Source organism: Eucalyptus grandis, chromosome 9 (assembly GCF_016545825.1).
Source record: "Eucalyptus grandis isolate ANBG69807.140 chromosome 9, ASM1654582v1, whole genome shotgun sequence".
Lineage (NCBI taxonomy): Eukaryota > Viridiplantae > Streptophyta > Magnoliopsida > Myrtales > Myrtaceae > Eucalyptus > Eucalyptus grandis.
The window spans coordinates 15,259,998-15,332,086 of record NC_052620.1 but is presented as its reverse complement, the minus strand read 5'-3'; the positions used below and the strand labels follow the sequence as shown (position 1 = coordinate 15,332,086).

The 72,089-nt window shown below is 40.8% G+C and overlaps 2 protein-coding genes and 2 pseudogenes across 2 annotated transcripts; 3 read left to right on the top strand and 1 right to left on the bottom strand.

Annotated features, from left to right (window-relative positions):
- The first annotated feature begins 40,242 nt into the window (after positions 1-40,242).
- On the top strand, positions 40,243-41,693 carry LOC104428705. Its single transcript, XM_039302388.1, has 3 exons — positions 40,243-40,449; positions 40,555-40,828; positions 41,179-41,693. The coding sequence occupies exons 1-3, from the start codon at positions 40,243-40,245 to the stop codon at positions 41,691-41,693; spliced, it is 996 nt and encodes a 331-aa protein (XP_039158322.1).
- A 15,658-nt stretch (positions 41,694-57,351) lies between these two features.
- Positions 57,352-58,125, top strand: LOC120288415 (serine/threonine receptor-like kinase NFP). The gene has a single exon (XM_039302386.1). The coding sequence runs from the start codon at positions 57,352-57,354 to the stop codon at positions 58,123-58,125; it is 774 nt and encodes a 257-aa protein (XP_039158320.1).
- A 425-nt stretch (positions 58,126-58,550) lies between these two features.
- Positions 58,551-61,718, bottom strand: LOC104428707 (annotated as a pseudogene).
- Positions 61,719-63,006: 1,288 nt separating this feature from the next.
- On the top strand, positions 63,007-66,959 carry LOC104428716 (annotated as a pseudogene).
- Positions 66,960-72,089: the final 5,130 nt, after the last annotated feature.

The following is a 72,089-nucleotide window of genomic DNA, read 5'->3' as shown; positions in this document are numbered from 1 at the left end:
TAAGAAGATACCTATAGTTACTTACCGGAAATGAGTGAGATAGGGTGTGAACCCCAAGTTTGGCAAGTATCAAGGCGTCATCTTACTTGGTGATATGAGGAGGTTGCTTTTCCAGGGCTCGAACCATTCTTCGGTTGCCTGTTAAAACAATCAATAATTTGTCTAGGACCCGAACCTTTCTTGGTCGCCTTGACAGGAAATTGCTTTTCGGGACTCGAATCATTCTTTGGTCGCTGTTAGAGCAATAAGTGATTTGTCTTGGACCCGAACCTTTCTTCGATCGTCGTGACGGTAAAATGCTTTTCCAGGGCCCGAACCATTCTTCGGTTGCTTGTCAGAGCAGTAAGTGGTTTGTCTCGGACTCGAACCTTTCTTCGGTCGTCGTGACAAGAGATGCGCCGACCTTTCTCAGGGCATCTACTTGTGGGTGCCTGATCTGCATTGAGGACACCAGTTGGTACTCGACCTTTCTCGGGAGATGCGCCGACCTTTCTCAAGGCATCATATTTGTTGGGGTGTCTGATTTCTGTCAAAGACACTGGTAGGAACCCGACCTTTCTCGAGAGGATGCGCCGACCTTTCTCAGGGCATCGATTTGTGGGGTGTCTGACTTCTGTCGAAGACACCAGTTGGAACCCGACCTTTCTCGGGAGGATGCACCAACCTTTCTCAGGGCATCGATTTGTTGGGGGTGCTTGGACATTCACAAGCATTGAAAGAGTACATGGATATTCACAAGTACTAACCTGGAGGATATTTGGGCCTTTGCAGGCGTCGAAAGGGTACTTGGATGATCGTAAGTACAAATTCTTGGAGGGTGCCTGGATGTTCGCAGACGTTGAAGGAGTACCCGATTGCTTGCAGGTGTCGAAAGAGTACTTGGATAATTACAAGTACAAACTCTTGATGGATACCTGGCGTTCGTAGGTATTGAAGGAGTACTTGGGATATTCATGAAGGTCCCTCACCTTTTGATAATTGGGAATATCGAGGACGTACCTCGCATATTCATGAAGGTCTCCCACCTCCTGGCAATTGGAAAATATCGAGGACGTATCTCGTATATTTGTGAAGGTCTCCCACCTCCTGGTAATGGGAATATCGAGGACGTACTTGGGATATTCGTGAAGGTTTCTCTTCTCATGGTATGGGGAATATCGAGGACGTGCCCCGAATATTCATGAAGGTCTCTCACCTCCTGCTAATGGGAATATCGATGACGTACCTTGGATATTCATAAAGGTCTCTCACCTCCTGGTAATTGGGAATATCGATGGCGTACTGAGATATTTGTGAAGGTCTCTCACCTCCTGGTAATTAGGAATATTGATGGCGTACCTAAGATATTCGTGAAGGTCTCTAACCTCCTGGTAATTGGGAATATCGAGGACGTACCTGAGATATCCGTGAAGGTCTCTCACCTCCTGGTAATTGGGAATATCGAGGGCGTACCTGAGATATTTGTGAAGGTCTCTCACCTCCTGGTAATTGGGAATATCGAGGGCGTACCTGAGATATTCGTGGAGGTCTCTCACCTCCTGGTAATTGGGAATATCGAGGGCGTACCTAAGATATTCGTGGAGGTCTCTCACCTCCTAATAATTGGGGTATATCGAGGACGTACCTCGCATATTCGTGAAGGTCTCCCACCTCCTAGTAATGGGAATATCGAAGACGTACATGGGATATTCGTGAAGATTTCTCACCTCCTGGTATGGGGAATATCGAGGACGTGCCCCGAATATTCATGAAGGTCTCTCACCTTCTGGTAATTGGGAATATTGAGGATGTACCTGAGATATTCGTGAAGGTCTTTCACCTCCTGGTAATTGGGAATATCGAGGGCGTACCTGAGATATTCGTGGAGGTCTCTCACCTTTTGGTAATTGGGAATATCGAGGGCATACCTGAGATATTCGTGAAGGTCTCTCACCTCCTGGTAATTGGGAATATCGAGGACGTGCCTGAGATATTCGTGAAGGTCTCTCACCTCCTGGTATTATAAACTTGAATGTGGTATGAGGCTTACCTAGATTGCCACAAGCACTTAAAAGGGGTGGAACACCTGGGTAGCCATAGGTGTACAAGGTACTGGAATACTTGGGTGAACACAAGTATTTAATGATAAGATCTGGGACCACTCAGTTGGTCCAAGTGTAAGAAAGCATACCTAGATAGGCGCAGGCACACAAAGCAGTGGAATGCTTGAACAACTACTATTATTTGGGGACAACTCGGGTAAGTTGAGTGTCATGAAAAGGAAATACTTGGACAACGGTGGGTACTTGACGATATGTGGATACCTAGACAGCAGTAGATACTCCAAGAGATACTTGGTCAATTACAAGCATTAATACTCTAAGGACAACTCGAATAGGTCGAGTGTCAAGAAAAGGGAGTATCCGAACGGTGGCCGGTACTCAAAGACAATGGGATGCTAAGACAGTTGCAAGCATCCAAACTCAAGGGACGACTTGAATAGGTCGAGTGTCAACAGAGGGAGCACCCGACAAGTGGTGGGTACTAAAAAAACAAGGGGATAGAGATATGCTTACCTGGTAATATCTCTGATTTTTGAGAGTATGTCTGCTATTGGCACAATATGCACACATGATTGTATATATTGTAAATTCATAAATTCAAATGTGATTTATGCATGACAATCTTGTCAGTTTTGTATCATTCGAATTCCACTGGGGAAGACTTTGAAAGACAACATTTATTCGGAATATAGATGCTTTGAGCATGCCAGATGAGGGACTTTCAGTCTGAAAGGACTTTTCACTCGCTCTCATGGAAAAGGCTCTCGACCATTAATGCAGGATTTATAAGGACCACACTATCTCACTATCATCATGTCATTTGGGTCCGAGTATTCTCGCAAATGGTACGACTTTACCAATGTGAGAGGTCTTTGTTGAAACTATGATGAAGTCTTGGTCAATGGCTCATCAAAAGGGACCATCAAGGTCGAAGCCGATGGACAAAAATGCTGCATGATCATCTCCAGGTTTACGAGTCAAAAACCCTGTGAAAAGAGATAGAGTAATCTTGCTCGTACTTCTTCGAGCGATGCTTATAGACATGTGAAATACTATGTTAATTGAAGTGTCATAGTCTGAAGAGACTTTTACAATGGGATGTAACGTAGACTTGGTTCACATGTATGAGGGTGAGAGTTGGTGACTGTCTTGGCATTTGTCACTAGTCTTTCTTGTCAGATGGAGGTTATATGGACCACAACAACAACTTTTTCTTGGCTGCATTTTCGACTGGGGGGCATTGGCCTTGCTTTTACCAGGCACACTGCTTTTTCATGCCCCTATTTTTTTATTCTAGTTCTTCTTGTATGGGCATTGACCTTGCTTTTACCAGGTACACTGCTTTTTTATGCCCCTGTTTTTTTTTTTCATTTTTGTTGCTTGAGGAACTGATCTAGGCAAGTTCAATTGAAGCACCATTATTTAGACTCTTGAGTCTTCATCTTCAGCCAGCGCTCTAGGCTATGGCAATAACTTCTGCTTTGTCTCAATGTGAGGGTAAAATTACAAACTCACTTGGGTTGTACAATGGATACAAATGCGTAAAGAAAGAATTGCTCTTCATGACTCTAGGGCACTTAAATTAACGCGAGTGTTCATATGCAATAAAGACACTCGAAGATTGATGCAAGTGCAAGCAAGAAAATTTCTATCTCTCTTCTCACCTTGTGATGCTGCTTCGCTTCTAATCTGCCCCGGTGTAGGGGTTGTTCTTGATGGGGGTAGGACATAAATCTCACCAGTGTATGGGGCTCAATGGGGTGAGTGATGGAATGCCTCTCACTATTTTGGTTATCATACCATTCGCGAGAGAACTCTTTACCTTGCAGCCATGGAATCTTCTGTGCTCATCTTACGAGTGTATAGATAGGGGACTGTGTGTAGGGTATGGCTTGCCTTTCATCATTCTGACGCGCCTCATCCAACATGCTCGATTAATCTTGTATTCTTTATTTAGCTGTCTATTCTAATAATCCTTAATGGAATCAGTGATTTGGACAGACAAAATCATCATGCGAAATCCATTTGAAAAAGGCATGTAGCATTTTAAATGTGATGGAGTTTGTACTCTCAGAACAAATGAATGGTTTTGGCTCAGAAAGACCTTCTTAGTAGCTTTAAGGGTTAACATAATAGTATTGTTAAATTTTGAACATCAAAAGGGTTATTCACAAAGGGGTGTCGATGGTGTCCCTATTGATTAGGGATATGACACATGAATGATCAGCCAAGGATTGAGAATCTGATCGGGCATCTCGCTTTTGCCCCCTGTAGAAGAGAAGATGTACAAGTAGATCAATTAGTCGGCCAAAATCAAATGTGAGTTGAGGCCTGAAGATTTTCTGTCATTTGCTTTGGCGATTACTCAAGATGCCATTTCGTTTGGGAGAGTTTGTCATGCCTCTCATTGATTTGTTATCTTTGTTTTTACAGTCAGGTAATCCTGCAACAAACAAGAGGGAATGTGTTAGTCATGAACTCTTTCAAGAGTTGAATAACTGGAATCGATACAACTTTACCCTTCACTGGTTTGCAGATGATTGGGTGAACTTGAAGTGAGAGGGGGACACGAAGTCCTATGTCCTTTGCTTCGTTAGGTCAATCATTCTCTAAATCGGCTCCTGGATGACATGTCTTTTACACGAAGCCAGGTAAATTTGATGTGGGTCATTTCTGTACACTAGCTTGGCCAGTATTGATTTGTCAAATCTAACAATTGAGTTTGGTTCTTGAGTTGTGATGCTCTCTGTCAAATAGGGAAAATATATCAAAAGCGGGTTCAGATAGTGGGAGTATTAGAAACGATACCAAATTACCCTTCCCCAGAGTTTGTATGTGCTAGCTCCTAAAAATATTTGAATGTCAGTGATGGCCTTTTTATCTTGGCATAGTTCAATGTTTCCTTCAGTTGGCCTTCCTTATTTGTGACCATGTATGCATGATTACTGGTCATTGATTCATCTTCAACGCATTCCTTCTATGGAATTTCTCCTTCTGTCTTTAACTATAGCATCATTAGCAGCATTGAGCAAAGTCATGTACTTCAAGCTTCTATGGAATCTGAGATGGACAATCAAAACCTCCAATTCTTTGATGGAAATTACTTCTTGCGAGAGCATGCGTCTGAATAGGAAGTCAGGTTTCTAGGTCCTCATTTTGAATAAGGGCTAGAGACTGCTTCAACTGTCTGGATTTCTTCCCCGTTGACAGTAGCCAATTCAAGGAAAAAGAAAAGATCCCTTCCTTGTGCTTCTGGGCTTGTCGAAGGAGTTGGGCAAGAGTGAGGTGGAGTGCACAGAGCTCTTAGGGACGGTTTGATTTTCAATCGTATGCCTGTACCTATTACGTCTTATCTTTTGTTTCCTGTAAATAGAAGAGAGAGAACATCATTTCCAAATTATATTCAGAGAATAAGACTTACCCTTTTTTGGTGTAGGATGATTCTTTCTATTTGCCCATGTTTTCTTGGCAGGGTGTCTTTGAATTTGGCGAGTTCACCTGATGTGCTTGCTTCAAATGCCCCCTCTCATACTAAGTCAAAGGGGACGGGAATGATCTTTTGAGACATGAAGTGAGTGAGTCAGAAAGACAAACGTGCTTAAATTTATCATCTTGTTTTGACAAAAGCTTTTTGGGTGATGAAATATTCTTTATTTTCAAAATACGTCTTTCGGGGAGAAAAAGGCACGAGGAAGCCCAGCCCTCAGTATTCTCCTTGGATGATATTTTCTTTTCATGGTTGGATAACATCACCGGGCTAGTTTGGGGTACCGCCTCATGCTCTTAAAACAAAATATTAGAACTGTACAATAAAGTACTTGGAATGGAAAATACAACAGTAGCACACTAGACAAGATAAGAAACATGAAATTATAAAAACAAGTAAAACCCATGAAAACTCATGTGTAAGCGAGTGCTTTGATAGTGTTGGTTCTAAAATTAAGTGCCTTTGAGTTCCTCGTCTCTAGTAGACTCGAAGTATTCTCATGAGAGGATCACTTCATTGAAGCTATGGAAGTGCAACTCATGCAACCAACAATGATGCTTACGAGGTAAAGCCTCTATGAACAGCTTTATCATTTCTTCTTCGGCCAATTGAGGGTAAGTTTGCATCATAAAAGCCTCCCACCTCCTTGCATACGTTCGGAAATCCTCCATTGGTCTTCTTTTGAAGTGAACCAAGTTCGACAAGGCACTTCGGTCCCAATCTGGTTTTGATCTCGGACGGGAATGCGAAGACAGTTCATTCCAATCTCTCATGAGGTAAATATTTGTTGTGATGAACCATTGTAATGCAGACCCCGTAAGACTCTCTTGGAAGGTCTGAGTTGTTAATGACATCGGGCCATAATACCGACTTATTTCAGCATGGAGGTATTGTAAATGAGCCACGGGACAAGTTGTGCCATTATACTTACGGAGATTAGGTATCCACATCTTTCTAGGGGTCATGATCCTATGAGTGCAAGACGGGCTTGATGTATCTTGATTAGGCCACTAGTTTTCCCACTACATATTCGTTGTAGTGGTGAATTTTTCTGTTTCAGGAAAGTTGGATTCTACTGAGATTACCCCATTGCTTTCTTCTTGGTCAAAATTTCCGAATGAGGATGAAGTATTGAAACTATCCTCATGGTCAGAGGACGAGCTTAGTACTTCGTTAGGATCGTAGCGGATAAAGACATATGCTTCCTCTTCTAACGGACCTTCATCCCCAGATGAGAGTAAGAAACAGTTATACGATGAATCGTCAGTTTCATTGTTGAAATAACACTGGAAGTCCTTGGGATTGTATTCTAGGGCTGGGAAGTCTTCAGGGTTGTACTCTAGAGGATGGTGGCCTTGAAAGCTGTATTCTTGGGAATGCTTGAAGCTTTGGTGCGGTGGCTCGTCAGTAGATGTTGAATCGATCTGCCTAGGCTTTCTTTTCTTGGCTTCGGTCCGGACCTTTTGAGTAAGGCCCTTCGTTTTGCTAACTTGATTATGTCAAGGGAAGTGAGAGACATTAGAGTTTCACTGTCTGATTCACTTTCCAGGTTGATAGGGATTGGTATTCTTTGAACCCTAGCTCTTGGAGTAAGCTTGGAGAGTTGTCCAGTTGTGCCCCGCTCTTAAACAGGCTTTGAGTCTATGATCTCGTACAAAGGCTCTTTGCCTTTCCTAGTGGGAAATTTTCCAGTAACAGGATGTTGCTCAGCTGCCCATTTATTATGCAAGGCTTCATTGACACGTTTCTCTCCTATCTCAGCAACTAACGGCTCCTCGTGCTCCGCGATCATCGGCTCTTCATAGGGCAAGGTGATGTCAGGGGTGATGTCAATACTGTACTGTTGGTGAAAAACATGAATTAGTTCCCTCCAGGTTTTAAGGGGACTAATCTTCCTGACAATGTACCATTACAAGGCAGGGCCAGTCAAGTTTGATTGGTACGATTGAATCGTCCTTTGGACCAGGTAGGCCTACAAGTAGGTCTCTGGGCGGGAGGTATCGGCATACCTTTCACATTCAGGTGCTTTGAGCTCTTTAGGGATTTCAATGCCGGCATAATTGGAAAGGTCCATGGGATTTCGCCCCTGCAGCTGGTTTAACTTTTTCATGATCCTTTTAAACTGTCTATGGTACTAGCTATTTTCTGGCAAATTTGCGAGCATCATGACGGTGTTTGAGGCAACTATAGAGTTGGGCTCAGCTTGAGTGGATTTCATTTGTCTCAAGAGTTGTTGAAGGACAATAGACATTTGTCCTATGCCGTCTTCAATGTTAATGAGGCTATTTTGTACATCATTCTGATCGACCCCTATTGGATGAGGCCATTCACGGACGATTGGTGGCCGACGATTCATAATTACCTGTCGTTGCGAAAACAATGAATGAGCACGAAAGTAAACAAAAATTGACCTATGGCAATGGTCTAACTGCTTTTTTATTCATCAAAAGAGGATTTCATAGACTGCAGACTTCTGACATCTAGAACTTGAAATTGAAATGACAGAATAAAATACTAGATATTAAACAAAAGTTCCTAAACAATGGGACAAAACTTTCACACTATTAACACTAAAGGGCACATGATTGCCAATTTATATGCGACGGGGAGTCTTGCGCTTGCGCAGAGGCTTGCTTTCTTGGACCGGCTCTGAAGTATGCATCCAGTCCATTCCCAAATCCCTCTCCGTGAGCTCTGCTTGCTCATGCTGGCTGCTATTGCTGATCGAGTGAGGGACTGATGGCTTTCATTTTGTTGGGATACGATGGTTATGGATGTAGGACATGGAGGCGTGGTGGGCTTTTTCTTCTCTCTCAAGCCCTTCAGGTACCACGATCCTTTTGCAATGGCACTTGTTCCATACTTCCTCAATAATGTCAATCATGTATTCAAAATTTTGATGAGTGAAGAAAAGTGGAGGGACCCTCTTCTTGGAAGATGGCGGGATCTCTTGAAGGGCTCCATACTGTCGTGCCACCCTTTATGGGAAATAGGAAAAGGCACTGGTGAGGCCGAGTAACGGAATTGGATAGCGGCGCTTGAAAGCAAAGCAAGCTCTCTTTTCATAGAACCAACCAGCACACCATTGGAATGCCTCAGGAGCTGAGTCTCTTAGGAAATTTATCCAATTTAAACAGTTTTGATTGGGAATGTATGGTTCTAAAACCATAAATTTTTGTAATGGATTTTCGAAATAATTCATTCTAGATGATCGCATGAAGTCTCGGAATTCACTTAGGTGAGAAAAGTACTAGACTTGTAAAATTTCCGGAGAGACTCGCATAATTTTTTCCGTGTTTTCTTTAAAACGATTAAAGGACAAAAATGTTTCAGTTAAAATCATGTTGACATAATTTTGCCCCCTTAGGATTTGATCAACTATCCATGCCATCTTAGGACTTATGACATTTCTTTGATGGGGGAAAATAATGAACTCAAAAAAGGCCAGGAGAAAAATCTCGCTTTTTTGGGTCATAGGCTAATTTTGAAAACAGGCATTCATGAATTCTAGTGGGCAGGTATTATGGTTGTCTTCAAGAATGTCTCATGACATATATTTCAGTTCCTAAAAGTCGCGCTAACCCGTGCCACGGGAGGGTGGCTGTCGATGGCCTAACAAGCTTTTTCTCGAGAGGCATTCCAGTGATGATGCTGTATTCTTCCAGAGTTGGGGTTAGCTCAAACCCACCAAACATAAAAGTAGTCGTCTTCAAGCACTAGAAATGTGCCATGGCTTGTATGACTTCAGGACGAACAGTGATTTGAATCAACGATAGGAGATGACTGATTTTGGCTTTCACGCGCTCTTGGGCAAGCTGATCCAATTGACCCCACTATCTGAAGAGTTCCGCCTTAGGAGCAGGAATGAATTGGATATCGTCTTTCCCCATCGCACATAAACTGGAACTTGAAAAGCTTATCCTAAATTGCCATGGGCCAAATAAAAAGACTGAGTAAAAGTAAAGAAATCACTTTGCTTTTAAGTAAAATGGCAAGCATAAGACATACAGATGGGACATGTGGCTTGATTTCTAACTTAGAAGGCTTGATGAAATTAAAAGGGTATCCGCCCGTCGCAATCTCGCGTTAGCAGCATACCCCCTTAACCTCGGCTAAGAAATTCGGGGAAAAGAAAGGCAACCTCTACATCGCAGTCTCGAGTTCGAGGTCGTATATTTCTTAACACCATCCTAGAAATCCTAGGGCAGCCTAGGTCCGGCGGCCGGATTGTGTGTGCCGTGTGTAGTGTTAAAACAGTAAAGCATGCACAGGAGTTTATAATCACAAGATAATCTATTTTAAGCAAAATTAAAATAAATTTCTAGGCTTTTGACTTGCATGAAGAAAAAAACCTAATTTAGTAAAGAATTTAAACAAGACAAAAATGGCCTAAGTCCTCACAAATGTCCCCGGTGGAGTCGCCAAACTATCGCGACCTCTTCTTTTTTCGGCGCCCACGATTGGGTACGGGCACCTAAGGAGGCTAATGGCTCGGCTGAAATTATTAGGCCCGGACTCTCTCGAGTCCACCAATTCACAACTTTAATAGTCGAGTTTTTAACCTGTAAATCAATTTTTAAAATGGAGTCGCCACTAATCGATTTGGGGTGGGTTGATTAGAAACTCAAGTGAAGTATCGGGAGAAATACTCACTCTGCGCAACCCCAGAGAAATTAGGATCGGAGACTTAATTACGCTAGTTAATCACTAATGCCCTTTCGGTACCTAATTTTGTTTAAACCTAAGGTTTTTGGATTTTTGAGGGATTTTCCATGCATTTTTGGGAGGAAAAACATTTTTGAGTATTTTCTAATTTTTTGGATATAAAAGGGATTTTTTGACCTTTTTGGTATTTTGGAAAAATACAAGTCTTTTTGGCTTTTTCATGAATTTTTGGCTTTTTTTGGATTTTTGGCATTTTTTTGGAAAATATGAAATATTTTTATTTTTTTCGGAAAATAGACATTTTTGGAAAATAAAATATTTTTTTGATTTTTTTGGAAAATGAAATATTTTGTAATTCTAACAGGGGGCGGTCCCTCACATACTTGAGAAAACAGATGATTTTTTTCCAAAAATCATTTGCATACTAAGAGAGGCTGCAAACATATGTTCTGAGAAGATTCAAGAGATTCCTTGCATCACGTGCCCAAAAAAGCCAGAAGGAGGCATGTCTGTAATGGTACGGGCGTAATATACACATACGTACATTCTGTATGCATGTATTTTTTTCCATCAGTATGGTGTACACAATTATGTGATTTATATTTTCTTGATAAGGTCTTTCTTCTCCTAATTCCTTCCATTCTACCAATGAATAATCTATAATAATTTGCAAATCAAGATCGGTTAATTGTTCTCGGATAGCACCCGCTCCAGTAGAAATTTAGATGCCATCGTGACAGGTCAAGTTGAATTTATCATTGTTGGAGGGCATTAAGGATGATACGGAGTTCTGCATAAAACTGGCTAAAGAAGAATCTGTCATTGTTCTGCCTGGTAAACTCAGCCTCTCTTCTCAGACCCAAAAAATAAAAATAAAAACTCAGCCTCTCCAATTGCCGGTGAAAGGAAAATATGTCGATGCTTTTTTTTATGCATCTGCTTCATTTTTCTAACTTCTTTTGGCTTTTTGAATTTTTCAAAAGCGTCCCCTGACGTTTGTTTCGTGTAATGCACACTGGCTAAGGATGCTACAAGGGGCTTCAGAGCGAAAGACCCGATGAATAACTTCTTCACAGTTTTCCAAGGACTTTGATTTTGGAAGAAAAAAGGATCATTGATTTCATTTGAATTCACTCGCGGCATTCTTGCGAACTAATGCTCAGATAATTCCATAGCAAACCCATCCCATAAATGGGTTGTTTTAGCTTTTAAAACAAAACAATATTAAATGGAGGGGAGGGCTCGTCGTTTGGCCGATACTGACTAGGACAATATTAAATAATATTCTATTTTTTTTTTTAAATTTTGTAAAAAAATAATAGAAAAGAAAGATAATTTAAAAATATAAAATATAAAAATTCAGAAAATTTAAATAAATAAATAAAATTAAAAATTAAAAATTTTGAAAATTGTTTAAGTTTTAAAAATTATCAACTATATTATATTGCATGAAAGTGTTTTAGCAATAATTTAAAAAAAAAAGACCATAAGAAATAATTTTCCTAAATTTAGTTAAATATGAAAGTATTTTAACAATATAGATCGAGATATGTATTAAGAAATTACATTATGATAAATTGATCAACTTGGATCGAATTATTTATGACTAATCATTTGTTTGATAATTTTAATTGAAGTCAACCCCGATCAAGCACTACATGGGATGATATGGAAAATCCAGTTCGATTGCATTCGGACAAGCTGACAAATAGAATCCCGTTTGGTGTTCTTGTGCACGGGTTGCTGATGATCGGTGCACGGTGAAAAGCGAAACGAGTCGCCGTTTTAACATAAGGTCTTCAACACGTGATAGGAACGGAGCGTGCGGTTGCACACGTGCGAGGGTTCAACCCTCATTGTCAACAACTAAAAACGTCATGTCATCACAGTTAAGTGGCATCTTCCTATATATACCTTTCTTTACAAGAAAATATTGAGCACCTTAAATGGACCATCGGTGCTTTGAACAAGTCAGGCTTCAACACCTGTCTGCTGGCAGGTCCATGTCTGCTCTCTCCTCTCCCATGTCATGCGGAAAAGTTTGGCATTCTCTCTCCTCTGTCTTGTCTCTCCTCTTTGAGAAAATATTAGCCATAGCTCTGACTCCGGCGTGGCTTCCTCCGAGTCCATTCACCGGGCGACACGTGTCGCCCGGCAGCCACGCTGGAGTCAGACGCCCTTATTTAAATATTGGACGAGCAGGGCCACCAGAAACCTTTCCCTCCCGGTCAAATTTGAAAAATTCGGGGCGCTCTCTCTCTCTCTCCTCCCAAGAAAATATTAGCTGGGCCCCACGACAGATCCTTCTCTTACAATTAATTTGAACGGAAGCGTTGGACTCTCTCTCTCTCTCCATTTGTTCGTTCGACTCTCGTCCGGTTGCTCTGCCCTCCCCTTCTTCTCTGATTGGACAACGGAGCCACCGTTTGATGAATCACGCCACCGCTGCTGCTTCCACATCCGCCTTGTCGGCCGCCGTTGCATCTGAGCTACAGCCAATATTTTCTCATTCGTTTTGCCCCTTTGTTGCGCTGCTCCTCCGGTGACCGAGGTCTGAACTCGATCATGGGGATCTCGATGAAAAAATAAAACTAGGAATTGTTAAGTCCTTGGGATCTGGAAGAGAAAGCGTGTAGCTAAGTCCCTAAGTTTGAAGAAATGTGCTGTTTTCTGAAACAATCGTCAATAATAATGTTGCAATTTGTCGATGCTGTTTGTTTACTTTTTGCTTATTTCTAGCTTTATGGTACACAAAGTATAGAATGCTCCTGTGTTGGTACATTTTTTAAAAACTTGTCACTTGTTGAACCCGTTTATATTTTACCAACATTGTTTGTCTAACTTACCAACTTTAACTTTTCTAAAAACTTTTCTAGCTTGATGTTCATTTGCTCGCTTTGAACTTTACCGACTTCTCTTATAATTTACCAACATTGTTAGTCTAACTTACCAACCTTTTAGAATTTGGCATATATAGTTGCCCTTTCAATATGCTCTGTTTTTCTTTCATCTATTATGGCATTGTTTGCCATTTTGTCGTCTCCAGTGATGAGCTTGCGGGGCTTGTTCAGTTATTCTCATGGCATTATCGACCTAAAAGAATGAAGGCACCATTATGCACATGCAAAGAACATCGCCATGGGCAACACTATCATTTGTTTGAACCGTGCTAATCGGTATTTTCCTATTGCAGGGAGTTCGCACATCAATCTAAGAAAAGCAGCTTCAGTCTACCAAGATACAATAATCAAATCGATATTTTCTGGCCAAATAGAAGTATATTGTAAATCATTATAGCAAAACACAATCCAAGAATCCTTGATATCATAATAAGCAGCAACTTCTGGTATCAAGGCAAGTATTCTCTGGAACAGAGCAAGAACCGTTCACCCACAAAACCTTGATCTTAAAATTGAGCAGAAACAAGGAAGCAATGAGAGAGTTATAATCTCTAACGCCAGCCAAAGCCTGATTCACTGAATGATCACAAATGGGTCAATAGATTTAAGCAATTCATTTACATGCACAACAGGCCTATTTGAAATTCAGTGATGACAACTGCTTTTGCAGAGAGCTTCGCACGTTTGTTCAACAAGAAAAAAGAAAGAAAAACAAAGAGAAAGATAGGGTTCACTGAGGGAATCGGCCATTGCTTTCTCCGTGGCCTTGTCGGCAGCTTTCATTGTTATGCATCTCAAGCTCGCTCCGACCAACAGAGAGAGAAGGGTAAAGCAGGAAAGGCAAGCGGGGACTCCGGCGTTGGGCTTCCGCTCGCTTGCGATTCGCCGTCCTCACCGTCTCTGTAACACGTTCTGCATCCGGAAATGGCCCCAGCGTCACCCGCAGAGCTTGGGACGTGGTCCGCCTTGCGCTGTTGTGGCCGAGGAGAAGCGGGGCGTACAGGCGGCTCCTCGCGGTCAAGTTCCGTCTCGCCGTGGCTGGATTCGTCAAGAGCATCGGTGGCGGTTGTGGCTACCGCAGCTCGATGCCTATCCGCTACGGGGAGCGCGAGATCTCATTCGACAAGACCCTAGTCTTCCACGTCAAGATGCATCGACCCGGAGCATCCAAGAGGTCCCGCTTTCGTCTCCCTCGCATTCCCTGCATCAGCCTGAACGTTGACTTCGAGTATGGATTCTTCGACGGCGATTGGGAGAGGAAGAGCTCGGTCGCCATTGAAGACGGAGGAGAATGCAGATGCGGAGGTGGCGGAAGAGGTTGATGCGGAAGTGCGGCGGCGTGGTTCGTCGGACAGCGGGCTCCGTCGTTCGCCGGAGGAGCAGCGCAACGAAGGGGCAGAACGAACGAGAAAATATTGGCTGTAGCTCAGATGCAGCGGCGGCCGACGAGGCGGATGTGGAAGCAGCGGCGGTGGCGTGATTCGTCGGACGGCAGCTCCCTCGTCCGATCAGAGAAGAAGCGGAGGGCAGAGCAACCGGGCGAGAGTTGAACGAACAAATGGAGAGAGAGAGTCCAACGCTTCCGTTCAAATTAATTGTAAGAGAGAAGGATCTGTTGTGGGGCCCGGCTAATATTTTCTTGGGAGGAGAGAGAGAGCGCGCTGAATTTTTCAAATTTGACCGAGAGAGAAAGGTTTTTGGTGGGGCCTACTCGTCCAATATTTAAAGAAGGGCGTCTGACTCCAGCGTGGCTGCCGGGCGACACGTGTCATCCGGTGAATGGACTCGGAGGAAGCCACGCGGGAGTCAAAGCTGAAGCTAATATTTTCTCCTCCTCTTTACCCTGAAGGGACCACGTCATTGGTGCTATGAACGAGTCAGGCTTCGACACCTGTCCGTTGGCAAGTCCACGTCTGCGCTCTCTCTTCTCTCCCACGTCGTTCCAGTTCAAACCAACGCACGGGCGGAAAAGCTTGGCATTCTCTCTCCTCTGTCTTGTCTCTCCTCTTTACCTTCTCTCTCTTCCTCCTCCTCCGACGCTCGACGCCATCTCCCGACGATGGTCTAGCACTTCCTTCGACGACCGTCGCTCCCTCCCGACGACGGCCTTTCTCTCTCCACTCGACGGCCTCATCTCAGGGCTGCATTCTCTCGGCGCACTTCTTCTCTCCCGACGGCCGATTTCGCTCGTCTCTCTCCGTCCCCCGACTCGCGACCGAGAAGCAATCGCTCCGCCCTGCTCGAAGCAGTCCCTCGAGAAGCCCTAAATCTGCGACTACAAGTCAGGTTCAATTTTATTTTCCGAGTTTTTATGTTCGCATCTTTGTTTTGGGGGAGAAAGCTTGGCCTAAATCTGCGACCAGAAGTTCACTGGTTTATTGCTTCTGATTCTAAGCGCAGCAACGCGAGAAGTGAAACTGCGACTGTCTCTCTCTCTGCCCTTGTCCGGTTTTTCCGTTCTTGGCAAATTCGAAGATGAGCCCACTTCTGGATACATGATCTTAGGTCGACCCGTCAAGTCGAAGCCCAACGTAATCTTGCTGCTTAGCTCCACCGAGCTGTTGAATCGCTTGTGTCCGGGGGTTTCAAGATTTTCCGGGGAATCGCCTGTTCCGTCATTGCAGACTTCCAGGCAAGAAGAAATGTGCCCACAATGATCACCCCAACACCGAACCGCCTCCTTTGTCCTCTCTCGGTATGTCGTCCTCCCTTCTCTGCTTTCGTTTTTTTCCCTCGTCATTTGGTTTCAGGAAGTGGTGGGGATGTTATAAGTCAAAGAAAGGAATCGGGCCGTGAGGTTTCACCTGAATTGTGAGAGATTAACGCGGAACGGTATGATTTTTGAATGAAAGCGGGTTCGCATGAGCTATGAGCGTTGGTGGGGAACAAGCAAGAAAGTGGGTTTTGCTGAAAATTTTGATCTTGTTGAAGTTGGATTTAAGGGTAGGGATTTTCTTGGATTTTGGGCTCTCTCTCTCTTTCTTGGTCGTGCGAGCACGATCTCATGCGTGGAAATACTTGTGTTGATCCGTTCTTTTCTTTCAGGGGGACTTTGATTGTGTATTTTCCCTTTGGAAATTGTGACTGGACTTTCGATTATATGTCCCTCCGCAAGCTGAACTGTGGACCCAATTTTGCCGCACGAAGTGGATTTTTAGATCAGGCTGCCGTAACAAAATCATGCACGGGTATCTATCTGTCTCGATTATTGACAAGTTGGGAGTCACGGCATTTCTGTTTGTTGAAAGCTAGTTAATCTTAGATGCTGTTTGTCAAGAAAAATTATAGGAAGAGTAGACACTGAACTAATGTGACTCTTTCCATGAACTGAACACATGAGGAAGCTGATATTACTTGAGAATTTTTATAACAATAATTTTTATTGTTATTGTTATTTTCAATTTTCTGATTTTTCGATTTTTATAACAATAATTTTTATAAATTTTCTGAATTTTTATATCTTCAAATTTCCTATTGTTTATTGATTTTTAGAATTTTTATATCTTTTATGAATTTTTTTAGAATTTTTTTAGAATTTGTTTATTTTATTTTATTTTATTTTATTCTATTCAGCGAATGGGTTCGGACCGTTAATCCGATCCGAATCTCTTATCCGAATCGTATAACCGGATCCGACGCGCGTCGGATTATAACCGATTTCTAATATTCTTTTGAATTTTTTAATTGATTTGCCTTTTTTATTTATCTTTTTTTGTCTTTTCCTGTTTTTGTCTCGTTCGGCCTGCATTTCTTCCTTCTTCTCTCGACATCCTCTACCCGAACACCATCTTCAACCTGCAACTCCACCTTTCGCGGCCAATTTTTTTTTTTTTTTTATATTCCTTTTTAACGAAACAAATATCATCACCGATGAGTTTATAACGAGAGCTTAGATCACCGCCGACCTATCTCCGACCGCCGATCGTCTATTCCGACCCACTTTGACCACCTCCGGCTGCCCACTCCATCTATCCGAAAACTTAACAAAAACCATCCTACCGAATCCACATTTTTAACAGCAGCAACCCCAGCAAGTTAACAAGAAAAATTACATTAGAATGAAGCGAGATGGGCTAACTAATATGCCCTTGAAACGCTGACTTCGCTGGGTGCGATGGAATTCTCCGACGGAAAGCTTTCCGGCATTGGAGATACGCATGCACGTTGGACTCGAGCAAAGATTTTTCATCAAATCGCATAGAAACACAGAGAAAATGCTAGTATTAGACATGATTCAACAAATGACGCAGCAAGTACGAATCGATCATGAGTTTTTAAACGTGATTGAACTTTCGGCCCTCTGTTAGGCATTTTGATCAAACATGCAATATGCAGATCTTTCGATAGTTCTCTGATTTTGATTTTAACGAGATCCTCAGCTTCACACGTTACGTACAGACTTAAAACACCATTTTTTAGCAACAATACAAAAATTCGTTTTATCAAAGATTCTTTCAAGAAAATCGATCGAGTCGAGCATTTCTTTCTCGGCCAAAACAGAGACAGAGAAGAGCGTTTGGAGCGAGATTGTTCCCGGTTTGTTTGGCGGATCGAGGTCTCACTTGACGACGATGAAGAGCGTCTGGTTAGAGCAACTGTGAAGAACAACTCGCGGATTGGCCTTTGACCGGAGCTCTGAAAATCGACGGCGAGCTCCGGCGATGCGGTTTTCCGTCGCTCCTAAACGGGATGCACTCTCTCGTTCTCTCAGATTTTGTGAGACCAATTCAAGTCCACCGCATGCTAACAATTCTGTATAATAGTAGTAGCTTTTTGAGCCTGTAACTCTTGTACATCTCCATTTGTCATTTGTAGTTTCTTTTTTGTTGCTTTCAGTATCTCCTTCACCTTGCGAATCTCTTCATTTTGCTCATTCTCTGACCTTAAGTTCTCGGTTGGAAGACAACTAGATTCCTTCAACGTGTGAATCTCTTCATTCTTCGCTTTCTTTGACCTTAAGTTCTTAGTTGGAAGACAACTAGAATTGGAGGCCCCAAATCATTCAGGCATGGGTTATGCTCTAACACCAGATCATCCAAGTTTCTCTTTTCCCAACATTAGAGAAACACAATTTCAATAGGGTATCGCTCTTTCCAAGTTCCAAATATACCTCCATGAGATCATTCATACTTCTGTGCAGTTTAGTAACATAAAAAACTTATAAACCAATGATGTTACTATCTATTGGCTAGCAATTTTAAGCTGAAGTCATAAATACGTACGGTTGCCTCTGATTCTTAACTCTGCTTCCTATAATGTGCCAGAACTTGGTTTAGTCAGCATAACTAAATGAACCATATCAAAAAGACATTCAATATTTCACACTTTCCTGTGAAAAGGTAAAAGATGTCCAGAGATATCAAATTGAGAAAGTAATCACATTCTTCCTAACTATAGTTGTTCCTTGCTGATTTGTTGTATGACTTCATCCACCAAAACCATATGAAAACACACACTAGGAAGTTGGACTTTAGGTTTTAATTTTAGACTATTTATTCTAGCTTGCCCTCTTTTCTTGATCCATTCATCTTCCGCACAAATAACTGTATAAATTCCTAATACATTGTAGCGGCAATATTGTCATTACCAAGACCGCATAACATTTGTTGACACTAGATGAACTATATTGAATAACTTTTCAACAATTGTGGGGACGTGTGCGGTGGCACAGCTAGTACTTGGGTACTCCAGGGTTGCAGTACTTTTCTGTTTTTCGATCTCTCTCATTAAACCAAACTGCAGTTAGGTTAGCAAATTAATAGAAAATTGTACAGGTTTCATCATCTCAGATTTACTTCACAGCTTTAGCTGCTGTGTAGCTCTTTTGTTAATGATGGTGGACTATGTGTGCTAGATAAACCTGAACCAAGTTATGGATTATTGTGTTGTCACTAGCAAACCCAAATCACAGAGCTATGGGAATAACAAGATATCAATGCAAGTGCTGAGAACATAGACAATCTTAAGGAGGGAATTCTAGAACACATTCTATGTTTTCTTCCCAAGACAACTGCTATTCAAAACATGCATATTGTCGGAAAAGTGGCGAATATCTCTAGACATCTTTACCTTAGGTCCAAAAATATATCACCTCAGCATAATCTTTTCTAAAGCGAGATTATTAATTTACACAATGGAAATATCACTTATAAGGGAACGCAAAAACTTAAGTAAACATGAGTGTACCATTTCTGCTGTTATTCTAGCCGAACTTTTGTTCTCTAGCGTGTGTCGTATCTTTTGTTTTGCTCTGTTTGCCTTATTAGCATCAGTCAGCTTCTACAATAGAAAGGATGAAAATTAAAAAAGGTTATCACAAAGTAGTCATTAATAGGTAATGAAAGTCCATTTAATGTTGACAGGTCAATTAGAACAATCCTAGAACAAGATTCGTACCTTCCCTTCCTTTCCTTTGAACTCCAAAAAGTGACAAGATTTGTGCATTGATCTCTTTTCACTCTCTCCAACAGATTATTCAAATGATACAAGAATGATTGAGAGCTATCATAGTGATTAACTTTTAAATCACTTTTCCAATATCTACATTTAGGATTGTAGAATCCATTATTCTGTAGCCGGTACGAAGATAATCATGCTTAGACAACAAGGAAATATTAATAATTATGTTATATTTATTTAAAACATGAATGGAATTTCATGCCAGAACAAGCTAACTACCTCTACAATCTTAATCATAGTGTTTCTCATATCCTTGGTGATTTGCTTTCAAGTGGTAAACAATGGTGCCAACTCGCAAGCATTGGTTCTGAGAAACTCCCCAAACCTCCAATAGGCTGCATTTTCTTCCCTAACTTGACAATGATGCATTTCCCAGGAGAAAGACTGTATACACCGGATAGACATGTAAAGTTGTGCTTCCCTTTTCTAATGACAGCTACTAGACAAGAAATTCTAACTATCGAAAGATGGATCTAATATTATCAAACCAGATCAATACTCAGACAATTTTAGTATAGTATGATGAAAAATACATGCTATAAATGTAGGTAGGTCTTACTTGATGCATTCACATTTGTAGTCTCTTCTTGAGGCTGCTCAGTTTCAGTCTCTGAATAAGAATGTAGCTCATCACCATTGTGTAATTTATAGCTTATTTGCGTTGCGCATGAACCCACATGAATGACCATGCATCTTATGTTTCCCATGGATATTAATCACCAAGACAGGAAGTATTAACAATTCTTAGTAAGAGATTGCAACTCAATTAAAATGCTCATCTATTATCTTCATTTGCTGCGGGCGAATGGTCACAAGAATATTTGATAAGATCATGAATGTAACAGAAAATGGCCACAATAAGAGCGGCAAAACCATGAATAAACAGACTTAAACTCCTCCAAGCGAAACCCAACACGGAATCCTAAAGAAAGAGCTCTTAAAAGTTCAAAACCTCACTCGGAATGAATCGTTAGGACATTAAACAATGTGACTGAGGCATAGTATGAATGGCAATTGAAACTCAAATCACGTAAACTGCACGAATTGGAAAGAAGAAAAAGCAGGGTAAAACCCCATAATTAAAGTAGGAAATTGGAATCTATCAGGCAAATAACAGAGGTTAAAAAAATTGCAAGCCAAGAAAAAGAAAAGAAACCAAGACAGGAGAAAATATGCAAGAATCAATGGAAAGCAAATTAGAACTAACGGGTTCACATCACAATTGATAATCGGCAAATACATTTTAAGGATATCGAGTTGACTCACGAGTCATGAACCTGCATCACTCCAATTCCTAGTTATCAAAAAAGCCAAACCGAAAAGAAGAAAAGAACATAGAAAAAAACCACAGTAAATGACACCACCGATGAACAGAGACGAACCACAATCAGCGAGTCACTCACTGGGTACAGGCATTGGTGAAAGCAAAGACGAACGGAGAGAGAGCGTTTGAGCTTGAGCTTACAGTGAAACGATGTGAGTGATGAGGAGAGAAAGGCCCCGTTTGTTTGTATTTTTTTTTGTGTTTTTAAACACTTTTTCTGTTTTTTGTTCTGAGGAACAAAAAGGAAAGAAACGCGTTTGGGTGCGTTTTGTTCCTTTTTTGTTCTTTTGTTCCCGAACAAAAAAAAAAAGAAACAAGAAACACAAATTTTGTGTTTCTTGTTTCGGAACACAAATCGAAACACTTTTTTTCTCTTATTTTTTGTTCTTCTTTCTTTTGGCCGGTCGCCGGGCCGGCCTCGGCCATGGCCGGCGATCGCCGACGAGGGCGGCGGCCTCGCCCGGCCACGACGAGGCTCGCCGGCCCCCGGCGAGGCCGACGCTCGCCGTCCCCCGGCGAGGCCGACGCTCGCCGTAGCCGGGCGAGGGTCGGCCTCGCCATGGCTGGGCGAGCTCGAGCTCGCCCAGATCCGGCGAGCCGACCTCGCCCGGCGGCCGGCGAGCCTCGGCCTCGGCCGAGCCACCGCTAGGCGACGCCGACTGGGCGGTGGCTCGGCGGGCCGAGGCTCGCCGACCGTTGGGTGAGGTCGGCCTCGCGGGCGGGGGCGAGCTCGGCCTCGCCGGATCAAGGCGAGCCGACCTCGCGCCGCCCGGGCGAGCTCGATCTTGCCCGATCCGCCTCGAGCTCTCCCGGGCCGGCGAGGCCGAGCTCGCCCGGCGGCCGGCGAGCCTCGGCCTCGCGGGCGGTGGCCGGCGAGGCCGCGCCGCCCGCCCGGCGGCGAGCTCGGCCCTCGCCGGCCAAAAGAAAAAAAAATGAAAAGAAAAAAAAAAAAGGAAAAATAAGAAAAAAATAGAAAAAAATAAAAGAAATAAAAAAATTATCCAAATTTACCAAACATGTTTCTGTTTATTTTTATTCCCGAACAAGTTTACCAAACGCGTATTTTGTTCAAAAATTGTTCCCAGGAACAGAAATACTTTTTTCTATTTTCGTTCCCGGAACAATTTTTAAAAGAAACACAACCAAACGCGCCCAAAAAGTCAGACATAAGCTGAACGGTTTGTGGTGAAATAGAGTTTTTTTTTTTTTTTTTTTAAAGTAAAGAATAATGATGCGGAAGAGATTAATATGAAATTATGTAAATTTCGATGTTCTAGAAAAGAGTAGTTGAATAATTAAGGAGATAAAAAAATCTAATTAGATATAGATAACCAAAATAAATATAGAAAATCTGAAAAAAAAAATTAAATATCTCTATTATACCAATAATTAGAATTTTATAATTTGCGATATTTAGTAAAAATAGAATATCCAAAGCATAAGTACATCAAGAATCATAAATTTGTTGGGAAATTCAAAATAAAAATCCTATTGTAAAGTCCCAAAGGGTTGTCTAATTTTACATTTTAATTTTTAAAGAATTTTCAAAATTTTCTGAATTTTTAATGATTTTCTGAATTTTTAATAATTTTTTATTTAATAAAATATTTATTTTTATTTATTTATTTTCGAGATTAAAAATCTATGTATGTGGAAATTTTTTATTTTTTTGAATCTTTAAATATTTTTGGAATTTTTCTGAACTTTTTTATTTTTATTGTTATTTAAGAATTTTCTATTTTTCGATTTTTTATAACAATAATTTTTTTAAATTTTCGGAATTTTTCTATATCTTCGAATTTCCTATTGTTTATTGATTTTAGGATTTTTATATCTTTTATGAATTTTTTTAGAATTTTTTTAGAATTTGTTTATTTTATTTTATTTTATTCTATTCAGCGAATGGGTTCGGACCGTTAATCCGATCCGAATCTCTGACCCGAACCTTATAACCGGATCCGACCCGCGTCGGATTAAAACCGATTTCTAATATTCTTTTGAATTTTGTAATTGATTTGCCTTTTTTTATTTTTTTATTTTTGTCTTTTCCTGTTTTTGTCTCGTTCTGCCTGCATTTCTTCCTTCTTCTCTCGACATCCTCTACCCGAACACCATCTTTTCAACCTGCAACTCCACCTTTCGCGGCCAATTTTTTTTTTTTTTTTTTTATATTCCTTTTTAACGAAACAAATACCATCACCGACGAGTTTATCACGAGAGCTTAGATCACCGCCGACCTATCTCGACCGCCGATGGTCTATTCCGACCCACTTTGACCACCTCCGGCTGCCCACTCCATCTATCCGAAAACTTAACAAAAACCATCCTACCGAATCCACATTTTTAACAGCAGCAACCCCAGCAAGTTAACAAGAAAACTTACATTAGAATGAAGCGAGATGGGCTAACTAATATGCCCTTGAAACGCTGACTTCGCTGGGTGCGATGGAATTCTCCGACGGAAAGCTTTCCAGCATTGGAGATACGCATGCACGTTGGACTCGAGCAAAGATTTTTCATCAAATCGCATAGAAACACAGAGAAAATGCTAGTATTAGACATGATTCAACAAATGACGCAGCAAGTACGAATCGATCATGAGTTTAAACGTGATTGAACTTTCGGCCCTCTGTTAGGCATTTTGATCAAACGTGCAATATGCAGATCTTTCAATAGTTCTCTGATTTTGATTTTAACGAGATCCTCAGCTTCACACGTTACGTACAGACTTAAAACACCATTTTTAGCAACAATGCAAAAATTCGTTTTATCAAAGATTCTTTCAAGAAAATCGATCGAGTCGAGCATTTCTTTCTCGGCCAAAACAGAGACAGAGAAGAGCGTTTGGAGCGAGAGATTGTTCCCGGTTTGTTTGGCGGATCGAGGTCTCGATTGACGACGATAAAGAGCGTCTGGTTAGAGCAACTGTGAAGAACAACTCGCGGATTGGCCTTCGACCGGAGCTCTGAAAATCGACGGCGAGCTCCGGCGATGTGGTTTTCCGTCGCTCCTAAACGGGATGCACTCTCTCGTTCTCTCAGATTTCTCCTTTCTCCTTGGCTGCTTCCAGCGAGCTCTCCTCCGTCGAGCGAACTACACGTCTCTAGTGAACTTTCCCCTGGCTGTCCCTCCTTCCCTCTGGTTTGTCACTTTTTTGCAGAGCCTTCCTTGCTCTCCCCTCCCTCAACAATGGCCGAACGCTCCCGTCTTTCTGCTGTGTCGCCGCGGTCGCTTCTCCTTTTCTTCTCCATGATGCAATTATTACGTACTGCCAAAATGCGGAACACTAGAAAAATTGAAGTTACAAAAAAAAATTATGGAAAAATTGTGAAACTATATGACTTTGCAAAGTTTGTAATTAAGTTAATGGGTTCAAGTAGTGTCTGGATTGTTACTGTATAGTTTTTTAACGTGCGGAAGGTGTCATGGTAAATTCGTGGAAAAAGCCTAGTCATGACGGTGGGACCTTGCAAAGTAAGTGATCGAGCTCAAGTGTCGTTCTCGACACGGGCGATTGGTAAAATTTAGTTACCAAATTTAATTGAGAGAAAAACCGAGTTTGAAATTGATAGTTAGTTAGAATTAGAAGATTAGATTACGTAATCAGATCACGTTATCTTTTTTAATAGATATTTTAACTTCTTATTGGTTCATCGGATCAACATTGTCATCTCGAAATCAAATCAAGATATCTCCTTTCGGAACGACATGATGGATTCACTCTATCGAGCTCGGTCAGGCAGGCGTAGACCCTGGAGTCGCTGCCGTAGGTGTGCGCGTACCGGTCGATGCACCGTCAAACCCCTTGGCCAGCACCTTGGCGAGCAGGTAGCTGATGGCGAAGCCGGCGCTGCCGAACCCCATCCCGAACGAGAACACCTAAGAGATGATAAATACGATAAGTTTGATTTATACTGGAATTACACTCGCAGTTGCTTCGTTTTAGTGCCATTCTAATGAAAATCATGCTTAGCCACGACATTAAATACGATAAGTTTGATTTACTAAATTGATTTATCAAATGACGTCACAAGGATATTTATTAATAAACTACTTATGGATCTATATGATAATTTTTCATGTCAATTGATTAACCGACTTTGTAAATCGGGTTTTGTAAATTTAGGATTTCTCATTGACCAAAAACAAAAACAAAAAAACACTTGCCATTTCTCAAAATTTTGACAACCATGTAGGCTATTGGACTAGACGGTGATTCGAGAGTTTAAATTTTAATCCCGCTTAGGTTGATTACTTAGATACATGGAGTGCAAAGATACGATGCATTTAATATGATGGATTTATGGAGATGATACTAATGTCTTTGTCTTAAAAGATATTAGTGAAAATGATTTGAAATGGATTTTGACACTGTAGAGAAATTTATTTGGAACTTTAGCATAGTGAAGTGATTTTTCTTTCAATTTTTTATTTTATTTTTTGATCAAAAAGTTTTAAGCGATTGGAACTTACGGTGAAGGACCTAAGTCCTAATCTTATGCTTGGTTCACCTTTAGAAAAATGGAACAGCCATTCCTTCTATTAATACTCAATGACAACAATTAATTATAACTAACCTTTAATTATTTAATTAATTAGTATTATATATTAAGAGCAAGAACAAGAAGAAATGCATTGTGGGCCAAATATATAGTAGTTTAAGGTAATCAACATATGGTATTAGGTAATCTAATAAAGCCATACATCGACAAAAACCATCTCCAAGCATTTAATTGTGTCCCTCAACCACTCTCAAGTGCCAAAACTGGCAACATTTTTACTTCTCTTCAATCTAAAAGATGCTATAACACTCCACAGAGAAGGACAAGAGAGCTCCACAGTGACTATTTGGAAACAAGGAAAGAAAGAGCAACACCCAACAGTGACTGATAAGGGCAGTTACTTGTATGCTTCAAAATGGAAGAAACATGGTTACATCATACTACATTTGTATTCCACTTTCAAGCTCCATCAAAGCGATCCTCATACCTAACTCATGTGTCTATCCACCAATATTCCCTTTAAAACCACCTTAGTGTCAAATATCGAGGTCACTTCATATTTAGCGAATAAAAACACCTTTCAATATTTTAACATTCAATGAAATTAGTCATACATCATGGCTCGTGACATACTTACCTCGTCCAGATCTTGTGAGACCACTTTGAGTCCACCGCATTCTGACAATTCTATATAATAGCAGACATCCTTTCGAGCCTATAACTCTTTTACATCTCCATTTTGTCTTTTGTAATTGCTCTTTTGTTGCTTTCAGTATTCCCTTCAACTTGTGAATCTCTTCATCTTTCTCATTCTCTAACCTTAATTTCTCATATGGAAGACAACTATATTTCTTCAACTTGTGAATCTCTTCATCCTTCTCTTTCTTTGATCTTAAGTTCTTAGTTGGAAGACAACTAGATTTTGAGGCCCTAAATCATTTGGGCATGGACTATGCCCTAGCATCAAACGCACAAGGTTTCTTTTTTCCCAACACTAGAAAAACAGTATTTCATGGGGGGATTGCTCTTTCCAAGTTCCGAATATACATCTATGAGATCATTCATGCTTCCTTGCAGTTTAGTAACATAAAATAAAATAATGATGCTACTATTTACTATCGAGCAATTTTAAGCTGAATTCATAGATACATACGAGGGCCTTTGATTCCTAACCTTGCTTCCTATCATGTCCTAACCTTGCTTCCTTTCATGTGCTAGAATGGTTAGTCAGCATAACTGACTTTCCTGTGAAACAGGAAAAGATGTCCAGAGATATCATATAGAAAAGTAATCTCATTCTTTCTTTTTATAGGTGTTTCTTGCGGATTGTTATACGGCTCGTCATCTACTGAAACCATATGAAAACACACACTAGGAAGTTAGACTTTTAGTTTTAATTTTAGACTATTTATTCCAGCCTGCCCTCTTTTCTTGGTCCGTTAGTCTTCTGCTCAGATAAACTATATAAACTCTAAATACATTGCAGCAGCAATATTGTCATTGCCAAGACTGAATAACATTTGTTAACACTAGATGAACTATATTGAATGGCTTTTCAACAATTGTGGGGACGTGTGCATACATGTGAAATGGCACAACTAGTAATTGGGTATTCTAGGGGTGTTGTAGTTTTCTATTTATTTTTATTTTATTTATTTTTTTGGTAAAAGTAAGTAATATATTAGGGGAAAGACCAAGCTGTACAAACAAATCAGCCTAAAAAAACTTGCACTCAAGACGGACAGACCCATTATGCGTGAAAGGAAGTCGAGAGAAAAAGCCAAGTGTCCCCAACTAGAAACAATAAAAGAGAGCACCAAATGGCATGAACAACCGCTAGTCGAGAGCAACCAACCAAAAAGAGACTAGGGCAAGAGGGGAGCTAAACCCACCTCCCAACCCAATAAAAAATAAACCACAGACCGAGGTAGATGAACAGCAACCTGATGACTTCCAGGGGTTAGATGACCGGCTATGAATCGCACAGAGTGAAGAAAGTTAGATCAATGTCCTAGCTGCATTGAAATCTCCTATTTCTGATAGAGTCTTCAACAAACTTGAAGGAGAGAGCCTTGTCTTTGACGACTTTGAGAAGATGCTTCTTCATGGCCGGAGAGGAGATCGGCTCCCTTCAGAAGAGAATATTGTTCCTATTCTTCCAAATAATATGGCAAAGCGCACCAAAAAAAAAACCGCCCCACGCTTTTAAAGAAGTCCTTGCCCGCAAGAGAGGAAGTGGCCTAGAGGAGATTCTCCACCCAAGGCCGGTTATGCCAAGGAAGATTGCACCTGGTCGCCCAAAAGAAAGCAACACCAGTCGTAATACGACACTCAAAAAATAGATGATCGATAGAATCAGGCACCTCATTGCAAAAAGGGCACAAGGCAATATCAATTCTACCATAAGAGAGCAGAAGAGCCTGGGTGGGGAGCCTACGCTTGGAGATGAGCCAAAGGTGAAATTGGTATCGAGGCGTGATGGCATTATTCCAAATGAACCGATGCCAAAATACACAGGGCTTCTTCCGCCTAAAGGCCTCCCAAGCCGTGGCAACTATAAACCCCACTGAGTTATCCTTCCAACGAAAGCAATCCTGGTTAAGAGAAAGGGAGGGAAGGGAGGACTCCCACGGCTCCAACACCGACCTTATATCCTAGCCATCTTCTGTAATTAAAGGTCTGCTACTGTAGCCTCCCTGGAAAGTCCTGAGCTATAGATGAGCGAATCCGAGAAAAGCAAGTTCAGCGGCCCCCTAGGATGGTAGTTGTTAAACCAAAGTGATGTAGATAGGCCATCCCCAATTCTCCAGCAGAAGCTAAGACAAACTTCCACTCTGAGTTGTAAGATCTTCTTCCAGGCCCAAGAGCAGTAAGTCAGCTTCTTGACGACCCAGAAGTTCGTCATTTTAAGAAAGGTGGAGTGAATCCACTTGCACCAAAGCGACTCATTATCTGAAAACAAGGTCCAGATGTGCTTCACCATAGTAGCCTTATTGCAATCACGAAGTCTCCGAATACCAAGACCTCCCTCATCTTTGGGAAGGCAGACATCGTCCCATACATCGTCCCAATTGAAAGAGGTTGGTGGCTCTACATCTCCAAAAGAACCTAAACTCCAAGTGCAAAGAGCACTTAGTGAGGATCCCTGAGAGCACCTCCATAACCAACGTAAATAAATAAGGAGACATGGGGTCCCCTTGCCAAAGGCCCCTGCCACTCGGAAAGAAGCCGTGTAACTCCCCATTCAACGAAATGGAAAACCTCGGCGTCCACACGCAAGTCATAATGAGCTACACCAAGCACATAGGAAAACGAAAGGCAAGGAGAACACTCTCAAGAAAGTGCCAATTAACAGTATCATAAGCTTTCCTAAAGTCTATCTTGATCGCACATTTAGGTAAATAAGGCTCTAGGTGAAAGCTGGAGAAGAGTTCATGAGCTAGCAAGATGTTGTCTCTAATCTGTCTTCCTTTAACAAACGCCGTTTGAGCAAGACTACTAAGTCTTTAAGCACGGCAGCAACCCGATTCACGAAGACTTTGGTTATAAGCTTGGAAATGGTATTGTAACAGGCTATAGGCCTGTAATCATTGACAATAGTCGCATTAGGAACCTTCGGCACCAACACCAAGATCGTGTTATTGATCTCCCTTAGGAGCCTCCCTGAGGTGAAGAAGTTTTTCACGGCTACCGTGACAAGGTACCTCACCGTCTCCCAATTCTCCTTGAAAAATTCAACCGTGAACCCATCCAGACTCGGGGCCTTGCCCTGAGCTAAAGAAAAGAAAGTATCCCGAATCTATAGATCAGACACAGGTCGCTCAAGAGCAGTGATCTGTTCCTCAGTTAATGTAGAGCAAATGACCTCCAGGATCTCTCCAAGCGAAGGTGATCCCTGCACCACCCGAGGCGTTACGAGGTCCTGGAAATACTCAACAAAGGTTGCTGAACCAGCTACGGATCAGTGATCTGGTTACTTTGGCCATCCTTAATAGAAAGGATTTTGTTTCTCAACTGTCTCTTATTGACATAATGATGAAAGAACCTAATATTCATGTCCCCCTCTTTGAGCCATCTAACTCTAGCCTTTTGTCTAAAAAATGATTCCTCCTTAGAACGAAGATCCAAGAAGGTGCGTCTTTGAATCTTCTCCAACTCAGCAACATCATCTCGAGAAGGGTCTTGTTGGAGGCCAATTTGAGTCATCTTCAAAGCCACCCTCACTTCTAAAGCTCTAACTGAAATATTGGAGAATGAATCTCTATTCAACTGCTTGAGCGGAGATTTAAGAGCTTTAAGCTTGCAAATAAGCCTGTACATAGGCACACCTTCCTCCCGAACCTCCCAAATTTGCTTAACAATAGCATCAAAGTTCGGATGTTTCATCCAAAAATCAAAAAACTTGAAACGCTTCCTACTAACCATTAGGTTGACCACCTTGACCATCATAGGCGAGTGATAAGAAATCCCAGGAGTAAGGAAGGATGCTTCCGAGTAAGAGAAGACTTGGGTCCAATAGGGGTTCACTAGAACCCTATATATTTTCCTTGCCTTATGAGAAGAGCCGGAAGAGGTAGACCAAGTATACCGAAAGCCCACATATCTGTGGCCCTCCAGCTTAGCCTGATCTAGACACTGGGCAAACTCGACAAAGCATGGAATCCAACTATCTGACCCACCCAACCTGTCAGAGGGATCTTTAATAGCATTGAAATCGGCCATAACAAGCCAAGGCATTTACATAGTGCAGCACTCCTATGCAAAAGATCCTCCCAAAGAGGTCACCGGGAAGTGAATGTGTGCTTCACATAAACAATAGAAACATAACAGACAGCCCCAAAAACCAAACACTTGAGATTCCCATGAATTGCCTGATTAGTTATAGAAAAGGCTTCAAAAGACAACCTGGAAGGATCCCAACCAACCCAAATCCTTTCCCGATGGGAATACTTAAAATTAGCCAACCAACTCCAGTTGCTTAACAAATTTCCAGAGATAGAAGCAAACAAATTCTGCGGGACCTTCGTCTCCACAATCCCAATAAGACCCAAATGGTTTAACAAAACCAAATTCCGAATCTCAGCTTGTTTAGCAAGGGCACCTAGGCCCCTAATGTTCCAACTCCCTATGTACATATATACAAAAGAGAGATAAGGAAGAGGGGTTACCTCCTTTTAGAGGAGCTGCGCCGGGTAGGGGGTGGAGCAGCACGGGCCAACGGAGGAGGTGGATCAAGGGCTAGCGTGAGGAGCTTGTCCTGCATAGTCTCGACCTTCTTGCTGGGTGCCGGAGCCCTCGGCGATGGGGACAGGGAGAGAAAGTCATCATTGGAGCTGGAGATGGCAATATCTGAGCCCCCAAACTCCTCACGAGGGGAAGGTGGCTAAGAGGCGAGAGCCACCGAAGGGCAAGGAGCTTCCTCCGTAGAGGGGGGAACAACCTCATCCTGCCGCGAAATGACTCTTGGGCCTCTAAGAGTCCTATGTAATGAAATGAGGGGCAGATCCTTGTCCACAACAACAACCTTTAATTTCAAAGACCGGCCTTCATCACTCAAGCCAACCTGGATGGAGGGGCTTGCTTCCACCGGGTGAGGGGTCTTCTTTTTCTTTCCTTTCACCTGCTTCCACGCATGGCCTAGATTTATAGGAACAGCCGAACCAGAAGCAGGGAGCTGAACAGGTATTGAAGGAGCAGGGGAGGTTAAGGCCTGCACCATCGTCGTCTCCAGGTTGGAGGGGGCCAGGGGGCTTGACATTTGTGGCCAAAGATGCCACATTTGGGGCACTCAACAGACCTCCATTCATACTCAACGGCTATCGACTGCGACACTCCATCAACAACCACTTCCACCAACGAGCATCTCGGCTGGTTCACTTGGATCTCAACGCACACTCTTGCAAACGCGATCATTGTCATTGCCTCCGTATGTTGGTCCACATAAAGGGGCTTGCCAATGGTGCTAGCAATTGCACTAATTGCCTGCACCAACCACAAGTCAAAAGAGAGATTTTTTAGCCTAATCTACACCGGCACAGTCGAATGCTTGACCTTTTTCAGCTCCATAAGAAGTTTCCATTGCTGTAAAATAAGGGGAACCCTTACAACTGTAAAGGGGCTCTCTTCCAAGATCTTCCTTCGGAACACGGGATCCGGGACATGAAAAAGGAAAAAGCCTTGGTCATCAGCAAGAACATCCACGAGCTTGGGGCCCCAAGTATTCTTCAAGGCTTGCTTGGTAAGCTAAAATGGCAGTCTCTTTCCTACAAAATACCCAACCATGTACTCATGCCACTTGGGGTCCGCAGCCTAGAGAACCTCTCTGGATAAGCTAACCACTGGTCTATCGTCCACAAAGGAAGTAGGGATGGAGGTCAGCTCATATCCTTTAATGGCAAGGCATGCCACATTGGCCCAAGACCGAGCAGCGGGGGGCCTCAAGTTACTAGGAGGTTGGGCCGAGCCTTGGAAATGCTTAGCGGGAGCTCGAGTCCGACTACGGCCATGGGATCACCCTTTGCGAACATGCCTAAAGCGCGGCCCTTGCTTGGTTCCATCACCAACGAAGGTTGGATCCACAGTGAAATGAGAGGCTTGACCCGAAGTCGCAGGAGGTCGAGCGAAGGCATTCCAAGAAGAGGGGGCGAGACCCTTATCCTTACCAACACCAGTCTAAGCCTCCTTCAAGTGGCCACCCACCATGGCCAAAGAAGACGCCATAGCAGAATCCCTCTACCAGCTCATAAACCCTTCTACAGTACAAAATCAGCAAGGATTGAAGCCATACCAGAGAAGAGGTTAACAAGAGGTGCAGAGGGGTGCTGAGGAGGCCAACCAACCACCGCGAAGCCTTGGAGTAGCTCCGGCACCTAGCGCACGCAGATACCAGAGGCGACAGCAACATCGAATCGAGAAGAAAGAAGGGCCTCTTCAATCTCCACAACAAGGGGGAACCGGAGGAAAACGGTCGGTGAGATCCAGGAGAGAGGTTAGTAGAAGAACCCCTCCAAAAATCATGACGAACCAGCAGCTGCAACTCCCGGGACAAGAAAGAAACTAGGCAGGTTGAATAGTGCAAAAATCGCACCCTAGAGAGGAGAAGATGAACGGTAAACCGACAATGCACAAATGGGCCCCTAGTTTTCTGCTCTGGCTGCTGCATAGCTCTTCTGTTAATGATGGCGGACTATGTGTTCTAGATAAACCTGAACCAAGTTTTGGATGATTGTGCTGTCACTAGCAAATCCAAATCACAGAGCTAGGGAATAATAACGAGATATCGATGCAGGTGCTAAGAACGTGGACAATCTTAAGGAGGCAATCTAGAACACATCCTATGTTTTCTTCCTACAACAACTGCTATTAAAACGCATATTGTCAAAAAAGTCGCAAATCTCAGGACATCTTTACCTTAGGTCCAATGATATATCACAACAGCGGAATCTTTTTAGAGAAAAATTATTGATTACAAAATGGAAATATCACTTATAGGGAAACACAAAAATTTAACGGAAAACATGAGAGTACCTTTGCTGCAGTTATTCTAGAAAAACTTTTATTACCTAAGGTGTGTTGTATCTTTTGTTTTGCTCGGTCAACCTTATTTGCATTGCTCAATTTCTACGATAAAATAATAATAATAATAAAAATAAGGCTATCACAAAATGGTCAATAACGGGAGATGAAAGTCTACTTAATGTCGATAGGTCATATTAAAACAATGCTGGAATGAGATTCATACCTTCCCTTCCTTTGAACTTCAAAAAGTGACGAGATTTTTCCATCTATCTCTTCTCAATCTCTCCAAAAGATTCTTCAAATGATACGATAAAGATTGAGAGCTATCATAGCGAGCAGCTTTTAGATCACTTTTCCAATATCTACATTTAGAATTCAAGGAATGTAGAATCCATTTTTCATAGCTGGTACGAAGATAATCAAACTTAGACTACAAAAAAGAAATATTAATAATGGTGTTAAATTTATAGACAACATGAATGGGATTTCATATGAGTACAACCTAATGACCTCTACAATCCTAATCATAGTGTTTCTCATATCCTTGGTAATTTGTTTCAAGTTGTAAACAATGGTGCAAATTCGCTACCAATTGTTCTGAGAAACTCCCCAAACCTCCAATGGGCTGCATTTCCTTCCCTAACTTGACAATAATGTGTTTCCCAGGAGGAAGATTCCATATGCCTGATAGACACATAAAGCTGCGCTTCCTTTTTCTAGTGGCAGCTACTAGACAAGAAATTCTAAATATTGAAAGACAGATCTAATATTATCAAACCAGATCAATACGCGGACCATTTTAGTATAGTATGATGAAAAATTACACAAAATATATGTAGGTAGGTCTTACCTGATGCATTCACATTTGTAGTCTCTTCTTGAGGTTGCTCAGTTTAATCTCTGAATTAGAACGTAGCTCAACACCCATGTGTGATTTTTCAACCTTCTCTTCTAATTCACAGCTTATCTGCACTACACGTGGACCCATGCATATGACCATGCGTCTTGTGTTTCCCATGGATAAAAATCACCAAGACAAGAAATATTAACAATTCTTAGTAAGAGATCGCAACTCGATTAAAATGCTCATCTATTATCTTCATCTGCTGCAGGCGAATGATCACAAGAATATCCGGTAAGATCGTAAATGTAACAGAAAATTGCCACAATAAGAGAGGCAAAGCCATGAATAAACAGACTTAAACCCCTCCAAGTGAAACCTAACACGGAATCCTAAAGAAAGAGCTCTTAAAAGTTCAAAACCTCACTTGGAATGAATCTTTAGGAAATTAAACAATGTGACTGAGGCATAGTATGAACGGCAATTGGAACTCAAATCACGTAAACTGCACGAATTGGAAAGAAGACAAAGCAGGTTAAAACCCCTAATTCAAGTAGGAAACTAGAATCTATCAGTAAAATAACAAAGGTTAGAACTTGCAAATCAAGAAAAAGAAAAGAAACCAAGGCGGAAAAAAGAAATATGCAAGAATCAATGGAAAGCAAATCAGAACAAACGGGTTCACATCACAATCGACAATCAGCAAATACATTTTAAGGATATCGAGTTGATTCACAAGTCATGAACCTGCCTCACTCCAATTCCTAGCCATCAAAAAAGCCAAACCGAAAAGAAGAAAAGAACATAGAAAAAACCACAGCAAATGACACCCCCGATGAACAGAGACGAACCAGAGAGTCAGCGTCACTCACTAGGCACAAGCATTGATGAAAGCAAAGACGAATGGAGAGAGAACGCTTGAGCTTGAGCTTATGATGAACGATGTGAGTGATGAAGAGAGAAAATGTCAGACATAAGCTGAACGACTTGTGGAGAAAAAGCTTAGTTTTTTTTTTTTTTTTTTTTTTTTTTTGAAGTTAAGAATAATGATGCGGAAGAGATTAATATGGAATTTACGTATACATTTCGATGTTTGGGAAAAGAGGAGTTGAATAACTAAGGAAATCAAAGAAAACCTAATTAGATATACATAACCAAAATAAATATAGAAAATCAGAAAAAAATTAAATATCTCTATTATAACAATCATTAGAATTTCATGATTTGAGATCTTTACAATGAAGATAGAATATTTAATGAATAAGTACACTAAAAATCCTAAATTTGTCGAAAAAGTGCAATCGAATCCTAAAATTTATAAATAAATAAAAATGCAAATGAGTCAAAAAAATTCAATTTGGTATAATCGAGCCTCTTTGTTAACTCCATCAATGAATAACAATAAATACCCAAATTTCCTCTTTGTTCAGGCACAATGACATGAAGTCCTCACACAAGAGCTTGATGAGGCCGACGATGACGTCAAGTCCTCTTCTTCTGTGTATTTGCTTTGTCGTTTTTCTATTTTTCAATCTGTCTCATTAAACCAACTGCAGTCACGTTAGCAAATTAATAGAAAATTGTACAGGTTTCATCATCTCAAATTTATTTTATAGCTCTAGCTGCTGTATAGCTATTTTGTTGATGATGGTGGACTATGTGTGCTAGATAAACCTGAACCAAGTTATGGATTATTGTGCTATCGGTAGCAAACCCAAACCACAGAGCTATGGGAATAACAAGATATCAATGCAGGTGCTGAGAACATAGACAATCTTAAGGAGTAAATTCTAGGACACATTCTATGTTTTCTTCCTATGACAACTGCTATTCAAAACACTCGTGTCGTTGGAAAAGTGGCAAATATCTCTAGACATCTTTACCTTAGGTCCAAAAACGTATCGCCATTAGCAGAATCTTTTCTAAGACGAGATTATTGATTTACACAATGGAAATATCACTTATAAGGGCACACTAAAATTTAGGTAAACATGAGAGTACCTTTTCTGCTGATATTCTAGCCAAACTTTTGTTTTCTAAGGTGTGTCATATCTTTTGTTTTGCTCTGTTAGCCTTATTTGCATCAGTCAGCTTTTGCAATAAAAAAAGATGAAAAATAGAAAGGTTATCACAAAGTAGTCATCAACAAGTAATGAAAGTCCATTTAATGTTGATAGGGCAATTAAAACAATCCTAGAACAAGATTCATACCTTCCCTTCCTTTCCTTTGAACTCCAAAAAGTGACAAGATTCGTGCATTGATCTTTCTCACTCTCTCTAACAGATTCTTCAAATAGTACGAGAATGATTGAGAGCTACCATAGCAAGCAACTTTTAAATCACTTTTCTAATATCTACATTTAGGATTGTAGAATCCATTTTTTTGTAGCTGGTATGAAGATAATCATGCTTAGATAGCAAGGATATATTAATAATGATCTTAAATTTATTTAAAACATGAATGGAATTTCATGCCAAAACAAGCTAACTACCCCAACAATCTTAATCATAGTGTTCCTCATATCCTTGGTAATTTGCTTTCAAGTTGTAAACAATGGTGCCAACTCGTAAGCAATGGTTCTAAGAAACTCCCCAAACCTTCAATAGGCCGCATTTTCTTCCCTAACTTGACAATGATGCATTTCCCAGGAGAAAGACTGTATACACTCGATAGACATGTAAAGTTGTACTTTCCTTTTCTAGTGGCAGCTACTAGACAAGAAATTCTAGATACTAAAAGATGGATCTAATGTTATAAAACCATATCAATACTCAGACCATTTTAGTATAGTATGATGAAAAATAAACCCTATATATATAGGTAGGTCTTACTTGATGCATTCACATTTGTAGTTGCTTCTTGAGACTACTTAGTTTCAGTCTCTGAATTAGAATGGAGCTCATCACCATTATGTAATCCACAGCTTATCTGCACTGTGTGTGAACCCACACGAATGACCATGCGTCTTGTGTTTCCCATGGATATAAATCACCAAGACAGTAAGTATTAACAATTCTTAGTAAGAGATCACAACTTGATTAAAATGCTCATCTATTATCTTCATTTGCTGTAGGTGAATGGTCACAAGAATATCCAATAAGATCGCAAATGTTACAGAAAATGGCCACAATAAGGGAGGCAAAGCCATGAATAAACAAACTTAAACTCCTCCAAGCAAAACCCAACACAAAATCCTAAAGAAAGAGCTCTTAAAAGTTCAAAACCTCACTCGGAATGAATCCTTAGGACATTAAACAATGTGACTAAGGCATAGTATGAACGGCAATTGGAACTCAAATCGCGTAAACTGCACGAATTGGAAAGAAGAAAAGCAAGGTAAAACCCCATAATTCAAGTAGGAAACTGGAATCTATCAAGAAAATAACAGAGGTTAAAACTTGCAAACCAAGAAAAAGAAAAGAAACCAAGACAGGAAAAAATATGCAAGAATCAATGGAAAGCAAATCAGAACAAAGGGGTTCACATCACAATCGACAATCAGCAAATACATTTTAAGGATATCGAGTAGATTCACGAGTCATGAACCTAAATCACTCCAATTCCTAGTTATCAAAAAAGCCAAACCATAAAGAAGAAAAGAACATAGAAAAAACCACAGTAAATGACACCACCGATGAACAGAGACGAACCACAATAAGCAAGTCACTCACTAGGCACAGGCATTGGTGAAAGCAAAGACGAACAGAGAGAGAGCGTTTGAGCTTGAGCTTACAGTGAACGATGTGAGTGATGAGGGAGAAAAAGTTAGAGAGAAGCTGAATGATTTGTGGTGAAAAAACTTTAGAGTTTTTTTTTTCTTTTAAAAGTTAAGAATAACGATGCGGAAGAGATTAATATGAAATTTATGTAAATTTCAATGTTCTAGAAAAGAGTAGTTGAATAATTAAGGAGATAAAAAATATAATTAGATATAGATAACCAAAATAAATATAGAAAATCAGAAAAAAAAATTCAAATATCTCTATTATACCAATCAATAGAATTTTATAATTTGTGATATTTACAGTAAAAATATAATATTCAAAGCACATTAACAATCATAAATTTGTTGGGAAATTCAAAATACAGAACCTTATTGTAAAGCCCTAAAGACTTCTTTAATTTTAGATTTTATTTTTTAAAAGAATTTTCCAATTTTTCTGAATTTTTTCCGATTTTCTAGAATTTTCTCAATTTTTAATGACTTTTCTGAATTTTTAATATTTTAAAAAAAATTAAATACCGATTTCTAATATTCTTTTGAATTTTTTAATTGATTTGCCTATTTTCAAATTTTAAATTTTTTTCGTCCTGTTCTGCCTGCACTTCGTCCTTCTCCTCTCGACATCCTCTACCCGAACACCATCTTCAACCTGCAACTCCACCTTTCGCAGCCATTTTTTTTTATATTCCTTTTTAACGAAACAAATACCATCACATCTCCATCAATAAGAACCTTGACTGAGCTAAGCAGGACCACAGGACACGCTCATGGGCAAATCGCTCCATTTACTAAATCCCACACCACCTCAAAGATGGCAAGGAGAAGGCCTGCGTCCCCGAGATTGTCTCCCCCGGTCCGTACCATCGCAGTGACGAGCGCCTCTGCGAGAAGGACAAGGATAAGTGGCGCGGCCTCGTGTGCATGCTCAGGCGCAAAAATTAGAAGATAGAGGACTATCTAGACTCAATGAAGCAGGTTGAGGAGAGAGCCGACGCCTACTATGAGGGGACGATAAAGATGCACAACGAGGAGTTCGTAATGATGATGGTTCTCGATGGGTGCTTTGTCATCAAGTTGTTCTGGGGATACTCCATGGGGTTCGATAAACTTGGTTACACTCCCGATGACCCCGTCTTCTCCTCGTCACGGAGTTGGATGCACATTATCCTACATGACATGATCTTGCTCAAGAATCAGATCCCGCTCTTCATTCTCCACCTGCTGTTCTGCCTTCGGCTCGACCAACCTAACCAGGACGGGGTCTTGGCCAAGCTAGCGCTCCAGTTCTTCTACTCTCTAAGGCCGACAGACCACCCCCTTAATTGCCTCGGCAGGAGAAGGCTAGAGTTTGACCCGTTACCCCTTAAGGGCGAGCTCCATTGCCTCGAATTATTCCGGCGAAGCCTTTTGTACCCGGGCCCGAAGCCGACAGCAACCCAATAACCGTCACAAACTGGGCTATTGTTCATCCACTGCGTGACGGAGCTTCGAAAAAAAGAGATCAAGTTCAGAAACGGGGAGGTGGAGGGTTTCTAGAAAATCCAGTTCAAGGACGAGACCCTCGAGATTCCCCGGCTTGTGATCCAGGATGCAACGAGGTCGCTTTTCCTCAACTTTGTAGCCTTCAAGTAGTGTCACTTCAATTGTGGCAACGACGTCACCTTGTACCTGTTCTTCATGGACAACTTGATTAACTCCACCGAGGACGTGGGGCACCTCCACGATTGCAGGATCATGGAGCACTAGCTCAGGAGCGATGCCAAGGTCGCTGACCTCTTCAACCACCTTTACAATGAGGTGGTACTGGTCGGCAGCCATAGTTATCTCTCTGGATTGTCTAAGGATGTGAACACTTACTCCAGCAACAAGTGGAATGGTTGGATAGCCATTCTCGAGCTTAAGTACTTTAGTAATCCCTAGTCAATCATTTCCTTAATTTATGCTTTCATTTTGCCTAGGCTCGATCGTCATCGGCCGACCACCGACCGCCGTCGCTGGCATCAACAATCATCATCGTCGCCGCCACCCAACCGTCGTCACCGCAACCCTTGACTGCCAGCGACCATCATCACTGCCGCCCATAGCCCACCAACCACCCCCGCCGGCCAACAACCGCCACTAATCGCCACCTGACCGCTGCACGACAACCGCCCAACCACCACACAATAGTCGTACAATAGCCGCATGACAGCCGCCCCACCGCCGCATGATAGCCACCCGACCGCCGCACGATAACCGCATGACAACCGCCGAACTACCGCACAAGAGCCGTCCAATAGCCAACCGCCAACTGTCACACAATAGCCTCACGAAAACCGCCTAACCGCCGCACGATAGCTACACGACGGCCGTCAAACCGTCGCACGATAGCCACCCGACAGCCAACCATCGATCATCGCCGCCAACTACCACCCACAACCCACCAACAGCTGTCCTCTCCCGCGGCCGGCCACCCGTTGGCTATGGGTGGTAGTCATGCAGTAGCAATCGGCAGCCGGCAGCGGTAAGCGGTGGTCATGCGACCGCCCGGCGGTGATGATCTATGCGCAAGAAGAAAAAATGAATAAATACGAAAGTTTATAAATTGCATCAAACTCATTTCTATTCTTTATTTCAAGAATACAAATTTTGTATCATTACCAAACAAATTATTTTACTCATAAATTAATTATTCCCCGGAGTAAAAATAAAAAAGAACTATTTCTGAAAATAAACTGTTCCTTGGAGTAGAAGCATTGCCTTGCACACCCCAAGACTCTAAAAAGGCAGAGGTAGAGAAATGGCTTTAAACCCCAACATAGAGCTCAGCCAAACTGTGGCTCACAAGCCATGGCAAGAAACATACGACGATTGCCGAATCGAGGTTGAGACCAACGGTGGTGAAAACCTCCGTGAAGAAGAGCCGAGGCCGCCCGAGTCTGGGTGGATCATCTGCATCAATAAGAACCTCGATCGAGCTAAGCAGGACCACAGGGCACACTCATGGGCAAACCGCTCCATTTACTAGATCCCACACCATCTCAAGGATGGCAAGGAGAAGGCCTACGTCCCCTAGATTGTCTCCTTCTGTCCGTACCATCGCGGTGACAAGCGCCTCCGTGAGAAGGACAAGGATAAGTGGCGTGGCCTCGTGTGCATGCTCAAGCGCAATATTGAGAAGATAGAGGACTATCTAGATGCAATGAAGCAGGTCGAGGAGAGATCCCGCGCTTGCTATGAGGGGACGATAAAGATGCGCAATGAAGAGTTCGTAATGATGATGGTTCTCGATGGGTGCTTTGTCATCAAGTTGTTCTGGGGATACTCCATGGGGTTCGATAAACTTGGTTACACTCCCGATGACCTCGTCTTCTCCTCGTCGCGGAGTTGGACACACATTATCTTGCAGGACATGATCTTGCTCAAGAATCAGATCCCACTCTTTATTCGCCACCTGCTGTTCTGCCTTCGGCTCGGCCGACCTATAACCAGGACGGGGTCTTGGCCAAGCTAGCGCTCCAATTCTTCTACTCTCTAAGGCCGACAAACCGCCCCCTTAATTGCCTCGGCAGGAGAAGGCTGTAGTTTGACCCGTTACCCCTTGAGGGTGAGCTCCATTGCCTCGAATTGTTTCAACGAAGCCTCTTGTACCCGGGCTCGAAGCCGGCAACAACCTAGCAACCGTCACAAACTGGGCTATTGTTCATCCACTGCGTGACGGAGCTTCGAAAAAAAGGGATCAAGTTCATAAACGGGGAGGTGGAGGGTTTCCAGAAAATCCAGTTCAAGGACGAGACCCTCGAGATTCCTAGGCTTGTGATCCAGGATGCAACAAGGTCTCTTTTCCTCAACTTGGTAGCCTTCGAGCAATGTCACTTCAATTGCGGCAACAATGTCACCTCATACCTGTTCATGGACAACTTGATTAACTCCGCCGAGAACGTGGGGCACCTCCACAATTGCGGGATCATGGAGCACTGGCTCAGGAGCGACGCCGAGGTCGCTGACCTCTTCAACCAGCTTTGCAAGGATGTGGTATTGGTCGGCAGCCACAGTTATCTCTCTGGACTGTCTAAGGATGTGAACACTTACTTCGGCAACAAGTGGAATGGCTGGATAGCCATTCTCGAGCTTAAGTACTTTAGTAATCCCTTGTCAATCATTTCCTTTATTGCTGCTTTCATTTTGCTTGGGCTCACTTTGGCACAGACCTTGTATGGAATCTTTGGCTACTATAGGCCAGGTTCTTGATTTCTCATAGAGTGGAGATTATCTGATGACCGTTTTACGAGTGATAAATCTCCGGTGAAAATCTAGAATTAGGATTGTGGCTGATAGACTATTATGGTGCGTTTGGTAATTTTTCTATTCCTATTAGAATACGTTTGGTGTACGAATCATAAAATTTTTTGTGCCATAGAATTTCTTTTAATATTCTAATACTTTGTTATATTTTTGTTGTTTTTTTTTTTTTGTCTCCTCCTCTAGCCGGCGGCGGCGGCTGGTGATCGAAATTTCACTATGCAGGCCCTTAGCAGCCAATTTGCAAATGAATATGTGAGATGTGTTGGTCTCACATCTATAGAAAAGATGTGATTGGTCAATCTCAAACTACATGATGTGTATTTGTTATGTAATTTCGAGTTCAACGTGGTAATATACTTTTTTCTGAAACTCATCTTAATCTTTTTATGTCAAATTATGACTTTCCACTTATAAATCTTTCAACATTTTTGTAATTCTATTAAGTATTTAAATTACGTGACAGATGTAATATTTTTGGATAAAATTGAGCTAAAGTTTTAAAGCATTAGAGGTGATAAAAAAAAGGGGCTCTGAAAAAATAAAAAAGAACAACTCATACAGAAAAGGAAAAGTAAAGTTTGCCTTTCCGTTGTGCCAAAAGAACATCTAAACTGCTCGATGCATCCCTCAAGATTGATTCTTCGATCATAAAATCATTCTCACGTGTGATTTGCCGCTCTTCTTTGATTCTCTCTTTTTTTAACCTTGCGAAAAGATGAGCGACATTCCCGTAGCAAATTCGAAGATTCGCTGTCTCATAGAGTCCGATTTCGGATACCCATCCTCCTTCTCGTTGAAACTCGGTTTCAATCTCGCTGGAAGCATAACCATGACGGTCCGTTTTCGGAATCGAGGCGTTTATTGGGGGTTTATGCACGAATCATGACGATCGGTCGAGACTTTTGGAGCCTATCAAGGCGGTGGAGGACGAAGAAATCATTTGTGCCAATGATCAAGAAGGTAAACCTTGTGAATTTCGATTGAGGAATGCTAAAAGGCACGTCCTTCTGCTTTCGGAATTGCCAATATCTGCTCCCAACCTAACGTTGATCTTGGTGCGGCTTATATTTTCCACTTTATTAGTTTGTTTAAGCAATATTTTGACTGGTCTTTCCCATCAGGTAAAATTGTAGAGACCGTTCCAAACTCGACGAACATCAAGTGGCACGAATGTCCTCTCGACAAAGTCGCTAGGCAAGAACTAGTCAAGCAGAAAGGTTGCGTGATATGGATCATCGGGCTCAGCGGTTCACGTTCGCTACCATTTGCTCATCAAATGGTTTAACTGGGTTGAATTTCCTTCTCACCTGACACCTACCCCACTTTACAGTCGCATCTCTTGCATACCAAGACAAGCAATCTTTTCATCGGGGGTCTGCGGAAGAAATTCATCGTAGCTTCTCTAAGGAGACTAGTCCAACAATTTTGTATTCCACCGAATAAAGAAGGCAAGCTCAACATTTTTTGAATCACGAGGAATGCATATTTAGGGACACGATTACAGATACAAGTTCCCCAAAAATACAAAGAAAATAAAGCAACCTGAAAAGCATGTCATCAGTGGCATGAGAATGGAAGGAATTGCCCCCACTATATAAGGCAGCAAAAAAGAACTAGTTGAATGAGTTCTCCAACAAGAAGATGATGTATAACACTCTGGAATTCTGTTGATGTATACATAGCAATTGACTCATTTAGTCTCGTCTCCAATGGTACACAATTTCTATAGCCAACAATAACATATCATGTTAATATAAGCCGTTACCGTAAGACAACACCATTGTGCAAGTGATAAAAGTACATGTTAGAGACACATAAAGACATTGCTAATTTACAATTTACAAGTGTTCAATATCAAGGAAACATTTTGTTCATCTCATCACATAGCACTGTACATAGCTGCTTCCTAGAAAAGGCAATAAACTAAAGTATCATCTCCGAATTTAGGAAAAAAAAAATTGAAACAATCACAAGTATTGTAAATCTTTTCTGGCAAAATAAATTTCATAATTCATGTCTGCAACCTTAAATGAGAAAAAGGGCAAAACATTAGCAGAGTACCTATCCGGGTAATCCACTATAATCTCAAAAAGTTAGGCAATTCTTAAATCTTGTAAGGTTTCATAAGCAAAATAATCTAGCCATAACTGCCATTGAACCAATCCTTCCGAGAGAGCATCAATTCCAGGATAGCATGGAGATGGCCGTGAAGCCAAGGGTGATTTGAGACCAGATGATGGACTATCATAATCATAAGAATCGCCAAGATAGGACAGAAGGGCTTTGAAAATCGAAAAGGCACAGCCTGCAATCATTCTCATCTTTCATCAATACAGCTGGGCATAGTCAGTTATGAGAGGAAAAGAGAATGTAAGACTCTGACATAGTGATAACTTGCATGAATTCTAGCATGAGAAGACAAGTCAAATTGTATGCACAGAGAGAGGAGGATCCTTCTTTTTGGCCATTAATAAGTATACATATTACGAATTGCTACTCCTAAAGAAGTCATTTATCTGGTCAAATAACAAAATCTCCTGAACCATGTGCAGCATTCTCGCATAAATTCGTCTGAAAAAACGAACATGGTTGGCAAAAATATATAATGCAGGAGACAAATCGTTTAGCTCTCTTCTAAACCATGTATGAGGGAAGGGTATTAAAACAATGAAGGTTTACTCTCGTACAAAGAACAAGACCCAATCACCACTACTAAAAGAAAGAACAAGACCCAATCACCACTACTAAGCCTTACCCACTAAGTGGAGTCGACTACACAAATGGCACAAAAAGACCAAATAATCAATATTCACCTGGACCAGCCTTTAACAGCCCCCAATATTGAACTCATGAAATCATCTCTGGCTAGACTATGTACTTTAGCCTGCATGCAAACAAGGCATGTGACTTGTATAGCAACATATGCATAAATCATGCATAGAAGAAGGCCACATTCTTTATGTGCAAAGAGGATAAGCCATCTGTGTTATCTCTACCAAGACAGTGATAAACAAGTACTGCCAAAAGGGAGATAAAATGTCAATTGAAGGTCTACACTACAACCCAAAAAAAATATGAAGGTTTACACCGGACAAAAAAGCTTACATTGCTAAAACATATATACAAACCTTTAAAAGCAAGAAAACGGCGGAGGCATAAGCATCTTTTGTCATCAATGTAAACCCAAGACCTCTAAGATCACGGATTACCTTCCCAATATTATTTACCACTTCATCAAGAAACTTTCCCTGGTGATGACCTTCATCTATATCCATCTCTTTAGCTTTAACACAGGTGCTTTTATCATCTAAATTCATGTCATCTTTGTCCGGAGGATCAATACCGTCATCCATCATTGTGCTTATCTCTTCCAACTTTCTCTTGAAATTCCAGTTAAGTATATCTAAGAACACCAATAAAGTCAGAACAAGATCACTTATTCTGTCAGATGATATAAAAATAATTTTTTAACAAACAAGGTGAAACAAACAGATCAAGCCAGAGGATGCTACAATATTAGGTGAAACTTTGATGCACAAGCATAACTTTTCCGTGGTAATTTGAAGTGCCCTTTCTTTTTCTCAGGCTTCTTTTTCATGTCATGAGTTCCGATGTCCCGTGATATGGATGTGAATTTTAATGAAGTTGGCTTGTTGAGATACAAAGAATGTCCAAACAAGGATTCATATCTAGTTGAGTCTATAAACCCAGTATATGAATGGTCTTTATGACACTTTATCATCATCCATCTTATTCCGACTAAACATATTTATTGTTCTGAACCCTTGAGTATCAATTTTTTACTCCAGCTTTTACTGTAGCCGATTTGGCCTTCATTTTGGTTCTTTTTGCTGTCTTTTACATCTGTATCCTACTTGATGACCTTAGGCTCTAAACTAAAGGGCCAACAAAAGTACAAAGTCTTAAGTGACAATAGCTTTCTGAAAAAAGAAATTTCAGGAAGAAATTGAGAAAACATTATGCAAGTTCTCCGTCACACCAACAAACATTTTGTGAAATTAGGTAATAACAAAATGTCACTAGACAACCTAAGCACAAATGCTCAGAAAAGTGGATGAAGGGATGAATATCAAAGATACGCTATCACATATCTTCAGTATTTAAGAGAAATTTCAGTAAACATCCTAGCAAATAATGTAATTGCAGCCAAGGACAAAATAGCCACTATGCATAAACAAAAACCATTGGTGAAGAATCTATAATTGTGCCTAGAATTACTAAGGTCCTGGATTTGATTCTCTAGGATACCTTAAGCCCTTTTCCAAAATCTCCAAATCCACCTTAAGTTTACAAACCAAGTTCACTTCAAAAATGGGAATGACTTCCTAAATCTCAGCATCCACGATCAGATAATCTGGTCCTCTAGTCTTCCTTCTCCTTACAGTAGTATCAGAGCACATTCTTGGTTAGAGGTTACTTGACTAGCAGGTATGTGATGCCCAGGAGATATTAGTACTTCTTGAACAAACTAAAGTTAACGCAAGGACACGGTATCTAAAAGATTTGCTTTACAGGTGTCGGCAGAAGCGGCCAACTGTACATACCTCATAGCTTTCTGTTTCTCAAACAACAAACATTGACATACATCGATACCCTCTACGAATTGTACAATCCATGTTATTACTGAAATTTCAAACACAAACTGCCAATAACCTATACAAACCTGCTTTTTCAAATTCTCAATATATTTCTTATTGCCAATGAAGTCCAGTTTAAGAAAGACTCAAATTAGTCCCATGTCATTGAAGCATCTAGTGCAAACGCAACGTGACATACTCTAGAGCTGCTTGCTGGGAATTACAAACCCACTAAGACCCCCAGAAGAACAAGCACGTGACTTCTATATATTCAAATAATAGCATCAGACAGGAGAGACTTGACACAATGTCCACAGTTCAGTGCAAGAAGAGTAAGAATTACCCTGCATCAATTATTCATTATCTATTACCATAATATAGTATAAGTGCTGATAGCAGAACAGTAAGAAAAATTAAAATTGATGAAGGTTTCATAGAACATTATGTCAATTTGACTGGAACACAACATCAGACACATTTACATGATGAACAGAAAACACACTTCTTGAAAGATGAGATGAGACTTTTATGGTTATTCCTTATGTACATACCGGGAAAACATTGGGAAGAGATGCCATAAGTATTGAAGAGACCAATGATTGACACTTAGAAAAGAGAAAATCCGATCTGCTTCTACATCATGTTTTCCTGCGACATGTCTCCCTCAAACGACTGTAAAGCATGAACCAATATTGACAAGCATTTCTCCTGATAAAGTTTTTCTGAAGAAATCTCCTCCAGTGCATTGCACAATACTTGCTGAACTTCATCATCGTGAATCTGCTTTTATGCATGATAAATTTATAAGGTTTAGTTCGTGGGTTAGATTTACAGTTAAGAGCTTTCGGTCAGGAATTGTTATTGATAAAATATATAGGGTGGTAGGTGATATGTACATACAAGAGACTTGCTTTCGAGGAGCGAAAAATCACTATAAGGTTCAAAAAATGCCACCAAAACTTCAACAAACCATTTCTTTCAAAAATTTCCTGCAATTAAACCAATGAGCGGCTGCATCAAACAATAGGCAAAGCACCAGCAGCCTTTAAGGCAGAACGCAGAACATATGACTGATAGCTAATTCCAAAGCGCTCCTATACTTAAAGCATTGTTTTGCTACCAGAGAAAACTCCATCTCTTACTTTCTCTGCATTATACACAAACAAATTATAGACTTAACGGAGCTTCACTACAAGGAAGTCAATGAAACAAAATAATGTAAATTTCCAAGGTAATGAAGGAAGTGGTCTTTGTTAGGGAAATCCCTTATGATGTTTTGAAGATGACAAAATAAATCAAAGGCTACTAACATGTTTGATGGTTGAGTAATAGACCATGCAGATGTTAGAACATGTAGATGATATTATCAAAGTCAGAAGACGGCCAGAAGACTGAACGTAACATATGTCCAAAGTATATTTTGAAGATTTCCAGACTTCTGTGTCAAAGTCTGAAGATTGCCAGACTCAAGACTCAAAGTCTAAAGACTGCCAGACTTTAGTGTCAAAGTCTGTTCTACATCAGAAGTCTGCTCACTCTGACTAATTCCAAACTGAACGTGAATGATGAACTAGAAGACAGACTCTATGCTGAAGCTGAACTAGGTATAGACCTTAAAGCTAAATCTGTTCAGAAGCAGATATGTTCAAACCTAGACTGTAAAGTCTACAGACTCAGATTGTAAAGTCTATTGCTCTCAGACTTTACATCCAAAATTCGACAGAACGTAACTCAAGCCCAATCATATAACGGCTAGTGATCTGGTTTGGATTCCACATCAAGATTGATTTGATTGACTCAATCTATTTGATTGACAATTGGATGTTGAAGACAAGATCTTTCTATACGAAGAAGCTTTACTTATGGAAACCAAGATTCCGTTTGTATGGGCGATCGGAATCATTTTGGGATTCTACCTTTGTCACTCAACGGCTACCAAATCTTCTAGATACAGAGCTGTCCAATGGGTATATTGGAAGACGATTCTCCGGGATGCTGTCCAACGGCTAGTTTGGAAGTGGAGGAGTATTTAAGGAGATGAAGGACCGATGAGCAAATAAGAGACGGAGCGTAGAATTTATAATTCCAAAGTCTGAGCGATCTTTACTTGTCTCTTGAGAGCTTAAACATTTATGATCGTGAGAGAAATACCAAAAGAGTGACTTAGTGAGATAGTGTGATCTACTACTAAGTGTTTGCACTCAAAGTTGTAATCTCTTGTTGATTGCATAGTGGAATCCAGCCAAGAAGGCTGTTAGCGTGGGAGAGTGGGCGTAGGCTTGGATTAAGCCGAACCACTATAATTTATGTGTTCTTATTCTCTTCCTTAACTCATTTGTTTGAAGTTTATTTTATTCCGCATATATTTGCCAAAATTTATTTTAAACACCTATTCACCCCTCTAGGTGTTCATACTAGCACTCTCAAATGGTATCAGAACATGTGTACTCACTTTGTTTGAAGTGTTTTACTTCAGAGTTAAAGATCCATGACTAGTATGTTAGCTCCAGGACTTATGGAAGGGCAAAGCAACACAAGGCCACCATATTTTGATGGAAATGAATACGACGCGTGGAAGAACAAAATGAAAGCATTCCTAAGATCCAGAGATCTCTTGCAATGGGATGTTGTGGAAAGAGGAATCAACCCCATATCTGCGTCCACATCAAATAAGAATGGCAAAGACAAAGAAACCGAACTCCCCGCTCCTATGTCTCGGATGGAGATGTCCAAAAGAGAAGCTCTTGATGTGAAAGCAATTTATTCTTTATATTGCGCTTTGTCTCCTGCTGAATATAACAGAATCTCTTCATGTGAAACAGCAAAAGAAGTTTGGGATAAACTTCATGTTACATATGAAGGGACCGATCGTGTAAAAGAAACAAAAGTAAACTTCCTGCTCGGTAAATATGAATCCTTCAAGATGAAGCAAGGAGAATCGATTGGAGATATGTTTAGCCGTTTTATAGAAATTGTAAATGGTTTAGCATATCAAGGTCAGCAAATTTCTGCCCCAATGAAGGTCAACAAACTCTTGCGAGGTCTCTCAAAAGATTGGAACCATGTCAAGACCTCAATCCGGGAAACTCAAAGGATTATGCCACTCTCCGTTGATGAATTGATCGACACTCTTCAATCCTATGAAGTGGAACAACTCAATGATGAAGATCCCAGAAGGTAAGAAGTCCATCGCTTTAATATCTAATGCTGTTTTTGATGAAACAGACTCAGAAAATGACATGGACGACGAAGAACTTGCTTTTATGATCGAGAAATTCAAAAGCTGAGTAGAAAAGGAAGGAAGTTTAGTGAAAGAAGACAATACAAGCAGAATGGCCAGAAAAGAACAATGAAGGAAGATGATGAGCAAGGAAATTTATGCTTGATGGCACATTCAGAATCCGAGTCGACTCGCACACGTACAGAATCGAGTCCGACTCGGATTACGACTCAGAATCCGGTGAGGAAATCGAGGTAAGCCATTCAAAAATTCCTCTCAAAGTTTCAAAGTATATAAATGAGCTTTGTTCAAATCTCAAATCTTCTCTTAAAAGGATTTTCGAACTTAAAAAGGAGAATTCTCAGCTTAGGCAAAAAGATCTTTCTCAAAAAGAAAATTTTGAAATTTTGCAAAAAGATTTTCTACAAATAAAAGAAAATCGAGATTTGCTTGTTAAAGAAAATGATTCTTTGAAGAAAGAATTTTCAAATATTTCGACAAGATTTTCAAATGGATCAAAAACATTAGAGCATATTCTTTCTAAACAAGTTCCTTACTATAATAAGTCAGGACTTGGTTTCAATAAGGAAAATAATTCTTTAATTGATTTTCCTAAAGTAAAAGAGAGACTTAGACAAAGACCTTCAAAGACATTTTACAAAAATCATTTTCAAAAAGTGTTTGTAAAACCTGTTGATGGAAATAACGTCAAATGTTCAAATTGTGGAGATTCAAAACACTTTGAGAAAGATTGTCCTAAAGTCTGGAGACCTATCAAGAAAAATTGGATAAAAGCAGCATATTCTACTAACTCTCATGGACCCAAGAAAAAATGGGTACCAAAGAAAAGATGAGTTATTTTTGCAGGATATAAAGAAGAAAGAAGAAAGAGGATTTGGTAAGGAATTTTTTTTATTCTCAATTTGATTTGGGCAATAATTCTCATTATACTTGATGTTCGATATATCCTTGGTTGATTGAGATTTTGTAATGATCATATTTTGCTTTATGGAAGAAAGAATCGTATGATTTGTTTTTGAGTTGAGATTTGATTTAGTACGTGTGATTATTTGAGATAATTCAGATTATTTTGTTTAATTTTATACTCTCAGATTTAATCATATTTTGCAAAGTGAAAATCTGTTTTACGTGATGATGCAAGATATTCTTAGATACTCAAGGATTTTATTCTCTCTGATTTTATCGTATTATGACTAAGTGAGAATTTATTTTTCAAGATATTATTGTGCATAATATTCTTTCTTTGAATACTTTGTTACGATGAATTAAGAACGAATATTTGATTATGGAGATTTTCTATTTTACTCTAACATCAAGGAAGGATCCAAATTAATGGATACCATAAAGGGAAATGAGTTGATTGCAGGAAATTCTTTAAGGGATGAATGATCGCAAATCTATGAAAATCATGGTGCAATCAGAAAATATCTCCTGCGACAATTGGTAATGATTTTTTTTAATCAATGGTATATTGCAAATATATACCTTGGGTAAGAGAATATTTTTATTATCCTGCCTTGCAAATCTCTACGTGCATTTATTATGATTTTGGATGATTGTTTATAACTTTTGTCATAAATATAAGATATTGCAATTTTAGTACGTGACAGAAATATCTATTTTCCTTTTGCAAAATGCATATCTGAAATTTATGCTCAAGGAAATCTCTTTGATCTCGAAAGATATTACTGCATATTCATGGATATTCTTGCTATATTCTTATAAGATTTATTCTATCTAGCAAGTTTGATCCGCAAATCAAATGAAGATATTACGTGACATTTTTGCAAAGATTATTATCTGTTATATAAGAATTTGCAGGTCACAAAAAGAATCTTTCATATGGATTTTGGAAAACTGATCAGAAAACCATGAAGATTTTATTCTATCTTCTGGAGGTTCAAAGATTCCATTCCTTATGCAAAATTTTGCAAATTGTTGAGGAAATCCCTTATGTGTCGTACGGAAGGTTGAATAGTTCTAAATTTTAATATCTGATAATTTTATATATGCTATTCAATTTATTTATTTGGAGAAAGGGTATTATATATCACGTGGATATTATTACAGCTTATTTGTGCAAAAAGTTTGTTAAGTTGATGCAGGTTGAATTCGAGACGAGCTTGATTGAAGAAAATAAAATTTTACCTCGAATTTCAAAATGCAAGTGATCGTTGCGGATGTTGTTGCTACAAAAGAAATACTGGAAAAATATTATGTTCAATGTGCACAAGCAACAATTGTTTCTATTTGCAAATGTTGTCATGATCACAGGGGGAGAAAGCAAATCCAAAAGAAAAGGAAAAGAATCGTGATCATCTCAAAAAGGCAACAAATTGAGGGGGAGCATTGACAAATTATGGAAAAATCTTTTTGGATTGATCGTGATCTTATTATGAATAGAAGGAAAGGTAAATGTATCATAATTTGTTCTAAAAAATCCGGTTAGTGCATTTTTTATTATCTTTTGTCATTAACAAATCTCTTATTGATATTATCATTTTATTATGACAAAAAGGGTACGTGAATTTCATGATGCATCCGTGATTTTTATTGGATATTTGCCGATATGATCGAAGTGAGCTATATTGCATATCTTCAATATTCGATTTACTTTGTAAAAGCTGATTTTTAGAAATTATGCAAGACATATTTGTTATCATTCTCTACGTGAATCCATTATTATCGCTTTTTGATTATGACAAAAGGGGAGAAGATATGAATATGCATATGTGTTGATTGGTTGATATTATCTATGGCATAATATTAAGCTGTGATTATTTTTCTATATATTGTTATGCTCAATTTATTTGCTATATTATGATATCCTTTGATTTAAATTAATATTTTTAAAAGTGTGTTTACAAATCTGCATATTCAGAGATTGTTTTGTCATCATCAAAAAGGGGGAGATTGTTAGGGAAATCCCTTATGATGTTTTGAAGATGACAAAATAAATCAAAGGCTACTAACATGTTTGATGGTTGAGTAATAGACCATGCAGATGTTAGAACATATAGAGGATATTATCAAAGTCAGAAAACGGCCAGAAGACTGAACGTAACATATGTCCAAAGTATATTTTGAAGATTTCTAGACTTCTGTGTCAAAGTCTGAAGATTGCCAGACTCAAGACTCAAAGTCTAAAGACTGCCAGACTTTAGTGTCAAAGTCTGTTCTACATCAGAAGTCTGCTCACTCTGACTAATTCCAAACTGAACGTGAATGATGAACCAGAAGACAGACTCTATGTTGAAGCTGAACTAGGTATAGACCTTAAAGCTAAATCTGTTCAGAAGCAGATATGTTCAGACCCAGATTGTAAAGTCTGAGACTCAGATTGTAAAGTCTATTGCTCTCGAGACTTTACATCCAAAAGTCGACAGTAACGTAACTCAAGCCCAATCATATAACGGCTAGTGATCTGGTTTGGATTCCACATCAAGATTGATTTGATTGACTCAATCTATTTGATTGACAATTGGATGTTGAAGACAAGATCTTTATATACGAAGAAGCTTTACTTATGGAAACCAAGATTCCGTTTGTATGGGCGATCGGAATCATTTTGGGATTCTACCTTTGTCACTCAACGGCTACCAAATCTTCTAGATACAGAGCTGTCCAATGGGTATATTGGAAGACGATTCTCCGGGATGCTGTCCAACGGCTAGTTTGGAAGTGGAGGAGTATTTAAGGAGATGAAGGACCGATGAACAAATAAGAGACGGAGCGTAAAATTTATAATTCCAAAGTCTGAGCGATCTTCACTTGTCTCTCGAGAGCTTAAACGTTTATGATCGTGAGAGAAATACCAAAAGAGTGACTTAGTGAGATAGTGTGATCTACTACTAAGTGTTTGTACTCAAAGTTGTAATCTCTTGTTGATTGCATAGTGGAATCCAGCCAAAAACGCTGTTAGCGTGGGAGAGTGGGCGTAGGCTTGGATTAAGCCGAACCACTATAATTTCTGTGTTCTTATTCTCTTCCTTAACTCCTTTGTTTGAAGTTTATTTTATTCCGCATATATTTGCCAAGATTTATCTTAAACACCTATTCACCCCCCCTCTAGGTGTTCATACTAGCACTCTCAGTCTTTCTATCAGCTTCAGTTTCCACATACCATTCATGAATTCTTGCTCTGTTTAGTAAACAAGAAGGAAAGAAAAATGGAAGGAACATTACAAATTCCCTCCTCTCCTCCTCACAAGAGTTTTGAGATTTACCCCACATTCCTCACCCACCCCTCATTTTCCTTTCCCTCTCTTCCTTCCCAAACAAAGCATAAATGGTGGAGCTGTGAAGTCAATTCATTAAGTTGAATTAAAAGGTAAGTTTTTGCATTGATTAATTGGAATCGGAAGCAGTTTGAGCCTACTCTTGAAATTTTAGGAGTGCTTGATGATCTTTTAGGAAGTCCTGCTGTGATGCCGCCACATGACAAAACAGTAGCCATTAGCAGTTACCCCAAAAGGGCATAATTCCTCTCCTTTAGGTGAGCTACTTCGTTCCTCTCCATCCTTCCAACTTTCGTTTTTGTCTGTTAGAAAACTGCACTTTCTACACCCTATTCGCCGGTCAAGGAGCCCTATTCTATGGAACTAACCCAATATTATGTGCACCACTCTCCTCTTGTTACGTCTGTTCTTTTGTTTACCTCGCAAAACGGGAGCTAAAAAACACAGAAGCCACCGCAGAACCTGCAGATATCTCAAGTGACCAGACGAATCCATCAGCAAACACAATCAGACGATCGATCAACCTCATCTAGACAGACAAGTTCCTCAATAACTAGAACGGAGGTATACCTCGAGCGCGCGGAGGAAGTGGTCCCGGACGAGAGACAGGAGCACAGGTAGCGGGCGTGGGCGGCGAGGTCGGCGCCGGCGGAGAGGTCACCAGAGCCGGAGAGGAGGGAGTCCACGGCGGAGCAGAAGCCGGCGTAGCCACGGAGGATCTCGTCGACGGCGGCGTCGCCGAGGGCGTCCAGGATTCCTAGGTCGGCCGCCGCCGGTACCGGCTCTGGCTCGGCCATCGGCGAGAGCGGCGCGGAGTGAATTCCTTGTTTTGCCGCCACTCGCATGCAGATTGAAAATTACGGAATCGTAGGAGAACGAGGGAGCGCGTGTAGCGTGAAGGGTGTGTAGGGTGACGTAAGCGAAGAAATGCTCACTCGTCAGCATTCCAATTTTCGAGGAATAAGTGCAAATTTTTGAAATTTTAGTACAATTGTAATAAATACAATTAGGACCTACATGATAACATTTATATTTCTTGATTTTTTTATTTTTTTTTTTTAGAATTGAAAAATATAAATCCGTTTAGTAACGTCAACTAATTTTTCTACTTCCCAAAATAGAAAAATAGCTAAGAAATATATTTGGAACAAAAAAATGAGAAGTAAAAAAAAAAAATAACTTCTTGTGAACAATTTTTAGTCATTTTTCTTTCTTCTTCCTCCTTGTCATCCACCGCTCCCAGCCACTTGCTATCGCTTGACTCCGCCGATCACTTGCCGCCGCCAATTGACACTAGAGGAGGAGTAATAAGAAGAAGAGAGAGAGAAAAAGGAAATTTTTTTAAAAAATTATAAATCAATTAAAATAAATTTTACATTAGAAAAGAAATTATGGATCATACCAAATACATTCATATTCTTTTTTTTTTTCCGAAAATAGAAATTTTGTATAGTTATCAAACGCATTCTTTTACTTAAAAATTATTTCAGAAATAGAAATTAAAAAAATTAACTATCTCTAAAAATAAATTATTCATCAACACAAAAATATTACCAAACGGCCCTTTAAGTTCTTAAAATTTATGAAATTAGTGCAATAATGTCTTTGTATTAATTCTATCTAATTTAGCTAATGGAAAATGAAAATGCCAATGTAGTTTTTTTATTTATTATTTTCTCTTTTTTATATGACATGAAGATGATTAAAAAATGAAAAATAAGGTTAAAACAACACTATTTTAATCAAAATATGATTTTGTTTATATTTTAAATGTTATTTAAATTAAGCTAAAAAATAAAATAAATTTAGAAAAATAAAAAAGGTGGCGGGAAGCCAAATGGCGATGGTTGTTGGGGCCTTGCTCCCACTGCCCCACCATCTCCCCGGTGATGGTGAGGGATAGCTGACTAGTGCTTGAAAAAGCCCTACAATCACTTGCCCAAGTCTAGGATATGGTTGCCGGCCCTCACCTAGATCTAGTTAGTCGCCAGAAAGCCCTTGACTAGATATGGTGAGGACTAAAGGCATTATTTAACTTTTACATTGCTTATTTTGGTAATAACAAGTAAAAAATATACTCTTTATGCTAGTAATACGTTTGACAAGGATTACAATAATATTTAACATCTTATATTAGGAACAAAATATAATCATAACCATTACAGAGTGTAATCTTTGAAAGTAAAATCTAAATATTGAATGACTTTTTGTGCCTCCCCTTCAAGAGGGCCGTGAAACAAATGAAAATCAACCTTTTTTTCTTAAAAATATTTTTATCAAAAACATTTTCCCAATCAACAAATTTTCTACATAATAAATACATCGTTTTAATTCTCCTGAGCCCCACAAACGGTTCGGTTCGGTTTGGTTTTTTTGAAAATCGAACCGAATGTAACTACTAGAAAAATCTTTCGAATCAACCAAACGAATTGAACCAAATATGAACCGACCGGAATTTTGGTTCGGGTTCGGTTCCGATTTTTCAGTTTTCAACTTTTGGTTTTTGGTTTTTTTTTTTTTTTTAGATATGTTGCGAAGTCCTAAAACTTATCCGGAAAGTGCAATTAAGTCCTAAAACTTATAAAAGTTCAATCAAGTCCTAAAACTTGTCAAGTTTGTTCAATTGAGTCCTAAAATTAATATTGTTAGCATTTTCCGTTAAAAACGCTGACGTGTCATTTTAAAATATTTTTTTATTTTCCACGTGGATTTTTTAATGATTTTTTTATTCATTTAAAAATATTTAAAAACAAAAAATTAGATTTATTCATTTTATCTTATTTTTATCAAAAATTAAAATAAAAGTTATAAAAGTTATTTTTAAAATTGTTTTAAAAAAAATTAGCGCTCTCCACCGCCGCCGCCTCCGCCCATCGCCGGAGGGGCCGAGCGACGGTTGTCGACCCTGGGCGGGGGTGGCCGGCCTCGCCGGCCCGGGCAAGGGCCGGCGCGTCACCCGCCCGGGCAAGGCTCGCCGGATCTGGCGAGCCTCGCCAGCCCCAAGTGAGGGCCCACGAGGCCTCGCCCGGGCGGTCACCGGCCCCCATGAGGGGGCGAGGGCCGGCCACCCGCCGGGGCCCGGCAACCGTCGCCGGCCCCTCTGGCGGTGGGCGGCGGCGGAAGTCCACCGGTGCCCTTTTTTTTTTTGAACAATTTTTTTTTTTTTAAATAAATTTAGATTTTCCTTTTTAGTTTTTAATCTAATTTTTAAAGATTTTTAATAAAAAATAATTTTAAAAAGCCATTTGAAAAATTAAAAAAAAAAATCATTTAAAATATGATGTCAGTCTTAACGTCGCAATTTAGTTAACTTTCTTGATCAGATTAATTTTAGTGACTAATGAATCAACTTGACGAGTTTTAGGATTTAATTGAATTTTTGTAAGTTTTGGGACCACCGCACTTTCCTGACAAATTTTAGGACTTCTGCCGAACATATCCTTTTTTTTTTTTTCATCTCCATTGCAACTCTCCCGAACCTTCCTCTCTCTCCTTCCATCTCCATCTCGATCCCGACCCGTCTTTGCATGGCAGTGGGATTCCTGGCGGGCCAGACCGGCTACCCCTGCCGGACCTACGCCTTCTACCGAGGCGCCCTCGCCCCGAACTACCCCGACCTCGCCTCCATCGGCGACCTCTTCGGCGTCAGCCGCCTCATGATCGCCAAACCCAGCAACATCTCCACCTCCGCCTCCGCCCTGTCCGCCCCCCTCGTCGCCGACCAGCCCCTGTTCGTCCCCCTGACCTGCTCCTGTAACCCCACCAACAGCACCAACAACATCTCCAGCGCCAACACCAACTACACCATCCGCTCCGGCGACAACTTCTACCTCGTCTCCACCCAACCCTTCGAGAACCTCACCTCCTACCAGTCGGTCAAGGTCGTGAACCCCTCCCTGGTCCCCACGAGCCTAACCATCGGGGACGACGTGGTGTTCCCCATCTTCTGCAAGTGCCCGAACACAACCCAAGTGGCGGGCGGGGTCAATTACCTGGTCTCGTATGTGCTCCAGCCCAGCGACAACCTCTCAAGCGTCGCGTCGAGATTCGGGGTCTCAGAACAGAGCATCGTGGACATCAATGGCAACAACACCAAACCCACCGAGACCCTCTTCGTGCCTGTCTCCAAGCTCCCGAATCTGACCCAACCCAACGTCTCCGCCGCCGACGTCGCCCCTCCGGCCGCGAGGGAGGAGAGGACAGGGGTCATCGTGGGGCTGGCCATCGGGGTCGGACTCCTCGGGGCGTCCTTGATTCTGGGGATCGGGCTCTTGGTTCACAGGGAGAGATCGAGCCAATAAAAAAAACTGAAATCTTTTATCGGTTTGTGGTTGGGTTCGGTTAACCGATAAAAATCGAACCAATTAAAAAATATCTATTTTTAATGAGAACCGAACCGAAATTTTTTTGGTTCGGTTCGGTTTTTGGTTCAGTTCCTAACACCCCTAACAATCACAGATGATTCGGGAGAAAGTGTCCATTCGATCATTTCATCATTCAGTCCTCATAACCAAAGAAAGAAATGCAATCAAGGGCCATCGCACAGGCGCCAATGCATGGGTGTTTTGTATCCCTTGAGCCAAGATAGATTGCACTTTGTATAGACATCGCTTGGGATACCCTAAAGCGCTCGTGGCATCATTCCGATCAATACCGTGAAAGCCGAATCATTTCTTCAAATAGCAGCATCGGCGGAGATGGGATTCAAATGATAGCGAAGGCCATCTAATTCAAAACAGTTCCTTTACCAAATACTAATAATTCTATCCAGTTTCATTCTTAAATCCAATCCTATCATAGCACATGCTTCCATATATAACAGAGTGGTGTAAGCTTGACTATGACAAACAGATCTTCAAAGAGAACCTTTTCTCTCTTATTGAAAATGAATGGCAATGTCGTTATGACGTGAGGCTCCAAAGGCAAGCCAATAACTTTTCACTTTGTACCACGTCAAACTCTAGAAGCCACCTCCTCCCATTCTGTACTTGAGCTTCAGCTGCTTTCTCTTCTTTCATCTTCTCAATTATTTTGCGAATTTCGGGATTATGGAAACAATCCCAAACGTACTTTCTCTCTTCTGCTTGTATCTCTTTGATAGCACTTGGGTAAGGATTAGGAGGAGGCCTCTTGCCTTGGAGCTTCGCAATCTGCTTCAGCTGAACATATGCCCGCTTCTTTGCCTTCTTCTCTAGTCAGTATTCCATCTAAAAGTCCAGCAGTGATGCCGTCATTTAAGGATCAATAGCAAGCGAAATGCAAGATGAATAATTGAATAAACAAAGGAAGGAAGATCAAATTATCTACTGTGAGGGCAGACTGTAATCCAAGAAGGCAACAACTTACATCTGCTATGGCCATAGCCTCTTCCTCACTAACTCTGGTTTCCTTCAACTCAAGGACTCAATGACCGAAAACACGCGCTGGAGGGGGGTCGAAACCACATATCCTATTTCAACAGAAGGTCTCAAAGAAGTTAATGCTTTTACAGAATTAAATGTGAATAAACCATGTGCCTCAACAGCCATAAGAAACAGACATATGAAGCAGTTGTTAGAAAGTGGTGCAATGCCATAGTGCTTTATTTAGTCACATGCGATTTTAAAATCCTTTATATCATGGTCCTCATTTAGAGTTAAGACAGATATTAATTTACTTTTCTTTGAATATGACTGAATAGACAATTTAGCCAAAAAACCATGCTATTTACAGAGTAAATTACATGGAGAGACTCGTGAAGGCTCCTCAAGCTCAGAGGCGCAACATGAAGTCGTTATGTCTGGTTAGCTCAATGACAGGCAATATGTTCTTGTAGCTGAAAATACGTGAGCTATCATTTATGTTGTGCAATATATTCTTGTAGCGGGAAACATGTGAGCTATCAATTTAGTTGTTAAAGTGCAAGTAGCACTGTAAAGCATTAACAAGATGAAAAAACGTAGTCCGAATCAAATTACAGCCACAACAGGTCTCACAGCAGTAGCAGACATATCAACCAAACTGTTCTATAAGTATGTTGTACTGAATGGACAATTTATCAAAGAAACCATACAGTTGTGGAGTAAATCACATGGAAAGACACGAGAATAAGGCTCCTCAAGCTCAGTAGCACAACATGAAGCCTTGATGTCTGATTAGCTCAATGATAGGCAAGATGTATTTGTAGCCAGAAATATGTGAGCTATGAGTTAAGTTGTCATTAAGGTGTGAGTAGAACCCAAAATCTTAAAGCATTGACAAGATGAACAAAGTAGTCTGAGTCCAATTACAGACATTATAAGGTCTCACAGCTGTGGCAGACATATCATCCTACTGACTGGACTTGGCTACATTGATGCTTTAATGCCAATGCATTTTGTTATGTCAAAACAACATTAGAAAAGTAACCAATTTTAGGCTATTGCTAGAACAACCGATTCCATTCCTCAAAATCTTTCAGCAACTTTAGTCGTGTCCATAAAAGTGAAAATGATCTCTCAAGACTATCTATATAAAAACATGTATACACAAGAATAGCACATGGAAGGAAGAAGGATGATCACAGAAAGCAAGGACCGCCATCACAAACGACACGCGTTTACCATTCCAAGGCTCAATACACAATCTTATCATTCACCAAGCTCATGAAAGCAGGCCTAAAGTACTCAGTCGATTGGCTCTCTCTTAGACATGGCCAGTGCTACTTTCATCACATCCACAACATAACAAAGATAGAAATGGAAAAGGAAATGTCATACTTTAGCAACGAATTCAGAAAGCAGAATAAAAGCTATGGCAAAATACATAAAATAAGGAAAGAGATTTACTTGATCGCATCCTCATGTTTTGAGTCCGGATATTTCTGGAAAAACTTTTTAACGTAAACATCCTCCAGGGAGAGTGATCTTCTTGATTTCATTGGCACGAGGGAAAACTGCAGGTGGTGCCCTGCATAATGCTATAATCACCAAATAAGCAATGCCATTGGATTCTAAGGCACTCGACAGGTTCAAAAAAACTCATAAATGTCTATGACTACTGCACAAAAAATCATTCGTTAGCCAATGCTTTTGCAGTGGCCCAACAATGAGAAAGAGTATTGAACAGTACAAGTGGGCTCCTCATGGTACCATCGCATTCCTAAACCAGGTTTTCCAAACTTCTCGACAGAAATTCTTGCAAAATCAAGCTACACCAGTTGACAAAGCGGCAAAACAGGGATCCCCACCACGACATCGCCCTTCTACTACACTGCCAAACAAGAACCTCCCACCATACCCGCCAGCGTAGCTAATCTCAATCCTAAGAAACAAAACGCAGAATCATCAATGAAACAGCAAAGCGCATCGAGTTCCAAAACATTCCCACCACCCTCATCCAATCAATGGTGGCAAAGATTGAAACTTTCACAGAACAAGCAAGTACCTTCTACTCCAGCATCAAGTAGGCCATTACAGCACTATGAAAAGCACACGGTAAAGGGGCAAAAAAGAGATAAAATTGACTGACTGCTGCATGGCCTTGAGCCAAACAGGCTCCGCCTTGGCCAATCCCTTGACGAGCTTCGTCGTTCTGATGAGCAGATCTCCCTTCATGAACGACATCCTCTCGCCCTTCCGACCTTCTCTCCTGCTGCTGGACTCGGCTTCGACCTGACGGAACCGAACCGGCGATGCGGTGAAGCACTAAACCAGAATTGCTCGCGAACATCGAATGAAGAGCGAAAAATCAACCAGACCTCACCGGCGGTGCCGAATCTGCGACGCCGGAGAGAGAGAGAGAGAGAGAGAGATGCCGCCGCCTGCGGTGTCGCCGCCGTCGCCGCCGCCGTCCGGAACTGAGCAATAGCTCGCCGCTGGTGATGGCGTCGGGAGGATGAAGCAAATGTAAAACCCCGAATTTTCAGCGTCGTCTCGATTCCTATAGCTTGGAATTTAACAAGCGCGTTATATTTTCTTTTCGAAATCTGAAAATTAAAATCATCTTAAAAATTGCAAATATTTAAATAAGATCATCTATCAATAGATACGTTACAGTGGAAATATATTGTTTTTGGGGGGCCAAATATAAATTATTTTGTTCACATTTCCTTGAACTTTTCCAAAGTCTCAAGTGAGCTCTCTCCAGAATGCTCTTTTTGGCACAATTTATCATAACATTAATGTTAACACGATCTGACGTATCGATGTTATGTCAGTCATTAAACGGACACATTCGTGGTAACATGATTTATTTTTTTTTTTTTTTTTACATCGACTTGATTAAATTAAGTTAGAGAAAAAACTCGAAAACCCTCACATGATTTAACATATTTAGTTATAATTACAAAATTATTGGTTGAATATTTGATTTTCTGAGGTCATAACGAAAGATTTGATATTTGACTCGATAGATCTGTTTAGTTTAGAATTTTGAAAAGTTAAGATGTATCGTATAACTTAGCAAATGGCCAATGGTATATAATATCAAATTGATATTTCTGTGAAGGGTTGCCAATTTTATATTCGGTAATACTTTTTAGTATCTTTATAAATTATTGAAATTTTCAATTGTCATTCCACACGCTCGCAAAAAGAATCTCGTAAATATATAAATTGGAAAAAGAAATTAGAAAAGATTAATATTGGATTATTTTAAGATAAGATTAAATCAATTTACCAAATGAAGAATATTTAATTTTCAATTAATAATCTGTAAAAAATTATTATTATAAGGCAAAATTCCAAATAAGTGTTTAAAGTACTCTCAATTTTTCAAATAAGGGTTCAAAGTGAATATTATTTCAAAAAATGGCTTAAAATATTTATATCAATCTCAAAAAATAATTTAAAGTAGTTATACTATTTGAAATAAGAGCCTAGGGCTCACCAGCCAACAAAATATTCTATCAAATCAGAGATATCTTCGTATGAGCACAAATTCAATTAGATTAAAAATTAAAAATTAAAACTTAAAAGAAAGGAGAACACGACGAGGGAACACCCCCTCGCTTGTGGCTTCTTGCCCCATCGGTGACGATGAAGGCCGACAAGGGTGGCAACGAAGGCTCCTAGGTGAGGGCTAGTGACCCTTGCCAATCATAGTAGGTCCTCGCTAGAAGTGGGAGAAGGTGGCAACCCTTTCCTAAATTTAGGCAAGGGTCGCTCCTCCTCATGTAGGCTTGGCGCCTTGACTCGGTCGACCTTTGCTGCCTCCCGCTAGCAATGGGGAATTTTTGTGTTTTCTTTTTCTTTTTAAGTTTTTTTTTTTTAATGGAAAGAAAAACAGAAAAAGAAAGAAAAAGGAAAAATTTAAAATTTAAAAGATGAAATTGCCCTCCATAAGCGATGAGTTCGGGCCTTTTTTGGATATTGATATGAGTACTTCCAATTCTTATTTGAAACAAAATATATTTCAAGATTTCTAGGGGTGATCCTGTAATATATACGTAATTGGAGATTGTTAAACCTGTTTTTTTTTTTTTTTTTTTTTTAATGAAGCGAACTCTTTGAAAGTCTGATCGGAATTACATGTTACAAAAAGAGGCTCTTTAAGTCATATCAATTTCGTGCCAAAAAAAAAGTCATATCAATTCATCAAATTATTGGTGTGAGGATTAATGGTGTCCCTTGTAGGTAATCCATGTTGCAAAATCGGATTCTCGACCACCAAACAACGATCTGCCTCTTGACATCCAGAGATTGAGGTGCCGTGCAATGTATAACGCACTTCGTTTCTCTCCCCCAATTGAGATCCTGGCAAAGGTGGGTATTGATGTATAACGCACTTCGTTTCGCTTTTTTGTTCTTTTGGAAGTTTTGATCTTCATGGATACCGATAAGTCTAATGTGCCGTAGAAAGTGATTAATAATTCGGGACGAAACTACATTAGAAAGCAGCATATGAGATCAACGAATAGTTATTTTGATCAGGTCAATAACGAGGCTGGATAAGCAGCCCTAGATAAATATGAGCTGTAGATCCTGTTTTATTCTTATGTTAGATTAATGCATTTAAGAGGTCTCCTACGGGGCTTCCTGTTAAAATAGGTACTGAGCATGTATGACGGTGAAACCACAGAAGCTGATGGAGTGGCTAAGGAGTCATTAGGGGTGAGCAGCGGTTTAGGGTTGACCCTGGACCGACCCTGGACCGGTCCAACCCTGCCGGTCCTGGTCCGGTTCCCAAGGGGACTGGGTCGGTCCTGGTCTTGAAATTCGGGACCAACACTTTGTGCGGGTTGGTCCTCGGCCCTAAGAGTTTTGGGTCGGTCCAACCTGGACCAACCTGTATATTATATTATTTATAATTCTTTTATATATTCAAACCTAAGTAAAATTTATGTTATATTATATTATAAATAATTATTTTATATATTCAAACCTAAGTAAAATGATGTTAAAGTTGTTGACTCCCCATGCTCATAGTCATGGACAGACGGCATCCAATTCCAAAAGGCGTGAAGTTTACGCCGTGAAGGTCTTCACGGACTCCTCCTCCATAGTCTAGACTCCAGTACATTCTTCACCGTGAGGACCAAGGACTCCTCATAGTCATGGACTTGCGACGTCCAAAATGGCGCGAAGTTTATGCCGTAAATCTCCTCACGGCTTTCTTCCTAAAGTACGTTCTCTTCCATTTTGTCTTCTTTGTTCTTCAATTTGCCAAAATCAAAAGTAGCAACATCCCGCTCGCCTCTGGTTGCCCGCGCTGCTCACCTTTGACTATGCGCGCTGCTCGTGCCGCTCGCCACTCACCACTCGCCCTTTGCTGTCGTCGCTGGCCTCGCTAAACGCTCGCCACTCACCACTCGCCGCTAGTCTCGCTCAACGCTCGCCGCTTGCCGCTGGCCTCACTAAACGCTTGCCGCTTGCCAGTTGACGCTCACCCCACTCAACACTTGACGCTTGCACTTGCCACTCGCGTCGGTCGCCTCACTTATTGCCGAGTAAATCAAAAGGAAAAAAGAAGAAGCCCTAATTAGAAACCCTAATGCTCGGCTTGCCCTTGCTTTCCAAACACAACTTGACTAGTGATATCTATTTTGTGCTTCATTTGAGATCTTGTATTGGTATTTATAGTTTAGTTGTACAATGCCGCATTATCGATGGATGTGTAATTTGAATTTGTAGGTTTACTTTTTTAGGGAGTATAAAAAACAAGACGAAATAAATTATTGATCGGTCCTGGGTTGACCCTGGAACCGGACCGACCCAAACCGAACCCATTGGGTCGGTCCGGTCCTTGGTCCCAGGCTCAGTAGGGTCGGTCCTCGGTCCTAAAAATTGAGGACCGTGTATGCGGGTTGGTCCTAGGGTTAGGGGGTGGCTCGGACCAACCCGGACCATGCTCACCCCTAGGAGTCATGATGGACGATATGTTGCTCTTCGTCTTAGATATGAGAAAAACATGCTGTCTTTTACGGGCTGTACTTACGGCCTGACTGAAGCAGAATCAAAAGAGCTGACGATAATGAGGTGAGAGTTTCACAAGCTCTCAAATACTTGTCTCTCTAGTACAGTTACATACACGTGAGATATCAATACGGTGAATGCCTGTGTTGCTAATGGCTTTCCACCTCATCCATCCCAATGAGTGAATTGTTCCCAGCTTTGCATTTTAGCATCCTTATATGCTTCAATTTGTTTGTACAGGGAGAACACTAATCATTGGAAGGTAAAAAAGATTAATTCCACAGAACAGAGATTAGGAGGGAATTGCCCTTTGACCCCCAAAGAGGTGGGGATTTTCCTCCGAGCTCTCGGTTATCCTTCATCAACATTAATCTATATTGCTTTTGGAGAAATTTATGGTGGTAATTCTCGCTTGTCCACGCTCTCATCGCGCTTCCGTAATCGTGTTTTCAAGGTTTGAAATGATTATGCTACCTTTTCATATTCACAAATTAGTCGCTAGTGAACTTCTATTTAACCAAAAAAAAAAATTGGTGAACTTATAGTTATAACAATCCGTTTATTACATACAAAAGCGAACTGGTTCTGTTTCTATGGCAGGAAACTCTTGCCACGAAGGAAGAATTGGAAGGGTTCACTAACCATGCATCTCAGAGTGCTGCCATTGACTATATTATCTCGGTGGAGAGCGATGTGTTTGTTTCTTCTTATTCTCGTAACATGGGAAAAGCTGTTGAAGGGCATCGAAGGTTCTTAGGCCACCGCAGGACAATCACCCCAGACAGGTATAATCCTGTCAAGAAGACAGCTTACTGAAAAGTCGCTATCTTACTTTTCTGTAAGATGATTCGGTAGCTTTGGAACCAACATAAACAGGTTCACAATGTATAACGTACAGAAAGTATAAAAAATGGCCAATAGTGGGAGGTGTAAATTTTATTCGAAATCAGGCACCTCTGTGATTTGATTAATTGCAAAGAGTCCACTATTTGTTTCAACTTTTCGAGTATCGTATCTTGGAATCCCTGGTTTTAAACTCCAATTTGCAGAACTGCTATGATTTTAAATATGCACATCATATGCAGGAAAGGACTGGTTGAAGTTTTTGATAGACTGGAATCAGGAGACCTGAGAGAAGGTTCCTCACTATCAGAATTTGCGCGGCAGATGCACGATAACAGGTAGCTTAATATTATGCAATCACAATGTGTCTTATAAGTTCCTGTGCCGTGGAGAGATATTCCGTGTCCGATAGAATTCAAGTACATTCTTTTACTTGACATATAATCACCGTGAAACCATACTAATGTGAATTAATGAAATTTGTAAGAAACTTAAAATGACCAATCTCTAAAAATAACAGATCTGCTAGTAAATCAGTACTCCCCAATTCATTTTTCACTGATGATATGGTTAATCTCTCTCTATGGGTGTGTGTGTCCCTTCTTGAAATGTGCTTAATCATCTTATCATAAAAACAGACAAGGAGCTCCCAGGAAAAGAAAAGGCCCATTGCCAGGACTTAAAGGCAAAGCACGTTCCCGGACTGAGGAATCCTTTTACGAAAATCCGTATCCTGAGTGCATATGTGGTCCAAAGAGTCATTCTAAAACGATGTAATTGTCTCAGCATGCAAGCAAATGAATGGCACCACACAGGCCAATACCAAGCGAAAGCCTAAAATGCCTTTGATGGGCTGACCTGCTTTGCTCTTGTACACTTAAGGTGGGAAAAACGGCACCGTCTAGCGTTTCCAACTTTGGTCATTGCCTGATTGTTCTTTTCATAGAAAAAGGTAAGAAAGATTATTTATTTATTCTTTTTCCTCTTTTACATATGTCTATCGGTTCCGATGTCACAATCTTTTGCCAATTATGGCGGTAGGCTTATCCAGTCGTAGAACGGTGACAGCTGGAAGGTTTACTTGATTTAGCTAGAGGAAGATTTTTGGATTTTACCCAGATCTGGCTGAGTTTGTCTTCTTGTCTATGATCATGCACATGCTTCTTTAGGCAAAGCTTGCACGTTGCCGAAACCGGGCCTCCTTCTGGTGTCGAATATATTCTTTCCTCGATATGTATAGTACTGCCAAGATTCTCAGTGACCCTCAATGTCCGATTCCTTCTAATCTGTGCGAGTGCTTTGTGCAAAATCTATGACATTACCAAATTGGAACCTCATGGCTTGATGGGGTCACAGCTCTCATTAAATACCCACGCCAAGCGAGTCACATTTTTGCCGTTGGTTGATGTGACCTCTCCTTCCTATTCAGATTTGCAGTTTCATTCTTAGATCAGTTATTTTACCGCTTTTTTTATTATTATCATTTACTATTTTTCTCTTCTATAGCTTTATATCCATTTTTTTTAATTAATCCCCATTTATATTCATTCTTTTTTTTTTAAACGCCACTCGTTTGCTTAAGTAGAACCTTACTTTATTCCATTAACTTTCCCTTTATGACTCAATTTCCCACTTACAGAAATGGTCCCAATCCTTGTCCTGTTAAAAGGGAGATGCTTAGGATGCCCATGGTAACGCTTTTATTATGGGGAACAGTTTTTTTTTTTCAAAAATAATTTTTTTTTTCTATTTCTACTCTGGGAAACAATTTCTGAGTAAAATAATGTATTTAGTAAATATACAAATTTGCAAGGAGGTGGTATTAGTTGGCAGCCACGATTATCTCTCTGATCTGTCTAAGGATGTGGACACTTACTCCGGCAACAAGTGGAATGGTTGGATAGTCATTCTCGAGCTAAAGTACTTCAATAATCCCTGGTCAATCATTTTCTTAATTGTTGCTTTCATTTTGCTTATGCTTACTTTGACACGGACCTTGTACGGAGTTTTTGGCTACTACATGCCAGGCTCTTGATTTCTCATAGAGCGAAGATTATCTTATGAGCGTTTGGAGTACGAATCATATATTCCGCTTGTCGACGTCAACTGCCGTCCAACCACCGCACGACAGCCACACGACAGCCACACGATCGCCGCATGACAGTCACACGATCACCGCATGACAGTCACACGATCGCCGCACAACAACTGCTCGATCGCCACACGACCGCCGTCGTCAGCCTTGGGAGGGGACGGCAGTCGGTGGGCTATGAGCAAGAAGAAAAAACGAACAAATACAAAAGTTTATAAATTGTACCAAACGCATTTTTATACTTTTTGTATTTCAAAAATAGAAATTTTGTATCGTTACCAAGAACATTATTTTACTCAAAAATTGTTCTTGAAGTAGAAATAGAAAAAAACTATTTCTGAAAAAAAAAAAAAAACTGTTCCCTAGAGTAGAAGCGTTGCCATGCGCACGGTTAGCTTCCATATATAAAGAATGCAATATTTATAGATGAAGCATAACTCACTATCACAACAATTATACTAACCTTTTAATCACCAGTCTTCTACTAATAACGCATTTGATTTACTAATACATTATGCAAGACTTGGTTAGGGGATACACCCAAGGGGTTCGATGTACTTGGTTACACTCTCGATGACCCCATCTTCTCCTTGTCGCAGAGTTCAACGCATTTTATCCTGCAGGACATGATCTTGATCGAGTATCAGATCCCGCTCTTCATTCTCGACCTGCTGTTCTACCTTCAGCGCGGCCAACCCGACCAGCACGTGGTCTTGACCAAGCTGGCGCTTCGGTTGTTCTCATCTTCGAGGCCGACAGACTGCCCCTTTAATTGCCTCAGCAGGACAAGGCTAGAGTTTGACTAGTTACCCCTTGAAGGCGAGCTCCATTGCCTCGAATTGTTCCGACGGAGCCTCTTGTACCTAGGCCCGAAGCCAGCAGTAACTCAACAGTCATCACAAACTAAGCTACAGTTCCTCCACTACGTGACGGAGCTTCAGAGAAAAGGGATCAAGTTCAAAAATAGGGAGGTGTAGAGTTTCCAGAACATCTAGTTCAAGAACGGGACCCTCGAGATTCCCGGCTTGTGATCTTGGATACGGCGAGGTCACTTTTCCTCAACTTGGTAGCCTTCAAGCAGTGTCACTTCAATTGCAGCAACAACATCACCACGTACCTGTTCTTCATGGACGACTTGATTGACTCCGTCGAGGACGTGAGGCAACTCCATGATTACGGGATCATGAGGCACGGGCTCAAAAGCAATGCCGGGGTCGCTGACTTTTTCAACCAAATTTGCAAGGAGGTGGTATTAGTCGGCAGCCGCAGTTATCTCTTTGATTTGTCTAAGGGGGTGGACACTTACTCCGGCAACAAGTGGAATGGTTGGATAGCCATTCTCGAGCTTAAGTACTTCGGTAATCCTTGGTCAATCATTTCCTTAATTGCTGCTTTCATTTTCCTTCTGCATACTTTGTCACAAACATTGTACGAAGTCTTTGGCTACTACAGCCCAGGCTCTTGATTTCTCGTAGAGTGGAGATTATCTTATGAGCGTTTAGTGTATGAATCACATATTCCGCTTGCCACCACCGACCGCCACACGACAATTGCCCGATCGCCGCACGACCGCCACCTGCCGCCGCTGGCCACTAGAGGGGATGGCAGTCGATGGGCTATGGGCGCCGATCGGTGACGACGGTCGGTGGTTGGCGGCAGCAAGCAGCGGTTGTGCGATGGCCGGCGGTAGTTGGCGATCGGTGAGGAAGAAGAAAAAAGAAATAAATACAAAAATTTATAAATCGTACTAAACGCATTTCTATTCTTTTTCTAATTTAAGAATATAAATTTTATGTTGTTACTAGACACATTATTTTACTTAGAAATTTTTCCTCGAGTAAAAAATAGAAAACCATTTCTAGAAAAAAAAATGTTCCTTAAAGTAGAAGCGTTGCCATGCGCACCCTTAGCTTCCATATATAAAGAATGCAATATATAGATGAAGCATAACCCATTATCATGTCAATTATACTAACCTTTTAATCACCAGTCTTCTACTAAAAATGCATTTGATTTACTAACACTTTCTGCAAGACTTGGTTAGGGGATACTCCAAGGGGTTCGATGTACTTTGTTACACTCCCAATGACCCCATATTTTCCTCGTCGCGGAGCTCAACGCACTTTATCCTACAGGACATGATCTTGCTCGAGACTTAGATCTCGCTCTTCATTCTCGACCTACTGTTCTGTCGTCAGCACGGCCGACTCATCCTACTGTTCTACCTGCAGCGCGGCCAACCCGACCAGCATGTGGTATTGGCCAAGCTGGCGCTCTGGTTCTTCTCCTCTCCGAGGCCGACGGACAACCCCCTTAATTGCGTCGGCAAGACAAGGCTGGAGTTTGACTCGTTACCCCTTGAGGGCGAGCTCTATTGCCTCGAATTGTTCTAGCGGAGCCTCTTATACCTAGGCCCGAAGCCAGCAGCAAACCAACAATCATCACAAACTGGGCTACAGTTCCTCCACTGCGTGACGAAGTTTCGGAGAAAAAGGGATCAAGTTCAGAAAGAGGGAGGTGGAGAGTTTCCAGAACATCCAGTACAAGGACGGGACCCTCGAGATTCCCCGACTTGTGATCCTAGATACGGCAATGTCACATTTCCTCAACTTGCTAGCCTTCAAGCAGTATTACTTCAAATGCGGCAACAACATCACCACATACATGTTCTTCATGGACGACTTGATTGACTCCGCCGAGGACTTGAGGCACCTCCACGATTGCGGGATCATGAGGCACGGGCTCGGAAGCGATGCCGAGGTCGCTGACATTTTCAACCAGATTGGCAAGGAGGTGGTATTAGTCAGCAACTGCGGTTATCTCTCTGATCTGTCTAAGGATGTGCACACTTACTTCGGCAACAAGTGGAATAGTTGGATAGCAATTCTCGAGCTTAAGTATTTCAGTAATCTCTGGTCAATCATTTCCTTAATTGCTACTTTCATTTTGCTTTTGCTTACTTTGACACATACCTTGTATGGAGTCTTTGGCTACTACGGGTCAGGCTCTTCATTTTCTCGTACAATGAATATTATCTTATGAGCATTTGGTGTACAAACCATATATTCTGCTTACCGCCACACGAAAGCTGCCCAATCGCCGCATGACTACCACCTGCCCCCGATGGCCGCTAGATGGGACGGCGGTAGGTGGGCTATAGGTAGTGGTCCGTGACAACGATCGGCGGTCGGCGGTCGGCGGTGGCAAGCGGCAGTCATGCGGCGGTTGGCGGCAGTTAGCGATCCGTGAATAAGAAGAAAAAATGAATAAATAAAAAAATTATAAATCGTACCAAACGCATTTCTATTCTTTTTATATTTCAAGAATAGAAATTTTGTATCGTTACCAAACACATTATTTTACTCAGAAATTGTTCCTCGGAGTGGAAATAGAAAAAACCTATTTCTTAAAAAAATAATAAAAAAACTGTTCCCGGAGTGGAAGCGTTGCCATGCGCACCCTTAGCTTCCATATATAAATAATGCAATATTTATAGGTGAAGCATAACCCACTATCACGGAAATTATACCAACCTTTTAATCACCGGTCTTCTGCTAATAACGCATTTGATTTACAAACACATTCTGCAAGACTTGGTTAGGGGATACTCAAAGGGGTTCGATGTACTTGGTTACACTCCCAATGACCCCGTCTTCTCCTCGTCGCGGAGTTCAATGCACTTTATCTTGCATGACATGATCTTGCTCGAGAATCAAATCCTGCTCTTCATTCTCGACCTGCTGGCTCTGCCTTTAGCTCAGCCGACCCGACTGGCACGGGGACTTGGTCAAGCTAGCGCTCCGATTCTGTTCCTCTCTGAGGCCGACATACTGCCCCCTTAATTGCCTCGACAAGACAAGGCTAGAATTTGACTCGTTACCCCTTGAGGGTGAGCTCCATTGCCTCGAATTGTTCCCGCGGAGCCTCCTGTACCCAAGCCCAAAGCCGGCAACAATCC

Coding starts and splice junctions, on each gene's coding strand:
- LOC120288415 (XM_039302386.1), top strand. CDS start 57,352: ATGGCAGTGGGATTCCTGGCGGGCCAGACCGGCTACCCCTGCCGGACC.
- LOC104428705 (XM_039302388.1), top strand. CDS start 40,243: ATGGCTTTAAACCCCAACATAGAGCTCAGCCAAACTGTGGCTCACAAG. Junction 40,450..40,554: donor ACCACAGGGCACACTCATGG/GCAAACCGCTCC, acceptor CGCGGTGACAAG/CGCCTCCGTGAGAAGGACAA. Junction 40,829..41,178: donor CGTCTTCTCCTCGTCGCGGA/GTTGGACACACA, acceptor TTCGAAAAAAAG/GGATCAAGTTCATAAACGGG.